Raw genomic sequence first — 64,486 nt, forward strand, 5'->3', positions numbered from 1 at the left:
TAGGAAAATAAATGTATACATCATTTCTTCATATTTAATCGTTCAAAAACAGTCTATTAGAAAAGCTAGAGCATCATTATTTGAATTTACAAGTTGAAGGCTGTCAAAAAAAACTTTAGATGGGGCGGCGTGATTGGGTCGGGTCTTAGTCATCTGTCACTGTATATAATTATATGATAGATTGAAGATCTAGCACATTACATAATTTATATATTTAGTTTTGACTAAAATTTATAAATATTAAAAGTACTATTGTATACGTGGGGAGAAAGGCCACCATAGTTTGAGGGGACCATTGATAGGTACTGAATGATTAAAAGCCAAGAAATTGAAATCTACTGGAAATAAACAACAAAATCTCTTATATTTTACATATTTAATACAATAAGGCAAAATGCTACTAGCTAGTTGGATACACAACATGTAATTTAGTAATTATATTAAAGTTTTGAGGATGTAGAGTCTGAGCGTATGTGTGTATTTTTTTTTTTTTTTTATTTTTTTTAAGCAGGGTTACAAGATCTTAATTACCTAATTCTACAATATCATTTTTTCCAAAACAATTGGGGTGACAACTAGATCCATCATATATATATAGGGAAGGGATCTGTTTACCATGATTTTTTATACCATGGTTTATACCACGTCCTTTTATAAGATGAGTTAAAAGCTAATATTTTGTGGATATGATCTCCTAAGTATGGATAGATTTTCCACAAAAATTCGGCTCATTTAGAAACCTCTAACCTATTTAAAAATTGTTGACAACTTTAATTTTTTTTTAACGTTCCAGATTTTTTGATTTTGCAATCATCTTTTGACATTGTTAAACACTATCAAATGAGCTGAAATTTTGTGGATGTGATCTTCATAGTTTGTTTAACATATTTACAAAAAATTAGGTTCTAGTTCGTCTTGTAGGTGAAGTTGCGGGCCATGGTATAAACCATGGTATATTGATTCCTCCCTATATCTATATAATAAAACAGCTTGGTCTTTAAGCTCTTTGTGTGAAGCCTACATCGGACGGCTAATAGTTAATACAGTCAGTACATCTGACGGCTCATAGATAGTTAATATATATATTAAATTATATCTCATATCTTCATTCCGATATATATCCACAGGATTATATCTCATATATATCCACGGGTATATATCCACGGGAAGGCTATATAAATCTATCCAGACTGACGTAAAATCTAGCACAAGCCGATACTTGAAATAGAGAGTCGGAAGAGTCCTAGGATAATAGAGAGTCCCAGGATCTTTGTGTGAAGCCTACATCAGACGGCTAACAGTTAATTAGTTAATATATATATTAAATTATATCTCATATCTTCATTCCGATATATATCCACGGGTATATATCCACGGGTATATATCCACGGGAAGGCTATATAAATCTATCCAGACTGACGTAAAATCTAGCACAAGCCGATACTTGAAATAGAGAGTCGGAAGAGTCCTAGGATAATAGAGAGTCCCAGGATCTTTGTGTGAAGCCTACATCAGACGGCTAACAGTTAATACAGTCAGTACATCTGACGGCTCATAGATAGTTAATATATATATTAAATTATATCTCATATCTTTATTCCGATATATATCCACAGGATTCTATCTCATATATATCCACGGGAAGGCTATATAAATCTATCCAGACTGACATAAAATCTATCCAATTACCACAAAGCACAAGCCGATACTTGAAATACCAGGATATAGAGAGTCCCGCACTCATCTTCTATATAGACCTGCGCCTGCCCCATCAAAATATCCACGTAATAAGTTGATTCCAATTAGGAAACTACTCAAAGATACTGATTCATACCAATTAGGAAACTACTTAAAGATACTGATTGATATTAATCTATATCTTCATTCGGATATATATCCACAGGATCCAAGGGCTATATAAATCTAATCTAAGTTCATTCCAATTAGTATATACAAAGCTCAAAGTTTAGCTCCGGTAGTAAGTGAATCTCACGCTTTAGAAGCATTAAGCCTGACTCAAACAAGAAATTGAAGTAGTGGAATCACTATCCAATTACCACAAAGCACAAGTCCTGGGTAAGTAAAATCATATAGAAGTGTCAATCATCACTCACACCAATCAATGAAGTATAGATTATAGCTAGAGGCATTAATATAATTAATAAGGGAATTAGAAAAGAAGTCTGCACGCAGCTTTCTCCAAGGGTTTTAACGAAGCTCAAGTTATCCATCTCTGCCGTATTGCCGAAATCATCTATGCAACGGGTACACAAAACGTTAATAGAACTTTATATCAAGTTACTCCAAAGTTCACATCAAGTTACTCCAAAGTTCATCTATTAGGGAAAAACATGTGCACAATTGACACTTCACAGTTCACACCTTTGAATCGGATTCAGTACTTAATTGGCTGATCGAGTTCTTTCTATTTACACGTTTTCTTCGGTCATAAAGTTTCCCATGAGTGCATGATTTGCAACAATTGGAAAACTTGGGTAAACCGAGCCTTAACGGATTTCGTTTTTCACTACAAGCCAATAAACCAACATGCAAATTAACATATATCAAACCACTAGCACAAATTCAATAAAGTCTGTTTTTGTACCATGGGTAGACCTCATTCCCTTTATTATCAAAAAAATAATAGTAATAAAGACCTCATTCCCTTTTAAACCAACTACCAAATCCGGTTACTTTCGGTGGCATGTAATGTAAAAATCAAGCGGATATATAACAGATTAACAGAGGCAACTCTTTAGAGTTAACTGCTATGTGCATCACATCTTAAATCCTAAATCTACCAGATATACATGATATATCTCAGGATAATTCCAAACACACACCAAGTCTAACGGCATAATAATAATAGTAAGATTCCATTGTAGTATCTGGAGTGGAATAACCAAGTCCAAGGATGATATATCAATCCAGACTTTGGGGTAATGTGGTGGAGGTCCCTGAGAACATGTGTCCTTTCTGGTATGGAGCCTTGCCAATCGGGGGATCCCTGTGAAGAAGGGGTTCAGAGTCCCAATTTAAGTAGGTAATTGCCAATCTTCTTTCTCTGTAGGTTCCCAAGCTAAGTGACTATATAAAGACCAACAATTATTAGAACTCCTCCTATAATGTTGTGCAAGTATGAAAAATACATAAAGTTAGCACAACGATGACTATGGTGTCGATCATTTAATTAAGATATGATGCTTAGTTTTTCAATAACTTGCAAAGCCAACAGGCTACGTAAGATAATTACGACATATCCATTTTCGCCTTTAGGGTACCAAGTCCAACTACTCCTGTTTGTGGGATATAGCAAAGGTCTCTTCGGTTTGATAAATGACATGCAAATAAACGGCTAAATGCATATCAATAGAAGAACCAAGGCCGATTGTCTAACTAAAAAAAAACGGTTTGATAATGCTCCTTAGGAATGATCTTTTGTCATATGGTGAAGACGAATCGAGAAGGTTTATCAAAGTAGTCATGTTTTTGTTTTATCAATATCGGTCTTTTATATGTTCCAGATATATATATATATATATATATATATATATATATATATATATATATATATATATATATATATATATTTTTTTTTTTTTTTGAGATACTTAAAATAGTTGTTTAACATGAAATTGAATATTGTAAAAATAATATTTAATGCACTTTTGTAAAAGCAGAGTGACATAGCCACGGGTTAAATTCTAGTATATATATATAGCTCGACTCTTAAAAAGACCTTAAATAAGGACCAAATGTAAAACAACCTGCAACTTCACTTACAAAATGATTTAAAACCTAATCTTTTGTGTATATGGTTTACTAACCATAAAAAACATTTCTACAAAAATTCAACTCGTTTGACAATTTTTTAACATTGGCAAAAGATGATTGCAAAAACTAGACATTTCTGGACCGTTATATATTTTTTTTTAAAGCTGTCAACAATTTTTATCAAAGTTAGAAGATATCAAAACAAGTTGAATTTTTGTAGAGACGTTCTTTATGGTTAGTAGATCATATGTACAAAAAATTAGGTTTTAAATCATTTTGTAGGTGAAGTTGTGGATTGTTTTACATTTGGTCATTATTTAATGTCCTTTTAGATCCGGGCTATATATATAGGCCGGATCTTAGAAGTACATACTTATTTTAAGTTAAAATAAATATGTAAGTAAAACTTTATCTAGAAAATGAATTCAAACCTAATGTTTTGTGGATATCATCTACTCACCATAAACATCATCTCTACAATATTTCAACTCACTTGGAAATCTCTAGCTTATGCAAAAGATGATTGCAAAAATACTATTTTCTGGACTGTTAGATTTCTTTTTAAAGATGACAACAATTTTTAGCTAGGTTAAAAATTTCCAAATGAGTTCAAATTTTGTGGAGATGATCTTTATGGTATGTAGGTAATACCAACAAAAAATTAGAGTTAAATTCATTTTCTAGGTGATGTTTTACTTACGTACTTATTTTAACTTTAAAATAAATTTGTACTTCTAAGATGGAGCGCATATATATATATATATATATATATATATATAGTCCTCTCCCAAACGGATGTACGTATACATAATAATAAAAAAAGGGATATCACGTGAGAAAGGAAAAAAAATGCCACTCGTGCACTACAACTTAAAACCCCCAAAAAAAAGAGAGAAAAAAGAGAGGAAATAACCCATTTAATTCTCTCCTTCGCGACTCTCTCTCCCACTCTCTCTCTTTTGTTCTTTTTTCTTCCACACTGTTTTCTCTCTCGTCTCTTTCTTTAGTTAAAAAAAATGAACAATTTCACCATTTTTTTCCAGCACAAGAGATTGACATGGAATATGAAAAAATGGTGTTTGATGTTGATGTGATGGTGAAAAATGTGTTTTGGGGATTTATAGATGGTGGTGGTCTGGTGGAGGCGTTTGGGGAATCAGTTAGTGCAAAGAAAATTCAATTGGCTCAAGTACATCGAGTGTTTGAGCTAGTTCACAAATGGAAATTTGTTGCTCATGATTTAGATGAATTTAATTTGTCATGTTTTGTTGGCTTTGGTTTGCCTGAACTCTTTTTTTTTTTTGAAAATTTGTAGCTCATGGATTTAGCAGATGAATTCAATTTGTCGTGTTTTGTTGGCTTTGGTTTGCCTGAACTCGCACACACACACACACACGATGTGCAATCAGACATCCTTTCTGAAAGCTTTAAACCAATTCAACCTATCACCAGAGTTCGCAATTCCCTAGTTAGTCAAAACTGATGTTAGTGAATAATCGGAATAATCAGAACAGTAGAATGACTTTGATGCACGTCGTTGTATTCGCTTTCCTTTTTTTTTTCGATAAATTGTATTCGCTTTCCTTAAGGTGTTATTTGCCTCTCGGCAAATTACCTCCAAGATACAACAAAGTCTGAAATTGGTGGTTAGTGAAACCAACAATTCCCTACGAACACTCTAATGGAAAAATATGATCGTGAGAGATGGGAGAAGAACTTTAGAATAGTCGAAATAAAGTGAATCATATCATATTTATAGAGACATAGGTGTCTCGTCATGGCTTTCTGAAACAACACAATGTCTGTTCAAGGGAGATGCCAACAATTACATACACCTTTCCAAAAAGACAAGACACCCTTTGGCAAACCTTCTGAAGAGATGTGTTGCTTCAAAGGATAGAGTTTAGGACGTTCTTAATAACTGCCAAGTACACGTCTCTGTATAACTAAATTTTATTTCTCTATACATGTCTCTGTAGCCGAGCCATGCCCAATCCAATTATATTACAATCTATTTAACAACTGATTGAGCAAAGTTAACCACGCCAAAAGTAAAGCAGCACTTGCACTTTTTTAAAAACAAACAATTAGCACAAAATATGATGAATCCCAATCCATTAATCAAAAGTTTCAATGTCATTTCTTGGTACATCTGAAACGAAAAAATAGCTACACCTAAAACAAGTGTAAAGTTTTACTCCAGGAGCTGAAGGTGGTACACCCTTATATGATTAGGAATTTAGGAGTAATCTTCCCAAAAAAAAAATAACCGTTAGGAATTGACGCACTGCCACCTTCCCAGATGATACAGTAGAGACATCACACGGACATATATAGAGAGGAATCGACGTGTTCAGGAAGCTTTTTGATATCTACTTCAAACCTCTCTTGAACCTGATTAAGAACTTTTGAGTCACTATTAGATGAAATAAAAGTGACTGCAAGTCTTTTGGTGCCAAAACGACCATCCCTACCAACCCTGTGCAAATACGTATCAGCTGAATCAGGCATGTCATAATTGAGCACAATGTTAACGTGTTCAATGTCTATTCCTCTTCTAACCAAATCTGTTGCAACGAGCATTCGTTTATGACCCTCCTTGAAGCCCTTGTAACAAGTCAACCTTTCTTTCTGAACATGGTTATTCCAGCTTGTGATAAATTTGTCCAAGCAACAAGCACAATAAAAAAAAAACAAAATACTTAAAAGAAGATCCATGCACTCTTCAAAATACACCCCTCCCAGTATCCTTTAACATGTAAACTTCAAAACTTATCCACTGATTGTTCACCCAAAGAATCCTCATCTGTTGTATCCTTATCTGTTGCATTATTGTTGTATAAGGAAGATTGTTCACTGGTAGTCAATTAACACCACTACAACAGAGCATGGTTTTAGCAGCGCCATACCCCATCGCTAAAGGTGCCTTTGAGCGTGGCAAAAGATCTGTCGCAACACACCAGATGGCGTTGCAAAGGCGTGGCTAAAAAGTGCGTCTCAAATACTCAAATGCAACGCCAAAAGTGGCGTGGCAAATGTTCCTAGTTTGTTGCGACGCCTATGGGCGCTGCTAATACACTAATTCCGTTGCTACTTCATTTATGAAAATTAAATTAATTGCAAATTTATTTCAAACTATTTGCGGCTTGGCCGCCGCAAAAGAGAGCTTGTAACAACTAGGATGGCGTTGCAAAAGTGATACCTTTAGCTGCACAACTAGGCATCGCAAAAGGCAACCTTTTGCTACACTATTTCCGTTGCGGAAAGTTTGAATTTTTAGCTATACATTTGGCGTGACAACAGACGTCCATAAATTTAGCGACACACCAAGTGTGGCAAAAAGTGTCTACGTTACGGTAGAATCAAATCTTTTAGCTACACCAAAATTGTTATGAATGATATAAATTCGAAAAGCACACTTTATTTGGCAAGAAACAACAATGAAATGGCAAAAGAAATGCATTTTTATTCGCTCATTATTAACTCCACATGTACACCCAAAACATCTTACTTAGGCCACCCCATGTGTAAACAAACGAAAATAAATGTAACTTGAACTAGAGCATATAGTGCCGATAATAAATAGCCCTTTGCCATCCAAAATCTTCTCAAACAAATATCCGAAAAACAGTTGAACAACTCGCGACTCGGCCGACACATTCCAAAATCTTTTGTTTAAATTGTTTCTCAACTTGAGTTCTCGCATGGTACTCTCCCCCGAGTATATCCGATGTTTTTCTCATCATGACTCAATGGTGGTGAACCGGTGACACAGATATTCAAATTTTCCTGCCTTGAAGAGGCATCCGAGAAATGATTTGCTTCCATGCATCTTGAATTGAAAGTCGCATCCGATCATAAGCTTTAGCCGCCTTCAATGGCAATTTCAATATATAACACATAATTTGTATTTGATAATTGCTTTGCTTCCACTCACCTCTTGAAAACTCGGCGCGATTGGGTCATTATGTATAAAATGAATTATCGACACAAACCGCTTAACGGCAAAAATAATGCAATCAAATACTTAAACGATACAACTAATTCTCTCCAAACCCAAAACCATGAAAAGCAAGAGGAAAATTTAAGTTTTGGGAACTTCAAGCCTTTGCTATGATCAAGATCGCCTTCTCCTATCCGTCTTGGATCTAAAATCACAAGGTAACATCTTTGTAATTGAAACCGCATAATGAAAAATCAAAAACATAGATTAACATCCGTTAAAAACAGAGACAGAGTAGATAGTCCCACAACTTTTGTGATTAACGGAGTACGCATACAAAAAAGTTACCATATACTCTTTTTTCTTTTAATGTGGTTAGTCAGTGTTGCCATAATATGTAACTACCTTGAAACCCAAAGGACATGTTGAAATACAAAATGCACCCAACATAACATGGCAACGAGGGGGATAACATAGGGAATTTCTATTGTTCTATAAGGAAGATCGGTTCCCCCCAAATTCATCCTTCTTTGTCATTTAGCATGAGTAAGTACCTACTCGATGTGTTCATTCTTACCTCTACTACAAGGAGGTATTCGCCATCCTCTTTGTCACCTTTAGAAATGAAGATGGGCTCACCGATAAATCTTCGATTTCCAACCCACTAAGTCGAAACCGACTTGTCATTCCACATTGAGCTTTGCAACAATTATCAAAAAGGAAAATGTGGCAAGGTTTGGCAGAACCGTAAGATGTGGCAAAGATAAATGTACTTGTTTTTTCTACTTGAGACCATTGGGTTGATCACAGGAAAGTCGAAGGTGTAGTCCAAAGGTTCAAGGGCTCAACGGAACAATATTTACAAATTTCCTTCTTTGTCAAAGTTCATAGACACCTACATTGTCATAAGATTTAGTCAAACTTTACAACCTGAATTGTGGGATCTTTTTCTTAATCGCCAAAAGATCATTCAATTAAACAGATTACTACATATTCTACTAACATAAGAAACCACAATAACTTCAGTTCAAATGTTTCTAATTTCTAGTGTAATCTGTGTTCTTTTGAAAATTAAAAGAAAATTACCTTCAGATTATTAGAAGGCTCTAAAGAAAAGTACACATCTTATTTGTTTGAGGTAGAAAATATTGGAGTGATTCCATGTGGTGAAGATATGGTTTGTTGGGTGATCCTATTAGAAGTTTTAAATGACAAACATTTTTTTCAGTTGATAATACGATAAACATGGTGAATAGAGAAGATGAGGCAAAGAGTCCACAGAACATACACACAGTTTTAATCACAAAACATACACATGAACACAAAGAGTACCTCCACTAGATGAGGCAGTGAATCCTCTTCACCTTCTCTTGCATTCATAAAAGAAGGGTCCAATGTACCACTTCTCCAAATCATATCCTACAAAATCATGAAAAAAAATTAAAATCCTTGCTTTATGTTACATGCAAATTTTACAAATTACCACTTTGTAGTAAAAGTCAATATTCAGCTAAATAAGAAAAAAAAAGGATCATATCTCGTGGTGATAAAAAAACAGAGAAATAGTGTGATAGTAAAAGAAATTACCAAACATTTTGCAAAAATTGAACCATTGGTAGGAGCAAGCAAAGAAAGATGCACTTGAATTTCTAGATTCCCTTTCACATCCCTCTCCGCTCAAGGCATTACCCACATGTAATAGCCACATCTGTTTTGGAGCCTCAATCGGTACCCTCAATCTCGATCTTCAACAATCTCATTTGGAAATCGAGGAAGCAAGTAAATAGGAGATGTAGATTTGCTATCGCCCATAGACAACGCAGATATCATTGGAGATATCCCACTTAATGCAAGCATTGACCCCCGCAATTCAAATGCTAGACTACATTAATCACTTCTATGCAAATGCAGCATATATAATGTTACAATGGTCCTTCTAAATCAGTGTTTACATAATATTGTGAAATTTTGATTCCAAACTAAAAGCAACTTTCACGCTCGTAACAAATATAAATTGTAATTTGCATGAATAGCTTATCGTAACCAAATTTTAGCACAATGCTAGAAAGCTAATTCATGTATGATGATCTATTTGAGTTTAGGCACTTACGTAAATCAAAACTTGTGTTAGGAACAGTGATAATGTTGCATATCTAAAGTTTAACTCACCAGAATATCGAGCTTAATACGATTCCCCAAATAAAATATAGTGCGTGTCCGTGAAGGCCCAATCATGAACCATCATGTGTTCTGAGATGTTATATGTTTGCTTATTCATTAACTTGAAATTTGAATCAAACTCTACAACAACAAAAAAATGCAAGTTATTACTGGTTAGTTATTTATGACAAAATCGATTATACAATGAAACAACTCAGGAAAAGTTGAAATGGCATATCAGACACACAGGTTAGATGTGATGAACAATACACATGTATACAGGCACAGATAACATGTAAATTATTACTAATAACAAATACAAAAACATACCGTAGAAGGTGAATGTGCTTTAAGGGAGCAACATATCTTCTGCATTAAGAATTCAAATATGTGTGGTGTCATCCCACAGTCTAGACTGGGCTTTACTTCCAACTCGTCAATCTCACCGAGCATTGTATATGTCTTCCCACTTCCCGTCTAGAGAGCAAATCCATTCATACATCAGATGCAAGGTCAAAAAAGAAAAAGACAAGTTAATTATTAAATGTGCTATAGTAAACACTAGGTTGTAAACATGCATAAAAAACCTGACACCCAACTACCCAAGCTTTAACACAATGTACCCAACCTGATTTTTTCTTTGCCTCACTAACAAAAAAATAAATCCCAACCAAATAAACAAGCAAAATGAATAAAAAGTGTAGAAAATAAATAAATAAACTTGGCCTACCTCGATCGTATGCTCGAGAGACGCACTTAGATAATCAGCACCTTAAAAACAAAATATAGAACCACAATAAATAACTTAAGCTAAAGAGGTCTTATAACATTTGATGGATCTAGGTATACATCTTATGAAAAAGAAACAAACTGCATCGTTCAAAGAACAATATGAGTGATATCCATCGTTTCAAAATCACATTTTCTGCAATACTAGCAATTAGGTCAATTAACATATACCATCAAATTATTGCATTACCAATCAAGACAACCAACATCATCACAGTAGCACTCAGATTATGAATATATAACATTTGATATTCATCATTCAATTAATTCCAAATAAATTTCAAGTTTCCATCTTTGATCCAAAAGCCGGTCAGCATCCCAATCCCAATTATAGAAAGGTGAAAACCATGCCATATTAGCTAATAACAAAAATCTATTGATTGCACAACTTCATCATTATTATCAATTCAAAACAAAATATACCCAGACGAAAGAAAACTATTTATTCTAATTAAACAATACCATTACTTGTCAAACAACCCAATGTTCATTCTACCTTAACAGTTTAACAATCCCATACAAACAAGAACTTGCAAAGATCTATCATGAGAAATTCATCGAAGAGATAATGAACCACCTTGAAAGCTTTTGAAAATTACCTGGGTTGAAACCTGTATTTACCTACACAGACCTGCATGCGAATATACAGAAAGAAGATTAGTTCTCGGAAGTAGAGCACTCGCAGCCTAAAACATAAACAGACAAAGTTCCAAGTCTAAACTGATGTCAAACAAAAGATTAATTAGTAAAATTGAAACCCATGTCCATAAATCATTCAAACACAAGAGAACCCATTCACTACAATAAATCACAGAATTTTTTATCAAAAAAAAAACACAAATTTCAACAAACCCAAACTCAAAATCGACACTATTCTAGTGGTGGGCGATTACCTTACAATCAAAACCCCAATCCACAGCCTAAAACCTAATTCAAAGCTTGGAACTTTAATATGCAATATGAGGAAAAAAGAGATCGTGAGAAATCCGGAAAGCTTATCTCAATTATCTTTTTCGGTGGAAGAAGACTAACCTTAATTCGAGGGTGGAAGATTGAAGCCACCTAGCTATAACAATTTTTATATTGAAGAGAGTAAGGGGGGAGGGAGAGAGAAGAAGTGTTTTTAGGGTTTTTATTTTTATTTTTATTTTGCTAAATATTTCGTTTCTATTTTGTTATTTTGTAGGAGCCAAAACAAAAAAGAAGCCCGCTAAAAAATGTAGGCTGTGAAAAAGCCCAATTGTGACGCCTACCTCACCGCAACAAATGTATACCAAAAATTGAGAAAGTTAAATATTAAATCGATAAAAACTTATTGTGATGAATATGGCGTTGCAAATAATTTCACGCATAAATAGTAGCCATCATCTGCGTTGCCAATGTTAAAATCCCTCAAAAAAATATTTATTATTGTTTCTAAAATATCATAAAAACAAGCAGTTGCCACAGTCTAGGCGTCACAATATGTGAATACAAGTAAAGTGGGCTCTCATGGAACGAGAAAGATGTAGCAACGCTAGATGGCGTTGCAATAGATGTGTTTAAGCAACAATTTTTTGGCGTGGCAAAAGGGTGCGTTGCAAAAGGGCCCCTCTGTTGTAGTGCACTATAATAAGTATGTGGTAGCTTTACAAAACAACAACAACAACAACAACCAGCGAATAATGTAAATTTAATTTCTTACTGATTTATGAGCTCTGGACAATTCCTTGCATCTTCGTCACATAAGGAAGAATGTGCACTGCAAGTCAATTACCACTATAATTATAAGTATTTGGTTGATTTACTAAAAAAAAACAAACAAATAATGCAAGTTTCTTACCGATTTATGAGCTCTGGACAATTTCTTTTATCGTGAGTCACTCCAACCTGGTTACAACCATTGCATCGTCTCGCTTTATTTTGTTTCCCCTTCCTGAGTGCCTTCTCTTTTCCCCCTCTTAAACCTTTTTCAGCACCCTTTTGCCCTCGCTTGACTTGGTTCATAGAAATTATTTTTTTCAGGTACTTCTAAACATGTACTATAACCAAAACTTTGACTACCTTTATCCAGCGGTGTTGTTACACTTGTACCACAACTAACCAAGTTGTTAATATTTTTAAGTGCACTACTTAAAACATCAGTAAATACTTTAGTTGCTTCCTTACTTCTAAGGGCTTTATCAACTACAAGTGTAGACATGTGAATTAATTCACTCCGCTTTATAAGATATGATTTATCGTATGTTATCTCAGTTCCACCATCATCAATGACTATCCCTGTCTTTGCTGTTTTACACCAACACATTAAAATGTATTGGTCTGGCAACTTATCAAAATCATGCATCCTGTTCAAATATGACAAAATGTGCCTGCAAGGGATCCCTGAGCTCTCAATTTTTTTGCAAGTACATGAAGCAAAATCCAAATCCTTTTTATATATAATTTCCTGCACCCTAGATTTTCTGCCATTTTTCTTTGAACTTTATAAACTCGACAGCTTTTATTCTCACTAAGAAGCTCAAATCTATAACTCAAACTCTCCCACAACTCATCTTGAAATTTAAAAAACATCTTATGTGTATAAACTTCAACCATGCATACCAAAAAACTGTGGAGCATTTTCATTTTTGGTTTTTCGACCATATCTTTATTATTTGCCATTAGCTTTTCGTGGCGTTGGCGCACAAGTCCCCTACCAAACTGAACCATAAAATCTACCAATGAATTTTCTTTTGAAACATACCTTTTGAAGAATGAATGGGCACTTTCTGCTCGTTGGCTACTGAACATGCCAGCAGAAAAAATATGATTCACATATGCAGGCACCCATTTGGATAAGATATCATACATTGAAAGTAGCCACTTATTTTCATGTAAGCCACTCCTCTTAACCAGATCCGTCCACTTCAAATCAAACACTTCCTTTGTCTCGAATCCCCATATGCAGTTTGAGAACTCCCCATAGTACTCACTGTATTTAGATGTATCTAATTTCTCTGAAAACTTCATTAGTATGTGCCAATACAATACCTGTGATAAAATATACAAAGGCTTTAATATGCACATTTCGAAGGCATTCAGATATTTAAACAAAATGCATGCATAATCTATATATACACTCTCTGATTCAAATATCACAATATCGACAATTCTTACAAAATGGTTCAAACTAACAACGAAAAAATATAGATATGTTTGTGATGACCTAGATGGACATGCTTTAACACGTGAATAATTATAAGCATATATGTACCATTACATGAACATGAACACAAAAATATGGTTTAAACAAAAGCATTATTATAATAAAAACCAATAAAGACAAGAAACAGAGAAATAATTACTTTGCTTAAATGAGTCTTTATACTTAGACGCCTCACCAGACCACTATCTTCATAAAGTTCTCTCACCTTAATTTTACGTACTACTTTTTTTTGGTAACTAATATTACGTACTACTTCACTTATATATCTTCACAATATCACTAATTTGGTAATTCCTATATACTTTATTTTACTTCTAACAAAAGCCCAATTTACGTTGCATTACCAAAACTATTATTTTTTCTAATTCAAATACCAATTTAAACTTGCTAAAAGCATAACTTTATAATACCAGTGAAAAGTAGTTTGAAGCGTCTGAGAAATTGCTTTTGTCATTGCTGGATCCTGATATGTTATAATCATCTTCGGGGCATCACCGGGCATAGCTTCTAAAAATTTGTTGAATAACCAAATAAAAGATTATATAGTCTCATCGTAGAGAAAAGAGCAAGCAAAAAGAACGGTCTGACCGTGATTATTAACCCCGAATAATGCTGCAAGTATCAACCCATACCGATTGATATTGTACGTAGTATTAAAGATGACAACATCACCATAAAATTGGTATGCTCGTCTAGAGGTCGCATCTGCCCAAAAACAACAAGTAATTCTATGTTCATCATCTGCCTCAATTTTATAAGTGAAAGAAGGATTCTTTCCATGCTCCAATTTCATATACTCATGAAACATATCTCCATCATGACTCTTCTTCTTCTTGTGCCTATCCCTTTTCTTATTGTTTAAATCTTTTTGCGTGAAACCGATATGTTCGATATATCCCTCCAGATTGCACTCCAAGAAGGCTAAATTGTTGATGCTATGGTATATTTACCATGTCAAATTGTTGTGTTAAGCACTTTTGGGCATCAGAAACACCACGATGAGATCTTATAAATTGTACTCTACTAGGGGTTGACAACGAGTGAGTATGCCCCTCAAAGAATACAGTAATTGCAAATAGACCAGAATTTAACTTCACCACTACAATTCTTGCTTTACAGTCTTCTTTTATAATACCCCGACGCCTTTTTGCCACAATGTCTGTTATCACTGCACTTTTTCCTTCTTTAAAACAGACGTACTCCTTCCTTATGATTTCATCATCCGTTTTTCTCTGAGACCAACTTCTAATACTAAACCCAGCTACTTTTGTATATGCATTGTAAAAATTCTTAACAACATCAAGTGATTCAAACTCTTGACCCCTTTTAGGCTTGAGATCATGTGAGACTTCAGGACAGTAAATCTTAACACGTTCCGCAAGCACATTCATAGTCTCCATATCAAAATCTTCATTCTCCATTTCAATATCGTCTGACAAAATTCTACCAACATCAACATCAGAAGCTTACAAACAATTAAAGCATAAAATAGAATTGCACATAGTCGATTTTTAAGTGAAATTTATATAGCGGAATATGATATGACCATATCTTCTACTCAAATTATTGAATATGATATGACCGTGATATTAGTTTTGTGAAATCAATTGTATGTCATGGTGTTCACGGGAGAAAATTAACAGTTCATGATTATGTTATTTGAACTTGGCACAATATAGCGCCTAATATTACGTGAAAGAGAACACAAAAGAAAATAACTAGAAAGTTTATAGATACTTACAATTGAAATAAGTCCTTAAAACTGTTTAGTAAAGGATGTAAAGCGGAAGTAACACGCCAAGTTCTTCGGCAACTCGGCAAGTAACAGTCAAGTTTTTTTTTATAAGGCTGTGAAGAAAAAAAAAATGGACGTGAGAGAACCAGGAGAGGACGTGAGGGAAAAGAGAGAATATTTGAGGGAGAGAAAAGAGTGGGAAAGAGAGTCATGAAGGAGTTGAGGAAATATAGGATATATTATTATCTTTTTAGTTATTTCCTTCTTTTTTTATCTTTTTATTTTTGGGGTTTTAAGTTGTAGTGTGCGAGTGCCGAGTGGGGGGGGTTTCCCCCTTTCTCACGTGATGTCCTTTTTTTTTTTTTTTTTTTTTTTTTTTTTTTTTTTTTTTTTTTATTAGGTCTGTATATGTACATCCGTTTATATATATATATATACTCTATATATATACAATTTACAAATGACGACCATTGGCATTTCAAATTATATATATTTAGAGTAGTTGTACTTAGACTCCCTTAATAACTCTATTAGGACTCCATTTCATATGTGGCATCCAAATCTTATTTTCTTTTTCCAAAACTCAAAAAATAAACATAGAAACAAATTAATAACAAATAACTTATCTAATTAAATAATTAAAACAAAAAATAGTATCAAATAAATTAAAAAACTTACCTATATTTCCACAAAAAAAATAAATAAAAGAAAATTAAAGAAAGAAAGAAAAAACCTTCACGCCCAAAAAAAGTTGAGTTGGGTGTCCAAGTGCGAAACAAATCATCATATTTTTTGACCATTTATATACATCATACATATGAACGATTTTTCTGATACTTGGGCATTTTCTCCATCTCCTAAAACCTTATTTTTAAAGTACTTAATTATTTTTTTTAATAATTTTTTTCCTATAATAATTAAGATTGAGATTATATCTACAAATAATTATTCCACGAAACTCAAACAAATGATAGTTACACTTAATGTCACAGTCAATGAGATTCAAAATTTTGTTGGTGTTAAAGTTTTTTTTATTATTTTTTATTTTTTGTTTGATTTGTTCGTGATATAGGTAAGTTTTTGTTATTAATTTGTTACTAATTTGGGTTTTAGTTATTTAATTGAGTAAGTTGTAAGTTATTTATTTGTTTATATTATTGTTTTTTTATTTTTGATTTTTGAAAGAGAAATATAATTTGGATGTCATGTAAGATATGAAGTTCGTAGGGAGTTACGAGTATAAATAGAGTCCCTAATGAGTTACGAGTGTAAATAGATTTTTTGCTATATTTATACCTATAAGTTATAAAAATAAAACAAGAAAATCTAGGAAGGGTACGATTTTATCTGCTTGAATTTGGCGATGTTTTTGTTTCAATTTGAGTAGGTGTCATCCACATATTTTTAACGGGCCGCGGTGCATGTAAGTAGGTAACTATACCATAACACACTTTGTAACTATACTCTTTGGGTCCTACTATTGACAGACTCCAAATTATGTTGGGAAGACCCCAACCCAAATTGGGGTCTGCAATTATGTTGGGGACTACCAGGAGTCCAATACACCCCCCACCAAAACCACATGAATACACAAAAAACTGAGAAACCTGTTATAAACAGTTTCCCATTTCTCTTTTTCTCTTCGTCCTCAACCCTTTGTCCTTCCCAATTTCGTCTGACACTTACTGCACTAAAAAAAGAAATGGTGAAAATCAATGTATGTGGTGGTTTACTGATCAACCCTGTCATAGTGATTACAGAAGTAAGCGCATATTAATCTTTTATTTTAGTTTGTAATTCCTCCCGAGTGTCATTACAAAAAAACTAGAATTGAAATGACTAATGAGTCAATTCTAAGATAGATTTATTCTAGCAACAATGAAATAGAAAAAGTTATTTCACTTTCATTCAGAGAAGCCATTGTGAAACCAAAATAATTAGTCATTGGAGGAAGACGAGGACCTCTCCTGGTGTCATGGAAATCAACCTGCATAGTATATAAATACAAAGCATTACAAACAAAAAAGGAATAACATATGAACTTTTTCTTCAGAGACAGAACATTATACATACTACATGAAAAACATAATCAATAGAAATAATTATTATCTTTATGTGGGAATATCCTTCATTTTTAGTAGTGGTTATACTTCCGAGCATATTGTAACACAGGAAATGCCTCTTTCCAGTTTGAATAGGTGTAGAGCCTGGCTGAAAAGCCTCTTGCATTTTTGGTTTACCAGGTTTCACCAAATTTTGGAGTTTGTCATTCCCATCATCCAAAGTGATAACTATGGAGTTTGTCAACTTAAGAGAGTGGAGGGTTTTTGAGAGTGAAGGGTAATAGAAGGTTACAATAGGTTACATTGATGTAGTTGAGAGGGTGCCTAACACAAAACTTATTTTTTAGGACAATGCCAAACTTGTAATAATATATTTTATTTTTGGAGTCTGCCCAGCACGAAATGGAAAGTGCTCGAAAGCCTACTTTTTTCATTAATACAAATCCTTTTGATAATTTAGGGAAAAAACAACCTAGTAATTATATGAAAAACAAATGAATATTGCAAGATCTATTTTTGGCCTCTGACCCAATTGTAAGAAGCAACTTTTCAATTTGGTGAATATTGGCATTCCTTCGTCCTAAAACTAGAACACTGAACTTTGATCTGAAGAGATGTCTTTGAAATTGGACCCTACTTCCTGATTTGTTTTGGGATTGGAATTGAGAGCGAATTTGTGGACATGCACATTTTTCCTGTCCGCAGGACACCAAATTCTGATTGGTCCACGTCATCAAAACTATCCTTACTCAGCCACATCACCTTTCTTTATGTTTTCTTCTATTTTTCTTAACAAAAAAGGGAAAAAATAAAATAAAAATAAAATGAGTAGAACAAAAACAGAATGAATATGTATTGTACTACTATTCATATTCTCCGTCCTTGTTTGTTATACGTTTATACCACCATCTTCCAGCTCATAGTTATCTCAGGGAGCACCTCACATAAGAATATTTCAACTTTGCAAGTTTGGGTTAATTCGGAATGGGATGCTATCAAATACTATTTTTTTCTCCCAAATTATGTTTGAGAACTAATTTAAAAAGATAGTTTTTAAGGAAGAAGAACTGAAATAAGGTGGTTCTTTCATGGTGACATGAAGAATAACTTACCAAATCACTACCCACACTACTAAAATAAGGGCTTTTTGTGTCACTTTTTAAGTAACACAAAAAGTCACTTGTGTCACTTTTGAAACTAATTCTGAAGTGACCTATAAGCCCCCGATACATAAAGTTCTACCAAAAGTGATACAAAAGCCTTACTAAATGTGTCACTTTCTGTTAATAAAAGTGACACTTAAGAATAGCCTCTTGTGTCACTTTTAAGAAAGAGTGTCACAGTGCTTGTCAAAAGTGATACTAGTTGTATCCATTTTGGACCAGAGTGGGATATAATTTCGTGAAAAGTGACATATTAAGTATACTAGTTGTGTCACTTTTGGACCAGAGTGAGACATAACTACGTCAAAAGTGACACATTAAGTATACTAGTTGTGTCACTTTTGGACCAGAGTGAGACATAAGTACGTCAAAAGTGACACATTAAGTATACTAGTTGTGTTACTTTTGGACCAGAGTGAGACATAAGTACGTCAAAAGTGAAACATTAAGTATACTAGTTGTGTCACTTTTGGACCAGAGTGAGACACAAGTACATCAAAAGCGACACAAAAGCCTCTTAATTCTTATGTCACTTTCGGGAATCAACTCCATGTAACTCGTATGAAAAAGAAAGCGACACATAAAAGTGGTCAGTTGTGTCACTTTTAATAGATATTATGCCACTTTTTCCAAAAGTGAGACAAATGAAAATAATTTTTTTTAAAACTTTTTCTCATTTTTGTATTCAATCGTATTCATTTATCAACCTGCATCCTATACGTCATAACCAAAATCCCATTAACTTGCTTTATGATAGAAACAACATCCACATACATTTATCAAAACATCACAACCAAAATCACTTTAACCTGCTTTATGATACGGAAACAACATCCACTTGAGAAGAAAGAAACAATATTCAAAATAATTAACTTCTACTGATTTCATCGATCAAACAAAGTATTTATCATCTAGTTTGACTCCCAATAAAAAAAGTCATTCCAATACCAAAAGAATCACAATTTAAAAAAATAAAAAATAATAAAAAAAAAAATAAACTACATAGCGCCAATACTATCCTAGCAATATATTAGCTTGCTATGCGCACTTCCAACACCAAAAAACCTAGTTGCCATCTATTCATTTGTTAATCGATTCATGCACCTGCATCATATCATGAAGTGGTCATTCCACTATGACTAGTATATAAAATTAAAAAACAAGTGAATCAAGAAGGGTATATTGTACAAGTAAGAAAAAAAAAATCGATAAGAAAAGTATATATACATAAAGAAAGGGAAAATATGGAAGCCCACTTACCCAAATTAACTACTAAGATAAATTGTTGGATAAAGTCGATGAATTCAAGGTGAAGTTCATCTATTTCAGTGGTGTCACTCTTCTTGCTAGAGAACTCCAATACCTATTCAACGAAAAATATATTATAAATATTATGAAAAATGAATAATGCAGACAAACATTTAATCAACCTTTGAGTTTAATTAAGAAAATATTTTTTTACCTTCCCATATTTAGCTTTAAGTTTTTTGGAATCCACAATGCTCTTTCCATTGTCTATTTTTGACTATACGACGAAGTGTACATCAAGTTAGTATATGTGAAGCAATTGGAATAAAAGAATAAAAAAAGCTACGTATCATTATTATTATTTTTTTTTCCGATAATACATATCATTCTCTGCATTTACTATAGCACAATGAGTATAACATGGTTAAGGCAACTATAGAATGAACTTACCTGTACATTTTTTGACTTAAGTTTTACTGAAGTCGCACTTTTTTTTTGTTGACCACCATCATTTCTCTATATATTAAATATGAGTTTAGTTAAAGAGAACACTCGAAATGTGTAGAAAATCATAAATACAAATTTAAAAGCCAAAAAACTTACCTGCTTAGACTTGGTAATCGCCTGCTGCTTATAATCACTTTTGGCACTATTGGATTCCACATTTTCTAATGACAGTGAGTTGACGAGTTTTGGTCCTTGCTTGAGCAACTCGCTCAACAGCTCTGTCGTCACTGGTGAATTAGTCACACCTTGTTCTTTAAGCACATGTAGCACCAAAATTTTCAACTTCTCGTTTTGAGCTTCTTTCTCTTTCAACTTCGCTTCCAAATCCTCGTGATATTTCTTTGATCTTTTATTAGAAAGATTGAAGTACATAGTGGGAGTGGTATATTGTCCACCTACCCTGACTCGACCACTAGGATCTGGAGTTCCCAATGCCATAGTAAGTATGTCATTCTTTCCTTCTGTTGCCAAAACCCCCTCCTCTACCTTATTTTTCAGCTCCTCCTGCAAAAATAGATAAGAATCCAATATTTCTATCAGTACAAAGGCAGTACAAAGGAACCCAATGGGAAACTGCAGTAGATATGGTTTTGAATATGATGGAAGGATCAAAAAGCAACACAGACAAAGACAATACAAAAGAACCCACTATTTTTGTCGTAGGTAGTAGTAGCATGCATGGGAGATTCACTACAAAATAGGTTATGGTGATCTCAAAAAAATCATGCCAGGCAGTCAAATAGAAGCATTGATAACTTACCCCAAGAACTTCCATAGGTCCCTCCTCAAAGTGCCTCCTAATATTCATCCTGCAAGGAACCCAATACAAGTAAGGAAACCGTTGTACATGTCAACTACCAAGCTAATCATATCCACACATAAATGAGTTATTTTTAACATGCAGATTTTGAAATAAAAAACATCTCACATATATGGAGAAACACGGATGTCAATAATATATTTAACTATAGAGAAATAAACCATAAAGGCATGGATACCTAAGGTGTGGCGTTTCTCAAACTTTAATATATACTAACTCGAGATCCAAAATTTGCTTAGAATTCAATAAAACTAGTAATACTAATACCAATGCTTAGAACAACCACAAACATCGTCAAATAATAATGAAACTTAAAGAAATAAAAATAATATATTATTTTGGGAAGAAGATAACATACCTGCAGCCTGATCATATAGTATTTTGAACCGCCAGATTAACTTAAAGACATTATAAACTCGCAACCCATTTGAGATGATAATGAGAGAGTGAGTAAATAGAGATGGAGTCTCCCTTCTTTTGCATCCCTCCACCAAGAATATCAATGTGCCCTCTTGTTATTTTGTTCCTAATCATATCAATGAGTCAAAATGAAACATCCCATCCCAACAGCAAAAAGTCACCCCAAATCCACCAAAGAAATGTCATCCCAATACTGACCGACTCGTTACGTTCATTGAGGTATGTACTCAATTCGGATTGATGTTTAAAGAAGTGTAAGACTTCTCAAGGGCAAGTTTCTTCATTTGAAAGAAACAAACAAAAACTTTAGTGTACGAGTTGTATTCTTGTGTGTTCCAATTTCCTGTAAAATGCATGGAACCTTTGCTTGTTGCAACAGGGTGGAACAAAAGGAAATCAGGGGAATCAAAACCTGTTGAAACTAAGGTCATGATGATTAGCTTATGTTCCAAAACTTTCTGAAAGCTGAGTGATTGATCCTTATTTTACTGAACTTCTTGGAATCTGCTACTAGCAAAAGAACTGATGAAAGCCCACTTACAATTGCAGCTAATGTTCAGCTGACCACTCCATGTCTAAGAACCATAAAACAAATTTTATGTAAGGTATATACCACTAATAGAAACTACATACATACTTTATAGCAAGACAAAACCACCTAATCTCCTATATTTTACTCCGTTCTCTTGTTAAAGAACTTGCTCGGTTCAAGTGTGTAAGCAAGTCATGGCACAACATGCTCACTAATCCTTTCTTCTTTCTTTTTTTTTTTTTTTTTTTTTTTTTACAGTTAAGATTTCAATAATCAGTTAATCAAGCCTATCATTCAAATCTTACAAGATTTTCAATCTTACAAGATCATGAGTAGAGAAGTAAGCTGCTTCAGAGATGTAATTTTGGCTAGAAGTCTCGGTCTATTGGCATAAGTTGTTAAAACTAAAAGGAAATCAAACAAATTGGACAACCTTTTATTTCATTAACTAAACAATTGATTCCGTGCAATCAATCGATATGGATCCACAAATTATTCCTCTATTAAAAAAAAAAACATGAGAAAAGCACGCGATTACATACCTCTTGTTCATACAAAGGAGAAAGGACTGCATGGCAATTGACTAATGGACCTCATCTTCATACTCTATGAAAGCAATCCTAGGCTTCGCTATCATCCGGACTTCCTTGAAACCGGGATATTGTTCAAACGAAGTTGCAAAGATACCGCTTTCGTGGTTTCATAGGGCAAATTCTGAGTGAATAATATACTATTTGGCGGCAAAGACCTCTTGTTAGCCAGGCTTTCCTTGTCGATGAGAAGCGCCAGGAGCCCCATTACTCGGGCACTTTAGTCATTAGTCAGAAGAAGACTATCGCGGCTCCTCAACCTCTGCGTTTCCTTTTCGGCTTTTTCTTCCTGCTTCTTTTTCTTTTCATTAGGAACAAATGTGCCTTCTGCTTTGGCCAAACATCAGATTGTATCCTCATTGGTTTATCATAAAATGGAAAGTTTTGCATCGAACGCACTGCATTACTAGCAGTTGTAACTTCACTAAACACAACCCATGCTTGGCCTCGAAGTTTAGCTATTTTCAACGTAACAACATCTAGGATTGTTCCATATTGAGAGAACAGAGCATACAGAGATCTTTTCAACTCATCTTTCTTGACTTTTTCATTGAGATATTTTATGTAAATTGTTTGGTTTGGTGGCACATCTCCTGAAAGCATCCTTGCATGCAACCCTTTGTTTTTTTTTGCTGCCAATATTTTTACAAATCTTATTCTTGCCAAGGAGATTCTGCTGCTGAAACCTTGACTGTTGCTGAAACTACTTGCTTTTGATTTTGATTTCAAACTTTCTATGACTCTCAAACTAAGTTATCGCAAGAGATAAACTGAAATGAAATAAAAACGAAAAACAATATTACCTTCATAAAGAGAGACAACTGGAAAGGGAACTGGGACAGAGAACGAGAGATGGATGAGAGACCGCTGGGTGGAAGAGCGCGAGTGGTGTTAGAACGCCGGTGAGAATTAGTTGGAAGGAAGAACGGTGAGGATTCTTCTTGAAGTTTTTTTTTTTTTTTTTTTTTTTTTTTTTTTTTTTTTTTTTTTTTTTTTAACCCTAAAAAAGTGTTCTTTTTGAGTTAATTCTTTTTGGGAGCGAACCTAAAAATATAGCCGCGGGACCAAATCACGACTTTTAATTTCGTGGCATAAGCAATTAGTAGTGTCGCTTATTTATTTCGATAATTTGTTAATTTTATTTTTGATTTTTTTACACCCAGAAGTGACATAGCAAGGCAAACTACTAGTGTCACGTTCAAATAATGGGACACAAAAAATAAAATAACTGTGTCATTTTTTCTAAAAGCAACACATAAGCCCTCATTCCATAAAAAAGTGACACATCAAAATTCTATGTGTCATTTTTTTCTAGTAAGTGACACGAGACAAAAAAAAAAAAAGTGACACAAAAAGTCCTTCTTTTAATAGTACCATTTCAAAATCGAATAATTTAAGACCTCAATTTCATGGCAAATCAACCAATCCTAGCTTAAAAACCACTATGGACATTTCGGACTTCCATCAACACATCACAATAGATATTCTCATCATGCATCTCCCCAATTTGATTATGCGTCTTCGTAGGACTGTAGAACATAGTTAATAGAGAAGAAGACAGGTTATTCTTGTTTTGTAAATTTAGTTTACCTTTTGTTTTTGTTAATACTTAATTCTAAGAAATGGAAAAATAAAAACAAAGCTGACGTGGCTAAGGGAAAGACGTGGACCAATCAAAATTTGGTGTCCTGTGGACAGGAAAAATGTGTATGTCCACAAATTGAGAGTGCCAATTTGTTGCACACTGATTATCCGTGTGCATGTTGACCCTTGCCCACATTCGTCCACGTGTCCTAATGATCCCCCATCATGCTCTGACCCCCAAAATAAGGAGAAAAAAGAAAAAGAAAAAGGATAAAAATAAAAGAAAATAAAACCTATAGTATCTTCTCCTTCAGTCCTCTTGCTCTATTTTTCTCAGTCATTTGCTCCAAACTATTTTCAAATATCAACTCGAACAAATATTATGGTTTTAATTGAACCTCATGGACCATTTATATTTACAAATTGAACTCAATTACCAATTCTAGGTATTAACAGTTCATAAAGCCAGTAAATCACTTAACTCTTGTACCATAATTGTATATATATAATATATAAGTCTCAAATAACAAAAATAATTTGTTTATTATTTTATAAAAGCTACACATAGATAATCTCTCGATCTAGTTAGTGCTCTATCTTCAATCTATTTTTTACCCATGAACCCAACAATACATACAAAGATTTAGTTGCAAATAACAAAACTAGTTTATTTGTTTTGCTTTATACTTCACTAGTTTACTATTTTTTGTATTTTTTTTTTTTTTTTTTTTTGTAATCGATTTTTATTAAAAGCTACATATCAAAAAAAATAGATAATCTCTACGATCTAAAAAAGATAATTTAATAATTTTTTATACTCTAATTATCTTCAATCTATTTTTATAAATTATCACCTCTATTTTGGGTTTACATAATTCACTGAAATTACCCAACAAAAATACATACAAATATAATGAAAAAAATTATATCTTATCGAAAAAAAAAATTGCTGCAAGGGGCCAAATCCCAATAAGCCAAACAAAGAGAGAATACTAGAATAAGGAGTTCTTTTGGGGCGGGTCGGGCCGGGTTGAGGGCCTGAGGGCCAAATTATCACCCCTAACTAGAGAAGAGATTGAGGTGAACAGTCTTAAAAATGTAGAGATGATAACTGATTAACTGGTGAGAGAGAAGGCAGAGAAGCAACTGGTTTGGTTTTCAAAGTATGAAGTGGATCATTGGGACACGTGGGCCAATGTGGGCAAGGGTCATCATGCACAGGGATAATCAGTGTGCAGCAAATTCGCTCTCATTGGAATTTGGATATGCTTGATGGGATGGAGCGCAAGATTATCCGAGGAATTGCAATCAAATTATTTGAGACGTAAGTGTGGCGTATTACTCCTTACATCACTCTTGAAAAGTGAATCATCGAATCATCATTAAATACTTCCAAAACCAAATATATAATCATTCTGTTTTCTACTGTATACAACAGAAAATGAAATCAAACTTAGCGAGGAGACGACACAAACGAAAATTACTGTGTAAAATAATGCTTACAATTTACATAATGAGAAGATCAATTAGATCGCTGGAAAATTTATTTTTCATCAGTTTCAGACACCAAGTAAAAAGAAAAATATTAACGAACTCTAAAGTTTGGGACTGATTTTTCAAATTAATTTCGGCACTGAACTTTGTAGTTCGTTTTGTTCCTAAACAATATTTTTTCTGTCAAAGTAGGTGACTCATCACTCTCCACGACTTGAAGTGGTGGTTATCTGTAAGAAATTCCAAATTAAGGCAGCTGAAAAGAAGAAAAGAGTGGACGTTGAGAGCTGAGACAGATAGGGGTGAAGGGACAATTGACAAGTGGACCAACTTTCTTGAATGGTCCGCAAAATTTAAAACGCACGTGACGGGAAACTCGAGAAAATACGATAATAAAGGTGCTTAAGATCTTAATAATTAATAAAGGGTGCACGATACGCTTTTAGATGGATTATCTCGTGACAATTTTGCTTACTCTGACACCATCCATATTGTTTTTAGGAGCTCAAACTCCAACTTGTTGGGCCATATCTACATGTTAGTCCGAAATTGGTATAAAAAAAAAACATTTTGGATTTAGGTATATTAATTTGATGGCATTGAGCTAACATCTTTTCAGACGTACAGCCTTTTGAAGCTGGGGTTACCTGCCGTGCAAAGTGCAAACCATTTTCCATTAGTTAATTGTCATCTGATGATCCAATTTGGCAAATTGTCCTTACGCTATGCTGTTAATCCTGTTTACATTCGCTTCAAAATCTCGTCTACAATTTTTCAGTCTCAAAATCACGTGTGAAGAAAATAGCCAAATAACAGAAACAAGTCAAGAGCAAGACAGCAAGTAAACTGTAAAAGCCAAAAAAACTCTTCTCTGCTCCTTCATCACCACCAACTTTCTTCTCATCTCTCCTCAAATTTAACAACAAAGAAGAAACAAAAAAACCCATTTCATATCACTACTCAAACACCACTTCTCCAAACACTTTTCATACATGTATCAACTTTTTATGAAGAACATAGTGTGGGAAAAAAACAACTAGTAGTAGTAAGGAAGAGTTTTTTTAAACTGTTAAGAGAGAATTAAGACATGGGTATACCTTCAGAAGATGTTGTTATTATAAACCAATCAGAAAAACCAGCTGACCCAAGTGTTATAACAGTAAACTGTCCAGATAAAACAGGCTTGGGTTGTGATCTTTGCAGGATAATTCTGTTTTTTGGACTAAGCATTGTTAGAGGAGGTGAGTTAGTACTACTTCTTGGTTTTCATTTTTGTTAAAGATTGAATCTTTTTGGTTTTGTTTGTAGATGTTTCAACAGATGGGAAATGGTGTTATATTGTGTTTTGGGTAGTTGGAAAGCCAACTACAAGGTGGAGTTTGTTAAAGAAGAGATTAGTTAGTGCTTGTCCTTCTGTTTCTTCATTTTCTGGGATTTACTATTACAAGCAAGAGTTACAACAGCCAAAAGTCCCTGATGTTTTCCTATTGAAGTTCTGTGGTGTTGATAGAAAAGGGCTGTTACATGGTGAGACTTATTTGTTACTTTATTCTTTACTTTAAACTGCAATTTTCTTGGTTGGGAGGATGAATTTATTCCAAATCTTTATGTAGGATTGTTGAAATATTATTTACGACTTTTTTTTTTTTTGATAATTTTTTGGCAGATGTGACAGAGGTTCTTTGTGAGCTTGAGCTTATAATAAGAAAAGTGAAGGTATCTACCACGCCAGATGGGAAAGTGGTGGATCTATTCTTCATTATAGACACAAGGTATCTACATTCAGAGCACTTCTCTCTACAATTATTGGCAGTCATATATTGCAATTTTCATCCTTCTCATTAAACTTGTGTTTTCTTCATGTCTTTATTACATACTCTGGAAATGTCCAGAGTATACTCTATGCATGGTCTTATGTTCATCCGATTTTTTGTTGACCCAATATCGATTCTCTGGAGATATAAAATCAAATTCTAACTGATTACAATATTTTCGTTGGAGCGGTCAAAATATCCAAATCGTCAGTGGCATATCTCTGGTATACATATAGGTTTCTGCGCGACTGAAAAGAGACAATGATACAGTTGTTTATTTTTTGGTCTTAGTGCTATTGATAAATGTTGAATAGTAATCACTGAATCAAAAGTTATTGGTCTCAAGTTAATGGCACCCAGGGTAAAATATGATATGGTATAAGAGAAATTTGAGGCTAGGGTTTCATACAAACCTCATCTACCTTGAAGTTTAGTATTGGAATGCAACCGTGCTGTATGTATTTATCAAACCTAACCTAACCTAAGCCGAATGAGGTTAATATATTACATAGGTTTGAGAAGTTTAGTATTGGAGTGTTATGTCAATGTTGGTAGTCTAAAGATTTCTTGTAGATTGTTTGACTGTGGTTTACTTTATATGTTTAGCTTAATGGATGGTTAAGAGGGAGAGGTGTGAACTGCATGTTAATGTCCATCAATTCTAACCATTTGAAAAAAAATAGTCTTTTCTATTTTGGTTTTATAAGCCTTGTGTCTTCCATTTCCCCCCTTACTACTTGTATATAATTCTTGACAAATATAGTTAAAAAATTATTCATTTGTCTGAATGGTCTTTGATCAGGGATCTTTTACATACAAAGAAAAGACAGGAGGATACACATGACCACTTGAAGGCATATTTAGGAGATGTGATGATCAGTTGTGAGATTGAATTGGTTGGTTCTGACATAGCCACTTCTTCACAAGGAACCTCTTTTCTTCCACCTGCAATCACAGAGGAGATGTTCAGCTTAGAGTTGTCCAATGATGAATCAAGTGGATCTTCCAACCAGAGTGTATCAGTTACGGCGGACAACTCCCTTAGCCCTTCTCATACTCTCATCCAAATTATTTGTCAAGATCACAAAGGGCTTCTCTATGACATAATGAGAACTCTAAAGGATTACAACATCCAGGTAAATATTACTCAAGGTTCCTTAAAGTTATACAAAACTAAGTTAACTAAACATCACATCCTGATTTTTCTTGTGATCATACATAACAAGAGCGGCGTTTCATGAAATGGCATCTGAAGCCATCTCAGCCCATTACCTTTATTGTGAATACTGGATTATTAACAGTGTGATTGATGTGCTGAACCTGTGATATTTTCTTGCGAAATCACCATCCTAATTAAATTAAGGCCATCCATTGATTTTTAATTTTTGCCAATCTTAGTCTCTTAATTTTTAAATTCTTTTTACTAAATGCTTTTTTATTGTTCTTATAAGAAGATACAGCCGGTTTAATTGTCTATGCGCTCCATTTTTCAATGTTGAAATATACCCTATGAAATTTATCTTTAATAAGTTTTCCGCCTCCCACATATAATATTAATGGTTGATTCTTCATCAGATATCGTTTTTCCTCTAAACCTTATTTACCTTTCTATTATTTAGTTTTCCCTTTTCGTTAATATTGTTTCTGTATCAGATATCATATGGGCGATTCTCCATAAAAGAACGGAGGAAATGTGAAGTGGACCTGTTTGTAATGCAAGTAGATGGAAGAAAAATTATTGATCCAAATAAACAAAGTTCATTGTGCTCTCGGCTGCGTATGGAGCTCGTCCATCCACTTCGAGTTGCTATGGTTAGTCGGGGTCCTGACACAGAACTTCTGGTAGCAAATCCTGTGGAGTTATCCGGCAAGGGCCGACCCCTTGTTTTCTATGACATCACCCTCGCACTCAAGACGCTCAACACATGTATCTTTACGGTAAGTTCTTCCATTTTAAAAGTATTGGAGCTGATTTTGCACCACCTGTACCTCTCTTCATATCAGTACATATTATTAAAGCTATTTTTCCCCCCAGGCTGAGATTGGGAGGCATGTCATTGGAGATCGAGAGTGGGAAGTTTACAGAATCCTTCTTGATGAGGGGGATGGTTTATCTGTATCTTGGAACAAAGTTGAAGGAGAAGTAAGGAAGAAGTTGATGGGTTGGGACTGATTATTATTGTACATACTTCCACTTGGATTCTGCAGAGCCTTTTTCAGTTAATCCTGTGTACAGTATACTTGCCTGCTTAGCCTCCATTAGTAGTCAGGTATTGAATGTGAAGCAAGAGATGTATATATCATGAAAAGGTTAGCTGTTATACTATAGTGGGATTCCACACCTCGATGTACAGTGTTAACGAGCTTAACTTGATAGTAAAGAAACAAAATGTACTCACTTTTGGTGATAATATTAGAATACTTGTGGCATTCCATATATAAGAAGTGAAGGGAATGAAGAAAATGCCTGCATTCTAGAGGATTGAAATTGTAATTTCTTTTGTATTAAAGATATGTCTGGAGTTACAGTAGTTAAAATGAATGACAACGTGGAAGTGGTGGGGAGAGAGGGAAAGGGTTGGTGTTGCGCATTCAAGAGATTTCTGGTTCAAATATAAGTCTAGAACAGATTGTTATAATACTATGCTGGTGGCCGAAGCATATGTCAGAGTTGTCATGGATAAGTTGTAGTTTGTGATGACGAGGATGATTCCGGCAGTCAATGTTGCTGTGATTAAATAGAATTGTGAAATGAGATTCCATGATTTAGTACTCGAGAAATGTAATGAACATGGGTATATTGGCTTCTGGAAGTTGGTGCATTGGTAAGTGGTGTAGAATCTAGATAAAGCAGCTGCTTCTGCTCGAGTAGAACTAGAAATGAGATTCAATGATTTAGTACTCCAGGAAAAGTAATGAACGTGAGCATATTAGCTTTTGGAAGTTGGTTCTTTGGTAAGTGCTCTGATTTGTATAAAGCAGCTGCTTCTGCTCGAGTGGAACTTGTAATGGATGCGATTAAGTTTCAGGAAACAATGCAGTTGCAATGGATACTGTGTATACATCTGACACCGCAAGCTAGATTGGCCTAAAAAACTGCCGTATGTAATCACCAGGCAATCTTGTGGCGTCTTTAAGAATATTATTTGTTAAAAGGACCTATTACTTGCACTCTCCTATTAGTATCTATTATTCTTATTCTAAAGTTCCATTAGAGCTAATTTTCTCGACAACAGCTGGGAGATCTTACTTTTGTAAGTCATACCTCTTTTGTTCAGCCAACAATGTGCCGCCTTGACTTATTATTACTCACTAGAGCCCTGCACTTCAACTCATACAAGCATGAAAAGCTTATTCTCAAATCAAAGCTACTTGCTTATAAGAGCGAAGTGTGTAGTTGGCTTTAATGGCTTGTTAAAGCATGAAAAGGTATCCAGAAAGCACAGTAACAACTATGAGATAGGATTCAAAGTAGCACAATCGGCTATAGAGCAGAACTCCAGATCCACAAATAGCCGCGGGCAAGCACCTTTAACAAGCGAGTTCGTTAGCAGCCCAAATAAAGTACTCCTTTAACACACAAGTACGCTCATGCTAGTACAAAAGTAAGTAAACAACCTGATCTGCTCCTTTGCCCGTTCTTCACATCTCGTTCTCCCTTTAGGTGGCATGAAAGCTTTGGAACAGCAGCTAGACCGCCTCGATCTTAAAAGCTGCCAGTAAACCTTCTCATGTCTCCGGACCTTCTGTGACCAGGGCTTTGGACTATATCAAATAGCCTACTCGAACAGTAAAGCCTAGCTAGCAAATGAACCGTTAGCCCAATCCACTTGTTGTCCGCTTGCTTTCGCACCTCGCATACGCGTTCTTTAACATGCTAGTACACAACAAGCTCCTAAAGCTAGTAAGAGCATAATGGTGAGACCTCTTCAATACCAAACACCAAATTCTTGAAAATTGTAAAAACCATCTTTAGTGGTGAGACCAAATAAAAAAAACCAAACCAAACACAAAAGGGGCTCCCATTTGGTGTTTGGTTTGATGTTATATCAAACGTACAATGCAATGTTCAATAAACCGCGCAATTTTTCAAAAACCGTGTGGGCTTGTGGGGTGTTGTGGGTTTCTTTGGCACGGTTTTCAAAAAATAGCGATGACTTCAAAACAACGTGGGCTTTGGGCTAAATTGTACGCCGCGATGTTTCAAACACCACGTGGGGCGTTGGGCTAAATTGTGGGCTTGCTGATGCGGTGTTTCAAAAGCTGTGTTGGCTATTCTGGCGCGGTTGATCCAAAGCAGCGTAGTTTGGTGTCGAATCTTTTATGTCTGGGCTGAAGATGCTTAGTGTTTGTTTGGTTTGGTATTTGGTTTAGTCCAAAAATTTGGTGTTTTTGAGGTGGAGGCAAATGTGGGGTTATTACCTGTCTAGCTGCATCTTTGGATGCAAATTTGTGATTTTGGATGGGGATGTGGCGCGACAGTGGTAACGTCGCGTGCCACTCCTGATGTCACCTAAACATTTTTTTGACTTTGACCACAACACACCGCGCCATTACTAATGTCGTGCGACATTTCTACTGTAGCACGACACTATCACTGAAAACAAATGTGTGAAATGGCAACAGTCGGACTATCGCGCGATATTTATTTAAGCATAGCATGCGACAGTAGTATTGGCGTGCAACATTATCAATGATGCTCGGGATAGACCCTACATATAGATTTGCGACCGATATTTTCCTCCACTTAGAGTTGGTCAAAATTTGAGAATACTTTCTTCAAATTTCAGCCTCAAACATGTAGGTGATACTACCACCACCTAGAGATGCTCTAAACTAGTATACTAGTATTTGCCCGATTGCTTTAACTACGGTTCCCACCTGTCATGTCCAAAACTGTGGAACTCATGAAAAGTTGATTTGCTAGATCAGAGCATCAACTCTGATGATTATAGGGGTAAAAAAAGTTCACCATCTAGAATCGATCCATGACTGCTAAAGTGTTAAAGTAAAGGAGTCCTTTACCGTAAGCTATGCAAGTCTTAAAGTGATAGATCAATAGTTGCCCTGTTCTTCAGGACTCCAAATTCTTATATGTTCCATGTTTATCACTTAGTTAGTGTAGCTAGTTGTATTGTACTCTTTTCATTCACTTTGCTTATATATTAAACATGAATCCTCTCTACAAATTGTGAAAATCGGAACTCCAAATATCTTAGTCTCAATTTCACATGGTATCAGAGTCTAAAATTCCTACTTTTTTTCTTTCAACAATGACTTCACCAACACCACAAGATACTCTCTCCATTGTTTCTTCTGAGACACAATCGGGTGATCCATTTTTCATTCATCACTCTGGCAACCTAATATGAAAGATATATGACAATAATATATCTTAGGAATGATATGTACATAATAGTCTAGATTTTATCTTTCCTCTTATTCTGTTATAATCTTTCCTCCTATTCACCTATGATTTCTCCCATTATTCTATAAATGATACCCTATTGTATTGCTATATATTGTCTTCTGAAAAATCAATAAACAAGTAAGTCTTCTCTATCAATGTATTTTCTCTGTTCACACTACTATCGTAAATGGTATTGGAGCAATTCTAAACTTGATCCTTTTCTTTATCTCAAGTCTCAACCATGGCAAATGACAATCCACCAAATTCGTCCAATTCTAACCAGTTGAGTGGAACACAAAATCCTATCAATGATGTCTTCGTCACCATTTTTTCTTCACTCCTCGGATAATCCAGAAGCAATTCTTGTCTCTTGTCCTCTTAATGGAGAAAACTATTCCACATGGAAAAGGTCCACGAAGATGGCTCTAAATGCAAAGAATAAATTTGGCTTTGTTGATGGGATAGTCAGGAAGCTAGCCACTGATCCTATGAAAATTCAAACATGGGAACGATGCAATGATATGGTGTTATCTTGGTTACTGAATTCCATCGATAAATCTTTGGTTTCGAGCATAATATATGCTGCTACTTTGCGCGAGGTATGGCTTGATCTTAACCGACGTTTCTCACAAAGTAATAGCCCTCGTATTTTCCAGTTAAAGGAAGATATTGCTAATTGTTACTAAGAGCAGAAATCGCTTGCTTCTTACTACAATGCTCTCAAATCTTATTGGGATGAGTTGGCATATTATACAACAATTCCAAGCTGCACTTGTGGAGTCATGCCAAGCTGCACTTGTGGTGGAATTTTTACTGAATTACAAGAATGGGAGGAAAAAGAACATGTCTATCAATTCCTTTTGAGACTCAATGACTTTTACTGTCATATACGAAGTCAGATCCTTGCAATAGTTGTTGGAGTTATCCCTCACATGAGGATGAGGAAGAAGAAGAGAGAAATTAGGATTGTTCGCGTAAAGAGGTCTGAGCGCGTGTGCGCTTAGATTGGTCTAAGCCTAAGGTGCACCCGCGCCCTTGTTACTGGAAAACGGAACAGGTACTTGAGGGCGCGCGTGCTCGAAATTGGCCTTGCCGAGAGACCGCCCGCGCCCATGTCTATTTTTCGCAGTTTCTATCTACAGTAACCGCGAATCAGGTTTTTGGGATATAAACCAAAAACAAGGTTTTGGAAAACCTAGCCAACACAAAAAGTCACGAATTAAAACCCAATTTTGAGAGTTATCAAAATTGAGAGAGAACCCTTGAATCCAGAAAAGCTTGTAAGGAGAGAGGAGTGATCTAGTAAGGTGGAGAGACTTGGGAGGAGTGATTGTAATCTTCCTTCCCACATTATAAAAAGATTAGCTCTTGTGGAAGTAGGCACCATTGGCCGAATCATGTTACATCTTTGTGTTGTGGTATGCTTTAACTTTTCTTTGTATTATTATTTGTTATTGATAGTTGTTTAGAGAGTTGGGCATACTAGGTTGGTTGTAGTGGAAATTTAGATTTTGTCTGGAGTTATAGTGTGTTCATATTACAAGTTATCTGTGTAGTGAGGATCGATTGGTATCGTTATTCCCCAACAAGTGGTATTGGAGCCAGGTTAGATTAATCTAGAGTGTTATCCAAATTTTGCTCAGAAGGTGTTTAACAAAATTCCTGAGAGAAGGTTTGAGTTGAAATAGCTTGTAGAGATGGACCATTTTGTGAACACTCGAATGACTAGTTTGAATAGAGCAAACTACACTATTTGGAAAACCAAGTCACCATCATGAGAGAATGATCAGAGATTCCTGGAGGTGCAAAAGAGGCTTCATCAGTTAAGAAATAATTATTCCAGCTTGCATTGACAAGAACTCTATCTATCTTTGACATCTTTCTAAGCACTCCTTGAGCATTGTTTGACTAGGAGAAGAAGAAGCCCTTATTCTTTGACTTTCTTAGTTCCAAGTTACTATGTGTTATGGACTTTGTGTTTTTTTTTGGCTTGTGCCGAGTAAGTAAAAATAAATGACTAGTTTTTAACATAAGCACCACTATGGATTCTAAGCTAAGGCCCGTCATTAGTCCATTAGGCTAAAAAGCTTTCACAATTGCCGCAACAACAACTTCAATTAATCCAAATACTCTTGTCCACCCATTAGTGATGGCCATTTTACTCTCTAAAACAGCTGCCACTTTCTTCCAAGTAATTTGCATTTATGCCCAAATCTTTCTTGGCCTGTAACCAGCTGATTGCATGAAATTCCTTACATGCATGGTTCTTAAGAGATGCACCATATGTCCATATCTAGCTCATCCAAGATTTCCTCTAGCTACATCAACATAATTTATCTTCACCAGATAAATATTGAAGTTTATGTGGAAATTATTACCAATAAATAGTCATGGCCTAAAATGTAATACGTCGTTAAGTAACCGTTCATTTTTATTTTTATTTTCAGTTAAGTGATCTCTTAGTGGTTATTTGTTTTCTTTAGATTTAGCATTAAGCACCTTTGAAACTTAAGTTTCAGCATTTAGAGACATAAAGTGTTGCTTGTTTTTTCTAAATAGTTTAAGCGTTCAGTGGCAAAATTGGACTCCAGCATTCCGCGACAAACTTCTCACTGAATGCTGAATTGAAGTGTTGAAAGCGAAGAGTACCACTATTATCCTTTGCTCATCTTCACACTCTAGTATGTGAACCCATGATCTAGGAAGGACCCATCCAACCTCTTTACCTTGATTGATCAATTTCTTGTGTAATGGAAGCAAGAATCTTTGAAGAACCATCTCCAAATCATTACATTGATTTTATTGAAATCAATTTCTAAAGGGGTGGGTGATGTAACATGCGAACAAGGACGAAAGAGATTTTTGTTTCTATAACTCGGGCAGAAAGAGAACGAAAATTGGGTTGTTGAAACGAAGAGTCTAATTGGAATATTAGATTTGCTGTTATAAGAGGACATCCTTCTTTGATGATACTCATCCTGCTATAGCCACTTGTATTTTGTATTAAATATAAATACAATTATATGTTTTTTATTATTTAATTAAAAAATGTGTTTTATTTTCTATATATCAATTTAAAATTCTTAAATAAAAATAAAATAAAATGATAAATTGCATTTATTATTGCTTCTAAAATTAAATAACATGGGTAAAGAAGTTTAAGATACACTATTTATCACAAGAATTTATTTTTGTAGTATTTTGAAAATGAAAATTCTGAAGTGTTTCTTACACTATATTATTGTATAAAAATAATTTGAAAATACATCCATAGGGTAAAATGGTCAAAATCACTATTATTTAGCAGTCAGAGACGAGCAAAAACAAACAAACTTTTAGAGTTTAGCATTCAGTGTTCAACACTTAGAGGGTGGGTACATTCAACATTCAGAGGCCCAGAAAAACAAACGACCCCTTAGTGTAACTCTTTAAAAAATGGGACTGCACCATTTATATTGATAATTAAAATGCCAATTCTTGGTAAAAGTTTTAGCTATATATTTAGTTGATATGAAATCTAAGGAATCCATGTCTCCCACGCACAACCAACAATCAAAATTGGTATATTATTACTACTGGATGAGGTCAATTTGATCTCAAGAAAACAAGCACATCCTGGAGCTAATTAATCCTTCACAATTCTCAAGTTGAATAAGAATTTGAGTTTCTTCACCAAACTTTTGAAATGCTCCACCATAACGACTAATAACGAGAATAATGTCATTTTGTTTTATGTTTTTTTGGTCTTAACTAGAATAGCACATACAAAACCCATTCTCCGAATCATAATTTTGAAGTAATTATAGAAGAATAATTAAGAGAGAAATGAATTCATTACGTACGTACTTGTCTCAAAACTATATGTTCCGGCCCCCACGCAAATCTTGCTGAAACACTATACATGGTGCTCTATGTATGGAGACTTTAGTTAGTTAGTTCCAACTGATTCAAGTTCGTTATTGGACATAACTGATTCCGTTAAACTGTAAGAATATTACATTTGTAGATTGAGTTAGTTATAACTAAATTATGACATTGAATAACTAACTAGTAACTTTTAGTGATATCTCCATTAATAGGGAAAAAAGGCAGTTTTGACCCTTGAACTTGTCTAAGATTATTAGCGGAGACCCTGAAGTTCACTTTAGGCAATTTAAACCTTGAACTTGAAGAATGCAAGCAGGTATGTTTGGGACACAAAATTCCGGTACCTGAAAGAGGATGTGGCAACTTCTTTTCATGCATGGAATTTCATTTTAATGATCGACTTGTAATCCAATCAAACTGCACCTGGCAAGTGGGCAAGTGCTGAGGTGTCCTTGTAACCCACATCAGCACTAACTAAACCACACACTCCTCACGTGACATTAAAATCGATAAACCAAGTTCATCACCAATTATTTTCCCTCTCTCGACTCTTAAAACCCTAGTTTTTCCAATTAAAACTGAAATCGATAAAATCAAACCCTAGTTTAACAAAAAACAAAGATATTGAAGTTAGTTGGTGCTGATATTGTGTTAATTCTATCGTTGCAGCTAATTGATGGATTGACTGGCGAGGAGCTCAAGTACGTAATTTTATAACAAATGTTAAATTTCTCAATGATTGTTAAGTTTAAATAGATTTTTTTTAAGTAAGTAATTTTTTCTACAGTGGATAATTTTTTTCATTTTAAACATACATCATGGGGGAACTTTTCTTAATAGACCCACATTACACTATACTGGTGGGGATATGACTGCTTCTTATGAAGATATGACCTCAAATTTGACATGCCTTTAACTAAGGAGTAGGATAGTTGACTTGGGTTATCTTGCTAGGACTATAGATTGACTTATATTTAACACACCTGGTTTCGAGATGATGAATGGAATAAGGCCAATTACAAATGATGATGATGTAAGGCTAATGATAAAATAGGCTGAGGTTTTTGGGGCCTTGGATGTTTATGTTCATCAAAAACAACCTAGTGATGAGGATAGTGAAAGTGAGGTTGATAGTGAAGCTGAAATTGATATTGCTTGTTTAGATAATGTTTTTGATGATAAGGGGCTTATTGAGTTTAGGAAGATGAGGCTTGAAATGAGAAATGGAAATAAGCATACTTCAATGGAAGGGACTAGTGCTGAAGAGGGTTTTGATATGGTTGAAGGTCCTCATGTTGTTGAAAGTGAAGTTGTTGATATGGTGGAAGGGGAGGTCATTCCTAATGTACCTGAGTTGTTGTCTCTGATAACATTGAGTACACTGGGTATGATAGTGAATATGGGAATTCAGAGGAGAATGAGAGCCCAAATGAGAATGATGAAGATGATGGTGTATGCATTAGTAAAAAGAAAAGTAAGTGGCCTACATTTGATCCTAAGACTGATATTTTTAGTATTGATCCTGCATTGGGTATGAGATTTGCTAGTAAAGAAGAGTTTAAGGAATGTATTAGAGACTATGGGTAGGACATGGATACTTTATTCTGTTTAAGAAGAATGAAGCAGATAGGATATATAGGGTAACAATTGTATGTTCTAAGAGAGTGGGATGTGACTGGAGATGTCACGCCAGTTCAATGCAAGTTGAGTGTACTTGGTGAAGTTGTGCTAATGGTAAGTTAGGTTTCAAAAGAGTATTGAAGAGGTTCACCATAGATTGTTTGGAAGATGGATTGGTGGGAGTTGTGAAGGAGAAAAGGTAGTATTCTTAGCTTTAGGACTTGTTTTTAATGACTCAAACTTTGTATTGAATAACTTGAAAATACACACTTTGATTGATGAAAAGAAAAACTTGAGTGAAGATTGAAACATAAACTTGAAAGAAACAACTTTTATTGATTGATTAAAACATAAACTTGAAAAGAAAAAGATTGAATTGAAGAACAAAAAGTAAAAACAAAACTTGAATGTAAATGACTTCAAAAATAAATCATACTCTACTCCTACATGACACTAGAATAAGTCTAGGTGCATTCTCTCCTCCTACTTTTAAGTTCTTATACCCTTACTTTTACAAAAGACTGATTTGTCTTCTCCTTCTACAATCCCCCAACCATGTTTGCTTTATGCTTTTCCTTTTTCTTTTTCTTTAGCTTTTTCATATCTTCTTGATCAAGCTAGATTTTGAGCAAGTCTTCTTTTGTATCAAGGCCATCCATCTCTAGTCTTCTGAGTTAAGGACGTGACTTTAAGTTCTCTGGTGTTGAGTCCTTGACCTTTGACCTTTGACTTTGACTTTGAATTTTTTATAGCAGCTTTGAGTCTTCATAATAAGCGTTAATAAGACTCATTTTGGTGCTAAAATGCAGCTTTTATGATAAGTGGTCTGAAATGCTCTGTAACCTTAAAAAGGCAATAAAAACTATAAGTTGTCTTTTCATGATGCGTAAGAAGGGTTGTAATGCAGTAATGTAAGGGTAATAAAATGCACATTTGAGAGTTGATCACTTGGCAGATAAAGTCATTGAATAATGTTCACTAGTGTAAAAGGGATTTCAATGCTAGGTTTTGTAATTCTAGATGGCTCTTTAGAAGATTTAAACCTGAAATCCTTGCCAACTCTAGGTGGAAGTTAGAAGATTTTAAATTTGCAGTTTAAAGAGATTCTATATGAATGTTTCAATTGATTAATGTTCTAGAGCTAAAAGATTTGCATTAGGTGAGATGGATTCAGTTACGATAGAATACTATACTAGAGTACATGATTAAGCACATAAGTTATTGATTAAGAAATATAGGTAGTACTGTGAGAGTGCACTATGATAATCTGGTTTCCAATGATGATACTTCTCCTAAAATTTTCAAAAGGTTTTATGTATGTCTTGATGCCTTGAAGAAAGGGTGGAAGAGTGGTTGCAGACCTATCATAGAATTGGATAGTTGTTTCTTGAAGGATTATATAAAAAGACAGTTGTTGGCAACTATTGGGAGAGATGGTAATAACCAAATGTATCCAATTGCATGGGCTGTGGTTGAAGCTGAAAACAATGACTCTTGGTTGTGGTTTGTGGAGTTGTTGGTTGATGACATTGGTCAGTCAAATGGGGCTGGGTGGACTATTATATCAGACCAACAAAAATGGTTGGTTGAGGCTGTCACTTACTCTTGCCATTGGTATAACACAAGTGTTGTGTAAGGCACATATATGCCAATTTCAGAAAAAAGATATAGTGGTTCTATGTTGAAAGGGTTGTTTTGGAAGACTGCTAAGAGTGGGGGCAAGTCAATGTTTGAGGCAAACATGAAAAGAATTGAAGCTGTGAGTAAAGATGTTGTTGATTATTTGAGGAACAAGCAACATCCAAAGCAGTGGTGTAGAGCTTTTCAACTTGAAACATTTTTTTGTGATGTAATAGGGAATAACATGAGTGAGTGTTTTAACAATTGCATCTTGATGGCAAAGATCAAACCATTAATTCACATGTTAGAGGACATTAGACTTTACATAGTGAGTAGGATGCATAAAAGAAGGGTTTTAATTGAGAAGTGGACATCAGACTTGTTAGCACCAAAAATTAGGAAACAGTTAGAAAAGAACAAGATGGATAGTAGAAACTGGCAGTGCACTTACCATGGGGGGTTCTGAGTTTCCAGTCATTGGTGAAAAGAATGCATTTGTTGTTGATTTAATAAAGAAGACATGTGGATGTAGGTCTTGGAATCTGATTGGAATTCCTTGTGCTCATGTAATTTCTGCAATTTTTACTGCTACTAATAACCCAGATAACTATATGCACCCTTGGTATATGATGGAAACAGTTAGGCAGTCTTATGCTGAACATATAATGCCTATAAATGGTGAACAACAGTGGGTCAAGCAGCCTTTTGCTACATTGTTGCCTTAAAATATCAAAAAGACTCCTGGAATACCCCAAAGAAACAGAAGGAAGGATCCACATGAGGAACCAAGTAAATGGCACATAATTTCAAGGAAGGGAAAACAGATGAGGTGTCCCAATTACAATGAACTGGGGCATAATAAGACAGGATGTAAACAAGATAAAAAACCAGAAGCAAGGTAAAAAAAAAAAAATGCGTGTAAATTGATATTATTTTTACTTACTTAATTTCATTTATTTAAACTACATTTGTATTGATCTTAGTTGTTTTACTTTATTGTAGGTTAAAAGGAATATAATACTACAGTCACTGAGCCAGAAGCAGAGGGGAAGAACACCACTGCTCCTCCAAAGGCTCCAACAAAGCCTCCAAAAAGATCAAGAAAGGAAAAGGTAAATATGTCTCACCAATGCAATATATTGTTTTCAATGTATCTTAACAATATTAATTTCTCATGTGTAGGCCCCATGTGCACCGTCAACCAGTACTGCAGCACCATCTGGAACAGATACAAGAGAGCTAGAAGCTAGCAAAGGGGAAGAACACCACTGCTCCTCCAAAGGCTCCAGCAAAGCCTTCACAAAGATCAAGGAAGGAAAAGGTAAATATGTCTCACCACTGCAATTTATTGTTTTCAATGTATCTTAGCAATATTAATTTCTCATGTGTAGACCCCACTCAACCAGTACTGCAGCACCATTTGGAACATATACAAGAGAGAAAGCAGTACTGCAACTCCAATTTTGGCTTCACAGACTACATTTCAAATGCGCCAAGTGGAACAAAAGTCAGAGCATCCAAGGTGAAAACAACTGTTACACAAGTTAATAATGCTTCAATTCTAGCCAAGAATACCAAATCAAAATGTTCAAGGGCACAAGTGAGTGAAGTTCCAGCTGTTTCAAGTCCATCCAAGAATGCCAGATCAAAAAGTTTAATTGCACAAGAGAATGAAGCTCCAGCTGTTTCACTGAATACCAGGGCATAGAAACATGCAATGGGAATGAAGCCTAGTGGTAGGGGCTATAAGCCTAAGAAATAAGAGTTGGGAACTATTTATACATAGTTGGGAACTATGTCCGTTGTTGGTATTTTGAAAGAACCATGTACGTCAGGAGGATCCTATGTCATGATGTTTTGATTTCTTGAAGTTTATGAACATTGTGGTGTCACTATTAAGGGATGTAATGACAAGAACAGTTCTTATACTTGTTTTGGTATGGGAACTTTTGGTATGCATGTTATTTTAGATATGTTTCTTTTTCATGCTTAAATAAGGGACCAAAACAAGGAACAGACACCTCGTGAATGGATGTCCCCATTAACTTCTCTTCTAGTACATTTCCTTTTTTCCAAAGTACCATACGCACTTTCCAACAACCTGACTTACTGCAATTCCCATACCTTATCAAGAAAGGCTTATAAAATGCATCACATATACACCTTCACTCACACCATTTCTCAGGGATAGTGGAAAAGGCAAGGGTAAGGCATCTCAAGAAGTTGCATGGGCAGAGAAGAAGAAGGAAAAGGGGCCAAAAGCAAAACAGAAAAATAGAAACAATGCAAGCAAGAGCGAAGAAGGAAAATCATAAAAAAAAAAATAGTTACTGAGTTCAGCATAACCATTACTGGTGACCCAGATGTTGATCAAAGGAACTTGTTAGTACCCTCCGTTCTCAAACCTGTCACTACAACACACGTGTCCAATCTGCCGAGTCTTATCTGCACAGCTCGTATATCACAAGGTCGTATTATGCCACAAGGATGTAGTTATGACCCAGAACCAGGACATCCAAATACCAGATACAGGCATATATGGAAAGAATGGATCTGCAACGGTCATGAAGATCACTCAAAGCACCACATAAGGAGACATTTACTTTGTAACGATAGAAGTAATAGCGAATCATCAAGGGAGCACAAAATATGGATCTGCACTTAACAATAGTCTAGAGCAAATAAGGAAAGTTAGCTAAACACCTATAAATAGATAGAGATGAACTACGTAAGGCTTGATTCAGGGTAACCTAAGGAACCTAATATGCAGGAAACTCTTCTCCAAAGGAAGAGCACAACCATTTCCATATAAATCTCAATCTTAGTTTGTAGGCAAAGCTACATACCAAAACATTGGCGCCGTCTGCCGATTCGTTTCCTTGAGAAAAATGCCCACACCATTTTCTCAATCCCACAAAACTTGGTAAAACCACCATGGAAGAACAGCTCAAAGCTCTCGTAGATCAAGTGAAGCACCTCCAAGACTCATTTACCACGCTCCAGCAACAGAACCAAACTCTGCGCGAACAAACCACTTCCAACACCAACAACCTGGCTCCAGACGCCATTGAAAACAATGCAGTCACAGCTCTCACTACAACCACCAATCAATGCCTTGACGACTTCGCCCAGCAGTTGGAGAAATCAAGCAAAAAAGCCAGCGCAGCCCAGATCGTCCAGAAAATGCTCAAGTCATACAGAGCGTCACCATTCACCGCTAAAGTGAGGGACAAACAGCCTCCCACTGATTCATCCAGCCAAAGTTCCCAATGTACAATGGCAGCTCGTGCCGAGGCCAACACGTAGCTCGCTTAAGCCAAATCTTGACGCTCTACAGCGCTCCAGACTTTGACTACCTGAAATGTAGACTTTTTCCAGCCAGCCTAAAGGATAGAGCATTAGACTACTTCTATACGCTAATGCCTAATTCAATCCACAAATTCGACAAGCTAGCCAAAACATTCACAACAGAGTTCGTCCATAACAGAAAGAAGCAAGCCGACCTAGACTTGTTGTTCCAGCTGAAGCAAGCACACGGCGAGACTATTCGCACTTTCTTAGGTCACTTCAGAAATGAATTGCTATCAATGGAGCTAGGCCTCAAGGATAGCTTTGCAACCTCGGCATTCACCAACGCCCTCCTAGACGATTCTGAACTAGCAGGGTCTCTCATACAGAATAAGCTAGATCACCTAGACAACCTGTACCATAGAGTCGACAAGTACATGAAGTACGAAGAATAGATGGCCCAGCGTAAGGGCAAAGAAGTCCTCGCAGTAAGCGACAAAAGGGAACCCAAAGAAAGTAAGTAGTACTCAGGCAATAATAAAGTCACCAACTCCCAAAAGACATCTTACACCAAAAGAGAATTCTCCAACTTCTCCAGGACACCAAGTCATATCCTAAAGAAAATAAAAACAACACCTTACTTCAAGCCCAACATCAACAAGGTCATAGAAGTCCCGAGACGCCCATACTGCCATTTTCACAAACTACATCACCATGAGACAGACGAGTGTTGGAGTCTCAAACACTGCCTCCAAGATTTGGTTGAGGAGGGCATGCTGAAGGATTTTTTACCAGACAACGATCTAAGGCACAAATTAGATATGCAACAAACTCGTAATAGAAGTCGCAGTAAGGAACGACCTACCAGAAGAAAAAGCCGAAGCAGAATAGCATGACGGCCTAGGTCTGCAGAGCGTTCAAGGCACCACCACAGACACCAGCATTCGTCAGATTGTGAGGAGGAAAAAGTGATCCACATGATCACAGACAGCTCCAATGACGACACGATTAGTTGTGAAAAGCGGAGACGCGTAAGAGCATTGCAAGAAATCTATCACCTTTCACATAAAGTTGAGATGATAGCTCCCACAAACTCTTATTCTGACATAACAATATCATTCACTGAGGACGACCTCAAGAAAGTATACCTCCCTCACAAGAATGCACTAGTCGTGCATATGAAAATCAATGAATGGATAGTCAAGCGTGTTCTAATCGATCTAGGCAGTTCGTGAGACGTACTCTTCTACCAGATATACAAAGACATACATCTACCAGACTCAGTAATGATAGACTCGAACACGCCACTTTATGGATTTAGCAGAGAGCACACCGACACACTTGGAGACGTCATTCTCCCAGTCTCCATCAGTAAAAGAAGATATAGTCATGACATCCACTCGCTTTAGTGTAATCAATATCAAGTCATCTTAGGGCGTAGATGGATTCACGATCGAGATCCAAGCGGTTGCAACAACCCTGCACCAAATCCTTCGGTTTCCCAAACCTTGAGGAATCATGGAACTCAGAAGCAACCAACTAGAAGCTCACCGATGCAATCAAGTTAGCACAGCAACCAAAGCCAAGCCTTAGGTCACCAATCCAAAGGACGTCCTGAAGCCACAAGATCCTCAAGCCTCTAGCCCTCTAGCCCTCTAGCATTAGAGGAAGACAAGCCTAAGACCGAACCAGCAAAGGTTGAACTAGAAGAAAAAGTTAATTTGGGCACAGCTGATGATCTAAAATTTATATATGTAGGGGTTGATTTAGACCTGAAGCTCAAGGAGCAACTTGTCAAATTTTTATCTCTCAATAAAGATGTCTTCGCTTGGTCGTACATCGATATGCCAAGAATCGACCCTCAAGTCGCTTATCACAAACTACAAGTAGATCCAATAGTCAAACCAATCAAACAACGACCTAGGAAACTAGCACTCAAATTTCAAAAGGCAATTAATGAAGAGATTGAAAATCTTAAAAAGATTGGTTTCATCAGAAAAGTCGAATACCCGACTTGGTCACAAAGATGTTCAAAGACATGCTAGGGGACACTATGGAAGTCTACATAGATGATATTGTAGTCAAAAGCGCCAAGGCTGGCGACCACATTTCCCACATACAAGACGCCTTTAGAAGATTGTGCCAGAACAAGATGAAGCTTAACCTAGCAAAGTGCGTATTTGGAGTAGCCTCAAGGAAATTCTTAGGCTACCTCGTCTCATAGTGATGTATTAAAGCAAATCCAGATCAAATACGAGCTCTCCTTGACATGCTAGAACCAACCTCCAAACAACAAATATACAAGTTATCCGGTATGGTCTCCGCCTTTAACAGATTTATCTCACGAACATCTGACAAATGCAAACCATTCCTTCAGATTCTGAAGAATGGCGCCATTCACATGGACAGAAGATTGCCACAAGGCTTTCAATGACCTAAAAACCTACTTATCAACCCCACCCATTCTGTCTAAGCCTAATGAAGGAGAAACACTGGGGCTTTACCTAGCAGCCTTCAACTTTTCCATAAGCTCAGTTTTTTTTCACGAAAACAAAGGAGTCGACAGGCCAGTCTACTTCACAAGTAGAACGTTGTCGGAGTCAGAGAAGCACTACTCCACAATTGAGAAAACGATGCTAGCCTTGTTGTACTCTTCCCGCAAATTTTGTCCATACTTCCAAACTCACGCAATTAAAGTTCCCACTGATGTACCCATCAAACAAGTGCACAATTCCAGCCATAAAATAGCTCACATAGCCAAATGGGCTGAGGAACTCGGTGAGTATCATATTGAGTTTGTTTCCAGAACGTCTAGGAAAGGCCAGGTTGTAGCCGACTTTCTAGTCGATTTTCCTACCGAAAATGTCAACTGGGAACCCGACCCAGCTACCACCCTCCATCAATCTACCATGTCAGACACCTGGAAATTACATGTTGATAGGGATTGCAATAACAAGGGCAGTGGACTGGGGGCTGTGTTAACCTCACCCGAAGGAGCCTAATTACAAAAATCCATCAAAATAGACTTCGTAACGTTCAACAACGAAGCGGAATACGAAGTATTGATCACAGGGCTCTGTATGGCAAAACAGTTACAAGTATACAAACTCAAAGCTTATAGTGACTCTCAGTTGATCATCAAGCAAGTGGCCAAAGAGTATGTGACAAATGGTGCAAACCTATCCAAATACCTACATGTCGTAGACGATCTAGTTAGATCGTTCGACACATTCTCATTAGAACATATCCCAAGGGACGACAATAGACATGCGGACAGTTTAGCTTTCTTAGCCTCCAAAAGCATAGATGCATGCCCCAAAACAATCTACATCAATGTAATTGAATAGCCCGCCTACCAACATGCATGAGAGTATTAATAACCTCTCAGATCTCCAACTAACCTCAGAAGAAGAGATCGCACAATCATGAATAGGCCCATTCCTTAAATTCATTATGCATGGCGACATCCCAAGAAACACAAAAGCAGCTCATGCTATGTAATTTCGAGCTCACATATATAACAGTCATCAATGGAAGATTATTCCAAAAATTAGTAGGAGGACCCCACTTAAGGTGCATCACTCAACAAGAAGGCCTGCTAATCTTTGATGAAATTCACAAAGGCAAATATGGAAACTGTAGGGGAATTTTTTAGTATCCCCTGATCTTCCTCTGTGACTTGTGATTCAAAGCCTCTTTCTCGACAGAGAAGGGATGAGATGATTTAGAGTTCAGGGTTGAACCGCCTAGCGGCTGCCTACGTATCTCCTTGTTTATTTAGAAGAATCAAACCCTATTTTGCATAGTTCCTAAGAGTGAAATCCTATGGTTTATATAAGAAGAGCTTTAAGAGTCTTAGGATTAGGGTTCACCTCATCGCTTGTGAGTTCCCTTCCATCTTTGGACTCTGTCTTCCTATTAGGAATCTTCTCCGTATGGAAGTTTGAATCTAGATCGTATCTTATTAGAGGTAGGTTTCCTTGTTGATCATAATATCCCATATATATATGATCATATCTAAAAGATAACTCTTAAAAATATATCATTACGATTTCTTCTTTATCATCAAAGATTGCCCTCTTCAGTTTCCTTTTGTTTAGGAACTGTCCATACCAGTTCCTAACGACTTGGAGAACTGTTATGCTTAGAGGCAATTAATCAGGTGCCTAGCACATACTTACTAAACACTCGTGATAAACACGATATCACTTATTCATAGAACTGATCTGATAGCTCTCGTCTCATTCTGGACATCTATAGTCCTGGATTATTTCCCTCTCACATGTCATTTAGTTAGTGATGGGAAATCCCCCCTACAGATGCCCCCTCTCGTGCCATATAGCTCGTGGGCGCTTGAAGGGACACTGCTTTTGGGCGCAAGAATCTTTTTCTTAAATAGTTGTCGGAACTGCTTGTGGGCTCAACTAATTAATGCTTCTAAAAAGACGGCTCGAACAGACATGTCGTTTCCCAAAAAAGGTAATGATGGCAGTTCTATCTTGAAAAGATTGGGCTAATCATAACCGTCCATCTTATCTGTATATAAAGGATCTGGTAAGAGAACCCTCATTATCAATTCTGCTACCTTTTTCCACATTAGGGTTTAACTAAAACTCCAATCATGAATCCCAACTGGTCCCTTATAAAATTTGGGGATCTTTCTTTCCTGGAACTAATTCGAGAGAAATTTCACATCCCTGCTGATATTGGTCTTGAGTGGGGGAGATTGTCTGATAAGTTGGCCTACAAGGAAGTAACGCTCATCACAATCGGTCAACTTAGGGTCGAACTCACCCTTCCCCTCCACCCACTGTTAAGAGAATGTCTGATCCACTTCAATTTTGCTCTAGGTCAAGCAGCACCCCTGTTCTATAGAACTGTCATGTATTCTGTCATACTAGCAAAGAAACATGGATTCGTTCTGAATCATTGGGTATTTGGGTATTTTTATGAGGTCTGCCGTATTCGGGACCAATCTTACTACTACCTTATGACTAGAGACAAGAATTCTCTTATCGTCTTTTTCAAGAGGAAGCAGAGTGATGAAGGTTGGGTTGATCACCATCTTCGAGTGTTGGGTGATGCGTGGGACGTTCGTCCTTCTGATGCTGATGGTGAGCCAATGGGGATTTCTGTTCCCAGAAAACACACTCATGCTCCGACCAGTAATTCTATTTTCTCATGAATTTTACAATCATTATAAGAGTTTTTTGACTAAGTTCCTTTGCTATTATTCCTTAGATAACTCTTACCCCTGGAACCAATTAACTACAACTGATGCTGCTATGGTGGATTTTATCATGAATATCCCCAAGGATTAGAGGATGCCCTGGGTGATAGTTCCTGACCACACCCGTCTCTTTGAATATTTCAACATGTCTGCTGAAGAATTGCTGACACTTGCCCCCAGCTTTTCCCTTTTAGGATAAATAAAATGAATAATGGGCGCACAGTACTTCCACTCCTGTGGATCAGAATGCTGGTCTTCTCCCTCCTCCAGTTCAGGATGAATCCTCTTTGAGTACTAGAAGGAGAGGAAGTTGTAAAGAGAAGAGTTATGTGGCAAACTCCAATGATGCTGCGACATCGGGTTTAGTTCAGGAGCCCGATGTCAGTGATGATTGTGTGATCACTGGCGGGAGGGGCCTTGAACTACCTCATGAACTTCTAGCTGCTAGCAATTTTAAGAGGGAAGTACATGCGTCCAATCGTTCAAAGTTGAAGAGAGATGATCCTGCTCTTGCTTCTGAGGTTGCCCCATCAGGTAAAAGAATGAAATTTTGCCTTCTATCTGTGGATGAAGAAACACTTTTCAAGGTTCCTGTGTCTATTCCCCATTCTGGTAAGTCTTTTTAGAAAGTAGTTATACCCCTTCCAGTTCCAGACCCTCCCATAGGTTCTGAACAGGCTGGTGACTTTGTACCTTTGACTATTGATCCTTCCCTCCCCGATGACTGAAAGGGGAAGGGTGTTGCTGAGACAACTGTTGTAACTGTTGCTTTCCACCCTCATCAATTTGGAGATAGGAGGGGGGGTGAGTAACGACATTCCATTCTCACCACAATCTCCAGATTCTCCTGAAAGGGAGATGATCATGGAGATGAGGTGTTGGGGCCGAATTGTTGAGCTTACCGTCACCAAAAAACACTCAGTTAATGATGTTGATATCGCGCTTGGAGTTCTGGAAGCTGCGTGACTTCCTATTGATAAAGTTGAAGCCAACATGGCTGGTAGTCTGGATCTGTCATTTCATAGATCTGCTGTTTATCTTGCCAAGGTAAGACTTTCTTCTCTGTGCAATGTTTTGTTTATCTCATTGTGTTACTTACACATCCTGTATTCTTTTTCAGTTAGTGAATAACTTCTTGGCTATGAAAGAACAAATCTTTGCGACCTCAGCCAGTACAGCTGCCGATGACATGGCCACTGGCGAGCTGAACTGGGCAAGAGAGGCTGCCGAGAAAAGGGCAGAGGAACTGCAAACCCAGGTAGACCAACTTTTGGTTAGAGAAAAGAAGTCAGATGCTAGTTTCAGGAACATGAGAGAAACGATTGCCAACCTCCGAAACTTTCTAAACAAAGCCCAAAGGGGAGCTATCGAGGCTGCTTTTTGGAAAGTAAAATTCTTGGAACTGCATTCCCAATTCACCACTCTACAAGAAAAGTATGACCAAGTCCAAGTGGAGCTTCACCGTAGGAATACTGAAGTGAGAACCCTTGGCCAAGCCATTACTCATGCAAATGAAGTCATGTCAGGCTATGAGAGGGCTCTTAAGGGGAAGTGTCTACATTCTGAAAAGAAAACTGGTGATCTCTTGGCAGAGACCTCTGAGTTCTATTCCAAGGTGGTCCAGGAGGTAAAGAAGAGGTCAGCTAAGAATGCTATTCGTTTTGCTCTGAGAGTACTTGATGTTTCTAAAGATTCCTTCAATGTAGCCAGACAAGTTAAGTTTGAGGCAGCAATTGAGGCTACTGGGTATGTTTCTCAGGTGGATGATCAGGGGCGGGTGACCAACCTTTTTATCTTGTTTCCTGACCTTAATACCAGTATCTCAGCGATTCAGAATGAACTTATGTCCGATGCCTCCTCATCCTCTGAAGAAGATACCGATGATGACATGCCTCCCGTTCAACTTCCTTTTTTACATGTGCCCATTTCAGGTGAGTGTTATGTTCAGCCTTCAACTGTTCTAGCCAGTCCAACCACACAGTCAGGTCCAGGAGTTCTTGATGCTAGTGCAACAGCAAGACCTGATGCTGAACCAAAGTTTGATTCTACCCCTGCTCAACAGGCTAAGTAAAGACTTAGCTATTTAGTTCATGATTCAGAAAATATTTATTTTGAAACAATTTTTCTATGGGTCTATAATATTGAGCTATGTTGCTCACATACTATTTACTTACTGAGCTCTATAGCTCTTCTAGTTTATGCATGCATTTAAAACATTCTATGTTATATAACATATAATGACATGAACTATTATGCATATTCTACCCCTGATGCCCCCAAAGTTCATTTGGATCAACCATAGGTGACCATAATAGGCTAAACAGGTTAAAATGAGGTATAACTAGAATCTGATCAGGATATCATGGGGGCTATCCAAGTTTAACCGTAACTAAAAGTTCGATCATAATAGAGAAACATCGTCACATAGGAGCCATGTGTCTATACTAAGGTACCTAGGTGCCTTGAGCATAACACTGTGTTTAATAACGATAGGTCCTGTCTATTTAAAACATAGATAGGTTATCGCCAGAACAACAGTGGGGGAGTCTTCTTTAGCGCAATCATGTTGATATAATTTCAGGCCAATGATTACGTTCTAGGATCTAGATCCAACCCAGATCTTCCCAGTAACCCCTATTTGTGATGTTATGAAAGCTCAAGGAACTGGGATACAATTCGGGCTCTCAAGAACACTATCTCTGGTTCCAAGTCAAATTGGCATATAGTTTACTGAATAATTAGTGTGGTTAGATTTCCTAAAAGCTTAACCCATCGAGGATAATCTCAGTCTGAAAGAACTAGCGTACAGTTCAGGCTGCATAAGGATGAGAAAGGAACTGGCATACAACTCAACTTCCCCAAACTTAGTATCACTGGTTTGAAAGCAAATTGGTATATAATATTCTTAAACAGATAGTGAGAACATAATTCCCTAAAAGCTTAGTCCATTGTGGTTAATAAATAAAGAGTTGGCGCAAGGAATAAATTCACTTGCCAAGTGAGGAACTTTATTAATAACTGGAGAGAATAAACAATGCATAAAGAAGCATGAAAGAACAATTTACTGATAGTACTTGCGAAGGTGCTATGTGTTCCATGGTTTGACAAGAACGTCCTCTTCAATAGTACATAAATAGTAAAAACCAGTTCAGGCAACCTTGTCGATGATGTATGGTCTTTCCCAGTTGGGCCCAAGCGTTATGCTCTGGGATCTCATGCAGAACCAAATCGCCAGATTTGAAAGCTCAAATTTGGACACTCTTGTCATATGATCTTTTCAGAATCTACTGGTTAGCAACCAAACACAATGCGGTGCCTTCTTGCTTTTCATCCAGGAGATCCATTTCTTTGCATAACAATTCCTCATTGTCCAGGGTGTGCACAACGTCTGATTTCTGAGTGGGAGCTATCGGCTCAGGAGGTATGACAGCTTCAGTTCCGTAGGTCAGTGAAAATGGGGACTCACCAGTCGATCATCTAGGTATAGTTTGGCATGTCCATAGGACCTTAGGTAGTTCCTCAACCCATAAACCCTTTGCGTCATCTGATTTGCGCTACATGTTATCCAAAAAAACTTATTAGAGGCCTCATCCTGGCTATTACATGGTGGATTCCTTGGAGTTTAGAAAACATGGGTCATGTGTAACTCTTCATAGAGTTCCTCGACCAGTCTTCTAGTGAATTGTTGCGAATTATTTGAGTTGATGACTTTGGGTATGCCAAACCTACAAACAATGTTGTTCCAAATGAACTTTCTGACGTCTTGTTCTCGAATAAAGACGAGGAGAACTACTTCTATCCACTTGGTGAAGTAGTCCATCATGACTAGTAAGAATTTGACATTGCCAGGAGCGGTTGGTAAAGGTCCCACAATGTCAGTTCCCCACTGTGCGAATGGCCATGGGTTGGCCAATGGGTGCAGCTCTGTCACTAGAGTATGGATAAGTGGAGCATGTCACTGGCACTTTTCACATTTGTAGGCAAAAATTTGTGCATCCTTTTGCATGTAAGGCCAAAAGTACCCTTGCCTTAGGATCTTGAAAGCGAGTGTTCTGCCCCCAATGTGGTTGCCACGAATTCCTTTGTGAACCTCCCGCATGACCTTTTTAGCGAGGTCTAGGGAGAGACATCGGAGATGAGATCCCAGGAAGGACTTATTGTAAAGATCATCTCTAATGAGGGTGAATCTTGCTACCTTTGCTAGCAGATGCCTTGCTATGTTCTTATCCTCTGGGAGTGTCCCGTCCTTGAGGTAAGACTTGTATGGATCCATCCAGTTTGGTGTGGTGGCTGGAATAACACAAACTATTATAACAGTGGAAACCTGGAACTCTATACAGATGGAGCGAGACTCACTGTTGCCCAACATTGAGGCAACATATGCCAAAGCATCTGCATGTCGATTTTCTGATCGAGGCAGCTGATAAAACTTGATATTCTTGAACTTGCTCTGAAAACCTCTTACCAGTTCCAGGTATTTAGCCATTCGTTCATCTCTGGCCTCGTAACCTCTATCAACTTGAGTCACTAGAAACTGTGAGGTGTGTTAAGCCCAGGTCGAGAGCCATTGTGAGGCCAGCAAATGTTGCCTCATACTCTACTTCATTGTTAGAGGCATTCCAATCTAATAGGATGGATTTCTCTAGTCGCATGCTGTTAGGAGTAACTAACACAGCTCTAACTCCGTCGCCTTTGCCATTTGAAGATCCATCCACAAACAGTCACCATCCGGAGCGCGGCTCCCAAGGGCCTGGATGGGTATTTGGAGATTCAGGCAAGATGCCATCATCTAAACTGGGGGTGGTTGAGTCGTACCCCGTGTAGGTCATTGGGAAATCTCCTAAGAATTCTGCTAATGCCTAACCCTTCTCTGAGATTCGTGGGACGTAGATTATATCATACTCTAACAATTGCACAGACCATTTAGCTAACCTTCCTTACCTGTTTGGCCTTTCTAGAACTGATCATAACTGGTATTCTGTGATTACTCTAATAGTATGGAATTGGAAATATGGTCATAATTTCTCTGCTATGAAAACATGGGCTAAAGCGACTCTTTCGAGTTTAGGGTACCTTGTTTCTGCCAGTAGGAGCGTTCGACTCAAGAAATACACAGGTTTTTCAACCTTCTTTTCATCCACATGTATCAATACTAAACTGATACCGTAGTCATATGAAGAGAGATAAAGACCCAACACTTCCCACTCAACTGGTTTGGAAAGGATTAGTGGTGCTCCCAGGTACGTTGAGTTGATCGAATGCTTTTTGGCATTTTTCTGTCCATGCAAATGAGGCATTTTTTTTTGCAGTAATTGAAATAGAGGTTTGCACTTATCTGAACTCTTGGAGATGAACCTGTTCAGAGCTATTAACCTGCCTATAACTTTTTGAACCTCTTTCATGTTTTTAGGTGAAGACATTTCTATGAGCGCCCGGATCTGATCTGGGTTTGCCTCGATTCCTCGCTTAGTAACCAGATACACTAAAAACTTCCCCGATTAGACAGCGAAAGCACATTTTGCCGGGTTGAGTTTCATGCAATACTCTCGGAGAATGTCAAATGCACGTTTCAGGTGGGATAGATGATCTCCACTTCTTAGGCTTTTGATCAAGAGGTCATCTACATATACCTCCATAATGTCGCCTATCAATCCCTCAAACATCTTGTTTTCCAAACGTTGGTACATGGCTCCCGCATTTTTCAGTCCAAATGACATGACTTGATAACAATACAGGCCATCCTCGGTTGTGAAACTAGCATGCTTATGGTCTTCCTCATGCAATGGGATCTGGTTGTAGCCAGACGACCCATCTGTAAAAGATAACAATTCATGTCCAGCCGTCGCATCCACCAATTTGTCAATCCATGGCAGAGGGTAACTGTCTTTTGGACACGTGCGGTTCAGATCTATGAAGTCGATACAGCTCCATGACCCATTCTTCTTACATACTGGGACAATATTAGAAATCTAGGTGGGGAAATTGATTTCCCTGACAAAATTAGTTGTCTTTAGCTTTTCAGCCTTGGCTTTTACTGCTTTAGATATGTCAGCACCTATTTTTCTCAATTTTAATTTGACTACTATTGCATCACTGCAGACATTGAGCTGGTGGCATGCCACATGGGGGTCAATTCTTGGCATTTCTTTGAATAACCATGCAAACATGTCTTTGTGTTCTCTAAGGAAGTGTATCAGAGCATGGCGCTCTTCAAAACTCAATAAGGTGCCGATGAAAGTGGTTTTGGGCGAGCGAGCTCCCACAATTTCCACTTCCTCTAACGGCTCCAGTGAAGGGGGATCCTCCTCTCTGTTGACCAGGTCAGAGAGAGGGGGATCCAACTGTAATTGCTATTTGGTGGGTTGCCCCACCTCCATTGGTTCAAAAGGGAGTGGGGACTGCTTTGTCGCCAGAGCATAGCATGTTTTGGTAGCCACCTGATCTCCTCTGATTGTCTCAAATTTTCCATTATGTGAGAATTTTAGACATTGGTGATAGGGTGTGTTAGCTTTTACCACAACAAAATTTATGATGAGGGCTACTGGATCAGTAGCTACGGGTAGCTGGATCTCCTCAACTGTTAGAGCTTTGTCTCTACTGAATCCATACAAGTTGGAGTTGGTGGCGACCATCTCAGAGTCAGGAATCTGCAGTTTTTTGAATGTGTCATAGTATAACACATCGGCTGAACTTCCTAGATCAACCAATATGCGATGTAAATTGTAATCTCTAAAAGGAAATGTAAGAACCAGTGTATCCTTATGTGGACTCTGGATGCTGAGACAGTCAGCCTTAGTGAAAAGGAAGAGTGGATCTTTGTAGGGTAACACGTTGACTTGAGCACAATCCGTAGTCAATTTGCTATTCATGATCCTTATTTGCTTAGCGACACGCATTTGGTATTGCGCGCCTTTTTCTGTGACATGTCCACTTCGCTTGCTTGCCTTTCCTGAAATCATGTTTATCTGGAGCCGACCATTGAGTGGTCCAAGATTGGGGATCCCGAATCGGCGTCGTCGATCTCCTCATGTTGTCTTCGCGTTCACTGCTCATGTGCTACTCTGGCCGCTTCAAATATGTACCCCCCTTTCAATCAGATCCTGTAGTTCATTTTTCAGGGTCCTACAGGCCTTAGTACTGTGACCCTTACTCTTGTGGAACTTGCAGTAGGTCCTCTAGTCTCTGGTTCCCAGAGAGCCTGGCTTGAGTGGAGCTGGTCATTTGAGGTAGCTCTGGTTCTTGATCGAGTCTAGGACCTCGTCTGGCATTTTGTTCAGAGGGGCAAAGTTTATGTCCATCGAGGTAAGAGCTTCTTCAGCTCCTTCCATCTGAGGCTTCTTTTGTGGTTTTCCATCTCCATTGCTGGCTACATTTTAGTACTGCCCTCTGGCGACCACGATGATGGTCTCTCTTTGACTTTTGAGGTGAAGAATTCCCGTTCCCCTCTCGTGGGACCACAGGCATTGTCTGATTAGTCTTCTTTGCTTCTTGACGTATGTTCAGGACATCCTTCTCCCACCCTGCATGAGTTTCTACACTGTCTAGGAGTTCCTCCAAATCACAGGGTGGTTTCTTGGAGAGGGACCCGAATAAGGCGTTGTTTTCATCCAACCCTTGTTTGAAAGATATTATAGCAATCTGTTCGTCACAAGACTCTATCTGGATTGAAATTTCCATAAACCATTGCATGTGGGACCTCAATGCCTCTCCGTCCTTTTTATTAATGTTGAATAGTGCATCGATCCATTTTGGTTGGTGCTTATTGCACGAGTACCTGTCAATAAAGGTCCTAAACAGTTCCTCTGAGGACCTGATCTGCTGCTCAGGTAACCTGTGATACCATTGGAGCGTAGACCCAGATAGGGAAGCTTTGAATTCTTGACACATGACATGGTCATACCTTTCATATTGTCCCATGGTGGCACGATATCTGAATACGTGAACCACCAGATCTGACTTGCCACTGAAGACACTGAAATTCGGTTATCTGTAACCGTGGGGATAGGGATTTCTCATTACTCGTGATGCGAAAGGAGATCGATCTGCCTACCGCCATTATAGTGGATTAAACAAGGGAGTCTTGCATTTTTCTTCCTTTACCGGTCATCCTATGCATCTAACGAATCAGGTCATTTTTCTCAGTCTCCCATGCGCTTTCTTTGGTAGTAAGCCTTTTATTCTGGATTTCTTTTCGGTGTCGGGGGTTGACATCACGATCCTGGTCAGTTGACTATGATTCTGATGTCATATCTGAGTTCTCATCAGAATTAATGTACTCTGATTCTGATGGTCCGTGCCGAACTGGATCCCCACACCTTGGGTTCCTAGCTCGACCGCCCTCTGGAAGGCCATCTCTATCGAGATCGATAAACGGCTCCTTCCCTGTGTTAGATTGATACAAATGCCTTAGCAGCTGTACCTCTCGCTCAAGGTTACTTCTTTGCTATTCCAGAGCCTGTACCGCTTGGCTTGCCTAAATAGACTCTAGGTTGGTAAGAATAACATTCTTACCATTTTAGCTCTCTCCTTGAGCATCATTTCTAGGGCCTACACCGGGAGCAATTGGCCCGTCGGTGCTAGTTACCTGTCCTTGAAGGGGATTACTCAAATCATGGTGATCGACATTCTCCCCACTTTCAGGCATCTCGTGCTCTTCTTCTCTGACAGCGATACTGCGGGTGGAAGCGCCACCCTTTGTTTTCTTTACTCCTGCCATCATAACAGTAAGAGTTTTTAAACTAAATCAGTCGTTCGAAACGAATGTTTACCTGCTATCGTCTCCACAGACGGCACCAAAAGATGTAAGGGAATTTCTGAGTATCCCCTGATCTTCCTCTGTGCCTTTTGATTTGGAGCCTCTTTCTCAACAGAGAAGGGATGAAATGATTTAGAGTTCAGGGTTGAACCGCCTGGTGCCTGCCTACATATCTCCTTGTTTATTTAGAAGAATCAAACCCCATTTTGCGTAGTTCCTAAGAGCAAATCCATATGGTTTATATAGGAAAAGCTTTGAGAGTCCTAGGATTAGGGTTCACCTCACCACTTGTGAGTTCCCTTCCATCTTTGGACTCTGTCTTCCTATTAGGAATCCTCTCCTTATGGAAGTCTGAATCTATACCGTATCTTATTAGAGGTAGGTTTCCTTGTTGATCATAATATCCCATCATATATAGGAAGATTAAATCTAAAAGGTAACTCTTAAAGATATGTCATTAGGATTCCTTCCTTATCATCAAAGATCGCCCTTTTCAATTTCCTTCTGTTTAGAAACTGTCAATATCAGTTCCTAACGACTTGGAGAACTATTATGCTTAGAGGCGATTAATCACATGCCTAGCACATGCTTACTAAACACTCGTGATAAACACGAGATTACTTATTCATAGAACTGATCCGATGGCTCTCGTCTCATTCTGGGCATCTATAGTCCTGGGTCATTTCCTTCCCACGTCTCATTTAGTTAGGGGTGCTAATGGGTACCTGATTATCCGAAACCGAACCGAAACCGAATGTTCCGGTTTTGGGTATTAAAAAATTAGACCCATTTAAAATGGGTCATTAAAAACCGAACCGATAAAGAACCGAAACTGTTGAACTGAATAGTAAAAAACCTGTGGGTACCTGAACCGAAACCAAAACCGATTATTATGATTTCGATATTTAAAATTTAGTATTATATTACATTTAAGATAATCAAACTCATACATTATAATATAAAATATATTTTTTACGTGTAAAAGTCTATTAAATATATATAGCATAATAGTGAATGTGTATTGTTAAATGTATATTTTATAACTATACGTTAAACAAGTGTATCATAGATGTTAATAATAATGTCAACGTGTATATAATGAATTAACTAATACATTTTATATTTATTAATTTATGGACGTGTATATTTAAATAAGATATACATGCTTGATATATTGTGGTACACGCACTTATTATAAACCAATATATAGTGTTCATGTTAAAAATTAGTGATGAGATGTAATTGTAAGACGCATGTACTCGCATGTTCGATTTAAAATGCGAGTTAATACACGTGTACAAATATATGTGTATGCACGTAAAATATATCAAGGTAACAAATATATGTGATTGCACGTGTACACGATCGAGTTAATACAAGGAAACAAATATATGTGTATGCACGTAAAAAAAAATCAAAATTATAAGGTTAGATATTTGATTATTTTAATTTCTATATCAAAGGTTTAAATTATCACATGAATTGTAAATGTTTTAACGTGTATAATTGATACGTATTCATAAATTGATGTAAATATGATTGTTGATACATCACTAATTATATATAAAATATTATCATGTAGGAAAATAAAAAAAATAAAAATAAAAATAAATTTTAGTGTTTAAATGATTGAAATTATTTAATAATCATAATAAATAATAAAGACCCGAATTAGAACCGAAACCGATAAAAACCCGTGGGTTTTTATGGTTTTGGGTTGGGTTCTATAATTCTCATACTAAAACCGTTGAGAACCGAAATCGATAAAACCACAAATAGTAAAACCTAAACCCAAACCGCTAAGACCCGACCCAAAACCGACCCGTTGGCACCACTACATTTAGTTAGTGACGAGAAATCCCCCCCTATAGAAACCATGCTGGTGCCAAATCCCTGGCCCACAAAGCAATTGCCCAAGGATAATACTAGCCAGGAATGCACATTGAAACAAAGAAATATGTTCTCAAGTGCGTCCAATGCCTGAAGTTTGGCCACAACCACCTTCGTCCAGTATGAGAGTTGATTAATATCGCCAGCCCATGGCCTTTTCATATGTGGGGCTTGGACATCATGGGACCAATCATCCCGCAAAGAAGGACAGAGCTGAAATATGTCCTAGCTGCAACAGATTACTTCACAAAGTGGGTCGAGGCAATCTCATTAGTGCAAATCAAAAAAATCAATGTCACCAACTTCATATGGACCAACATAATCACAAAGTTTAGATTGCCTCACACCTTAATCATGGACAACATATCGCAATTCGCAGGTAAGCAAACCAAAGCATTCTTACAAAAGTGGCACATCAACCAGGAGTTTTAAACTACTACAGAATAACACATATACCATGGTCAATAAGAACGTTTATACCACGGTTCTTCCAAAAACCGTGGGAAATACTTATATACCACAGCCGAAATTTCTTTGGTCATTGGTTTACTAGTATATGCCACAGTTACATGAAAACCGTGGGATAAGGCTGTGTTTGATAACACCATTTGTCACGGCAAATTGTGGCAAATGCAAAAAATCACCCATTTGCCGCTGTTTGATACATTTTTCAATCGGTGGCGAATTATATCCAAATTTGCCATATTCCTTGATTTGCCACCATTTTCATGGCAAAATTTTCTTTGGGGTGAGGTATGTAAAAGCAAATTTTGCCACGCCAAAACAACACACAAATTTTCCACCAACAAAAAAAAGAAAACCAAAAAGAGCCCGATAACATATTTCCAAAACCCAACCCACCTTTGCCAGTTCGCTTGCCTTCAACATCAAACCATTGAGCTGCAATTCTCTCACGATGAGTAAATCTCCTCATCTCCTTTAACAGGTTCGTTCCTCGATTTCTTCTCATCTCTTCTTGTATATAATTTTCTTATAATAATTAAAAGTAAGAGTGGGGTTATGTGTTTCATCAAATTTCATTGTGTCACAACTCATTTGGAAGTTTAACATCGCCCCATTTCAAAATTTGATATGTTTAGGGTTAGGGATTATTCAATTTGTTGACTTTTTAAGCTGAAACCATTGTAGGTTTCTTAGTTTACTTTCTCTGCCTTTGGTTTTAATTTGTCGATGAGTGCTTTGAGAAGTGAAAATATCGGCAGCCGGGTTTTCTTCTACTTGTACAATTCAAAGATAACTCAAATTTGTCGCTGAGTCTTTGCTGTGTTTCCATTTCTTTCTTGGATGACAAACCCTACTCTCTCTTTGGCCTTTCAAAGATTTTCTCATTTGCTGCTTCCAACGAGGTAAAACAATTGATATAAATTTCTTTGTTTGCTGTATTATCACTCAATTTCTCTGTACCATGTGGTCTATCATCATTTTGAGAATTTCAATCTTGAAGCAATGGGTGAAGCAAATTATTAAAATTCAAGCTACTTATGAGTTACTTATAGATGGGGAAAAACGAAGGCAATACGATAATGAGCACATAAATGTTGTATATAGTTGTTGTCATAAATTGTTAAATTTTTTGTAAGTACTGTTAGTTTCTAGTGTTAGACCTTTGTTTCCTGATTGATATATATATTATATGGATCGATTAGTTACTTAGCTAGTGAAGGACTCGTTAGACTTTTAATAAGTTATGAATAGAAAACTTGTTACCTTGTTGGGCAGCATATTCAGGGGGAAAAAGTGAAGGGTTATGGTTTGTATGTTAAGGTGAGTTCTAGGTGGAGTGAAGGGTTATCCTCATCTCTAGGCTTGTGCATCCTACCTAGTATATGAACACAGTATATAAACCTGACCTTATCAGTTTAAGGAATAAAGTAGTTCCCCCTACCCCTCACTACCAGATAATTTTCTGCTATAGATATTGATGAGTATGTACTATATCTAACACCTGGGCTTAATTTGTTTTTCTGTCATAGTCTACTAGATAATTGTAGAAGTCAGGGAGGCAGCAGAAATTTGGTTGAGAGGATCACTCAGTACACCTCCTCTCAGTTGCACTTCTTGTAGTTATTTATATGTTGTATTTCTATCTTCATGTGTGCAGTATCTTAATGTGTGCAGCGTTTACCAAATGACTTTGCCAAGACATATCTAAAAGAAGGGGTTCAGCATCTCACAATTGAAACTTCAGATGGGCGGACGTGGCCTGTTGTCACACCCCGAATTTCGACAGAATTCGGAAAAACATTATTTGTTCCCGACTCTTCGATCTCCGAGGTGTGACGCACTCTCAACTCCCAAAAACCCATAAACGCTTTAAATATCGCGGATAATAAAACCAATAAAAATTTTAACTTAAACAAAAGTCTTCTTCATGACAAAGATTCACAAATAAGATTAGGTTACAACTCTCCTTTCAATAACTCTTTAATAAAATTTACAAATGAAATACAAAAACATTGTCTAGACTGAAATTCTATATCACCTCAAGGAAAACAAAACAAATCCCGAGATGCTGTGCTTAACGCAAAACCACAAGCAAAGAACCACTCTTCGTCAACACTAAACCTGTCAAAACTTATCAACTATGTTCATTGAATGAACACACCCGATAAGCAAACATGCAAATCGGGTCAGCATTATAAATATGCTGGTGTGAGTAGCCCAAAAATACAACATATACTTATACCAATATATACACAAACCATACGGCAGTTAGTTCCTCCACCGAGGCGCCTTAACTTTCAACAACTAATACAACATCCTTAAGTACAATAATCTCGGCAGGTAGTTCCTCCACTGAGGCGTCTTAACTTCCAACAACTAATACAACATACTATACGCATCATAAATAAAGCATGTAGTTCCTCCATCGAGGCGCCTTAGGTTCTAACTAAACAAATAACCAACCAAACATATTACCATAATTAGATTATTTAAGGCTTTCCTTGCGTGTCCCTAAAATTCACATCGTATCTATGTCTTACCTAGTTTCCCTGGCTACCACAATCGCTACCCAACGCCGAACATGTACATCCACATGCCTCCCTTACATAATGAGTCACTCCGTGCGTAACTACCCTGAGCGGGATGCCGCACACCAGGTAAATCCTCACACGGAAGCCAAATCTATGTAAGTACTGCCACTATTCGGCATAAAATATTGCGCATCTCGTTCTATATTGCGAACGGAATAATCAAGCCACTATTCGGCTACGCCAGGAGGGCCATTCAGCTTTACTGAAACGCCAAAAAGGCCAATCACATTACTTACGCCCGAAGGCCATTCAGATTAACTGAAACGCCAGAAGGGTCAATCACATTACTTACGCCCGAAGGCCATTCAGATTAACTGAAACGCCAGAAGGGCCAATCACATTACTTACGCCCGAAGGCTATTCAGATTAACTGAAACGTCAGAAGGGCCAATCACATGAGTTGTGGTAGCTAGGTTCTAGGATTTTCGTTACGTAATTTATTCAAGTGTCATACATTAATGACTCATAATAATTCCACTATATCACGTGCAGGTCAATTACCTTATTGCACTAAGCCACAATATTTAGAAATATCTCCATATATATCATAACCATTTTCATTCTTTCACGTGCCAACATATTATTGCACTAAGCCACAATCCTGTGGGTAAATATCCACACATACTATACTATCTCATAGTAGCATCTCACATATAAAATAATGGAGTGTTTATACATTAATTTCTCCAAAACTATTGCATTTAATATATACATCCCAACATATCATATAATATCACAATTGCTTCATATTATGCGATATTTTTATAGCGTTTTAGGAATAATATATCTCCTACAGTTTCTATCTTATCACATGTCAAAAATACACAACATAAATGTCAAATCTTTCTTAGATAATGACTAACCAAATATGCAGGCTTCCACAGCATTTTATTACTACATTTGTCCATATAATATACAACATAAAACGTAGCACAATTAGACAGTCCACAGTCCACAATCAAAGCCCAAAATATATATGCTTTACACACTACTCACGTCAAATCTAAATTAGATAAAGACCAACCAAGTTATACAATATCCGACAACATTTTATTACTACATTTGTCCATATAATCAAATGTGTGAAAAACTGGAAAAGTCAACATTCCACGGTCAAAGGTCAAAGGTCAAAGGTCAAAGGTCAAAGGTCAAAGTCAACACATCAGTGTCAAGGTCAAAGTCAACATATCATGGTCAAAGTCAACATGTCCTGGTCAAAGTCAAACTGTCGTTTCCGTGTTCGACAGGTCCAGGGTCATAGCCATGGTTCATGGCTAAGGGCAAAGGTGCATGGCTCATGGGCTCATGACCAAAGTAATGGTTCGGACCCAACTGGCCAAGCCCAAACCTTAGAACCCGAAAGTCTAAACATAGAAAAACCCAAAAAGATCTATTTTAAGTCCTATGGACTGGCCCCAAGCAATATTAGAAACGGGCCCCAAAAACTTTAGACTGAACTGGCCCAAAACACCACTGAGTTCGGCCCGAAAAATCTTTAAATTAAACTGGTCCACAAAACAATCTAAGTTCTGGCCCAAAGACTTAAAACCAAACCGGCCCAACAACTAAACAAGCTAAGGCCCAAGCCTCAAGAGAAACCGACCCAGGCCCAAACCCAGGCCCAAGTCGTCATCTTCTCCATCAGTTCTCCTCCTCCTCCACCAAAACCGGCCACCCAAAAATCGGCCACCACTCTCCTCTTTATCATATCGATTTGACTCCCCATAACAAACCCAACAACATTAATGAAAACAAAAAACCCAAATCGTCCAATCCCAACATCACCAAAACTAGATCTGGAAGAAATTCCCACCGCCATTAATGACTTCTCTTCGAGCTTTGACAGCCCACCCAAATTTGACCTTCCATCATACATCAACAACCAAACCCACCATACAAAAACGCAATCAAAACCAACTAAACAACC

At 36.9% G+C, this 64,486-nt stretch overlaps 1 protein-coding gene across 1 annotated transcript; it reads left to right on the forward strand.

The window, feature by feature from the left end:
• The first annotated feature begins 26,512 nt into the window (after window positions 1-26,512).
• ACR10 (ACT-like superfamily protein) lies at window positions 26,513-30,305 on the forward strand. Its single transcript, XM_086576691.1, has 6 exons — window positions 26,513-27,250; window positions 27,318-27,536; window positions 27,676-27,781; window positions 28,626-28,959; window positions 29,477-29,761; window positions 29,859-30,305. The coding sequence occupies exons 1-6, from the start codon at window positions 27,097-27,099 to the stop codon at window positions 29,994-29,996; spliced, it is 1,236 nt and encodes a 411-aa protein (XP_086432817.1). The 5' UTR covers window positions 26,513-27,096; the 3' UTR covers window positions 29,997-30,305.
• Window positions 30,306-64,486: the final 34,181 nt, after the last annotated feature.

The sequence above is a fragment of the Coptis chinensis genome, chromosome 8 (assembly GCF_015680905.1).
Source record: "Coptis chinensis isolate HL-2020 chromosome 8, ASM1568090v1, whole genome shotgun sequence".
Classification (NCBI taxonomy): domain Eukaryota; kingdom Viridiplantae; phylum Streptophyta; class Magnoliopsida; order Ranunculales; family Ranunculaceae; genus Coptis; species Coptis chinensis.

Bases quoted from the DNA above. Each gene is read 5' to 3' on its own strand.
- ACR10 (XM_086576691.1), top strand. From the start codon at position 27,097: ATGGGTATACCTTCAGAAGATGTTGTTATTATAAACCAATCAGAAAAA. The intron at 27,537-27,675 runs GTGAGACTTATT...ATTTTTTGGCAG, and splicing joins TAGAAAAGGGCTGTTACATG to ATGTGACAGAGGTTCTTTGT. The intron at 27,782-28,625 runs GTATCTACATTC...GTCTTTGATCAG, and splicing joins TTCTTCATTATAGACACAAG to GGATCTTTTACATACAAAGA.